A 72089-nucleotide genomic window follows, 5' to 3' on the forward strand; every position below is an offset into this window, starting at 1 on the left:
TTTGGGGAGTCTCACATCTGGTCTCAGAGTTAGCTTTCGGTTCTGATTCCCAGAGAACTGCTTCGGCGGGAAAGCTAGACTCTATTTAGGTGTTTTACCCGCGTAGTAACTTCGCGGAGTCAATTCGTCAGCCTTCGGAGCGAGTTGTGTCTGGACAGCGCGCTCCGATTCAAGCCTCGCTCCTGCTCAAGCCTTGCCTTGCTATCCAGCCTTCGCCTTGCTTCCCAGCCTTGTTTATCTACGGACTTTGCCTTGTTTCCCAGGATCAATCCTTGCCTTGTTCCACGGATTTATCAAGTTATTCCACGGACCTTGTTCTTGTTCTTAGTTACCTTGTTCCACGTTCAAGCCTTGTTTCAAGTATCAAGTTATTTCCTAGCCTCGCTCAAGTTTCATGGACTAAAGGACCTTGTCATCTCCCCTCACTTTGCCTGGCAAGTGAGTGTTTCGGTTATTGGATTACAACTTTGGACCTTAATATTTCTTATTGGACATTGCTTTTTTGGACTAATTCTGACCTTTCCTGAAAGGTCTAATTCTGAACTATTTTCTACACTTGTTTTTATTAACTTTATATATTCCTTCAATAAAGATATTAGATAGATTCTGGCCTCTGTGTATGGTTATTGGTGCTCTGCAGCCTGGGTCGTGACAGTTTGACTCCGCCACCCTAAGCACCAATTAACCTCGGCCAGAATGTCTACCGGAGTCGTACCTGGGCCGAGCGGCCAGCCGATTACCTACACCATCGACAAGGAAGAGGTGGACCGAATCCGTGATAAGCTCAATGCACAGGATGGAGAAATAAGGGGTTTGAAGGAACGCGGAGTTCGTCTTCCGGCCATGGCGTTGCCAACCAAGTTTACTGGAGAAGCTTCTAAGGTTCATGTCTTCCGTCGCCAATGTCAAGCTTATCTGGAGGCCCGTGCTGCCGAGTTTCCCCAAGAAGACATCAAAGTGGCATGGGTTTACAGTCTTCTAGACGGGCCAGCGGCCAGCTGGGCGACGGCACTGTTCGACCAAGCCTCTCCACACCTAAGATCAGCGCAACACTTCTTGGACCACCTCAAGGAGACTTGGGGAATCGAGGACAATTTGGAGGCAGCCGGTCACAAACTCCGTCGCCTTTTCCAAGGAGACAGACCTATGTCTCAGTATATAGCCGAGTTCCGAGTGCTGGCCCACAACACCGGCTGGAACGATGTAGCCCTCAGGGGACAATTCCGGGAGGGTCTCAACATTGAAATGCTGGAAGAAATCTCCAAGGTGGATCCTCCCCAGACCCTCGAGGCACTCATTGATCAATGTTTACGGGCTGAAGTCATGATTGCCAACAGGAAACAGTGGGTTCGAGGCCAGGGCAGTAGAGCCGGGGCAAAACCCCCCGCTCCCGCCAGCGTTCAGCCACGTCCGGTGTGGAGACCCCCACCGCCAACCCCATACCCCAGAGGAGGCGAGGAGGTGCCGATGCAGTTGGGCAATGTGCGTCCCAGACTAGATGCCGCCGAGAAGGCCCGTCGTCAACGCTTAAACCTCTGCTGGTACTGCGGGAACGGGGGCCACTTCGCCAGAGAGTGCCCAGCCAAAGGGAAGCCTGCCGCCCGTCTTGCGGCGGCGTCCTCCACGGAGACGAAGGCGTCTGAGCCGACTGGCACACAGCCGGCGGGGGAAGCCAACGACCGGGTGTAGAGAGGCTCGCCAACCCGGTCAAAAAATCCATCCAAGAGCCGCCAACCGGGGTCCTGTTCCTTCTCGTGGTCACATTATGGTCAGCAAAAAGGGGACCCGTCATGATCCACGCCATGATAGACTCTGGAGCTACCAACAATTTCATCGATAGAGAGTATGCCGACTCTCTGGGATTACAATATCATGATTTCAAGAATGCCCGTGTGGTGCAAGCCATAGACGGCCGTCCCCTCAAGACGGGCCCCGTAAGTCAGTGGTCGGAACCCACCAGGATGTGGATAAGGGAACATATGGAAGAGATTTCCTTCTTTGTTACCGAGGTCCCCCATTTCCCTGTGATCTTGGGAATTCCATGGCTGACTCTCCACGACCCTAACATCTCCTGGTCCAACAGAGAACTGCAGTTTGCTTCACCGTATTGCCAAAACCATTGCCTCGTAGCCAAGGTATGCCATGCCACAGACACCGAGCCCATCATCACCTTGCCAAAGAAGTACTCCGAGTATTGGGATGTATTCAATGAGAAAGAAGCCGAAAAATTACCCCCACATAGACCTTATGACTGTGCCATTGACTTGGTGGAGGGGGCCCCGATCCCGCGAGGGCATCTCTACTCCCTGACTGAACCAGAGCAAGAAGCTCTCAGGGAATTCCTAGAGACAAACCTTCGCAAGGGATTCATCAGACCCTCTCAATCCCCAGCCGCCTCCCCAGTGATGTTTGTGAAGAAGAAGTCAGGGGAACTACGCTTGGTGGTGGACTACAGAGCATTGAACAATATCACCAAGCGGAACAGCTATCCCCTGCCCTTAATCTCGGATCTACTGGATCGGCTTCGAGGAGCCAAGGTTTACACCAAGCTGGATCTTCGGGGGGCTTACAACTTAGTTCGCATCAGGGAAGGGGACGAGTGGAAGACCGCCTGCCAGACCAAATTCGGATTATTTGAGTCCCGAGTTATGAATTTCGGTTTATGCGGAGCCCCCGCAACGTTCCAGCATTTTGTCAATGACATTTTTCAGGACTATCTAGACAGGTTCTTGATAATCTACCTGGACGATTTTTTGGTGTTTTCCAGATCACAATCAGAACATGAGAACCACGTCAAAATGGTGTTACAACGATTGCGGGATCATGGACTTTATGCCAAGTTGGAAAAATGCGCTTTTGATCTACAAGAGGTAGATTTCCTTGGTTACCGCATCTCGCCTCTAGGGCTTTCCATGGATCCAGCCAAAGTTTCAGCAGTATTGGAATGGCGGGCGCCAACTAACAAGAAAGAGGTGCAGCGTTTCTTGGGGTTCGCGAACTACTACCGCAAGTTCATTCCAGATTTTGCCCGCTGGTCCGACCCCATCACTAGCTGCATCCGTGGAAAGCAGCCTTTCCGCTGGACTGATCAAGCAGAGAAAGGGTTCCAGCAACTAAAGAAACTATTCACCTCCCAGCCAATTCTACAGCACCCAAATCCTGGAACCCCTTTTGTGGTGCAAGCGGACGCCTCTGATGTGGCAATTGGGGCTGTACTCTTACAACCGGTGGGAGATCACCTCCACCCCTGTGCCTTTTATTCTCGTCAACTAACCACACCAGAGAGGAATTACACCATTTGGGAAAAAGAACTACTGGCCATAAAGGCAGCCTTTGAAACTTGGAGACATTGGCTAGAAGGGGCCAAATTTCCCATTGAAGTCCACACTGATCATCGTAATCTAGAACATCTAAGAACTGCCCGCAAACTAAATCAGAGGCAGCAACGTTGGGCTTTATTCTTTGAACGTTTCAACTTCCAGATCCATTATGTGACCCCAGCCCAAACCAAGCAAGCAGACGCCCTGTCACGTAAACCGGAATACGCTGCAGGACGCAAGGAGACCTTTGAATCCCAACTGCTACAACCTGAGAACTTTGCCACGCTCACGGTGGGGAACACCAAATCCATTCCCATTGGTTCAACTTCCCCTACTCCAGGACCCATCTGTGCTCAAGAAATCAGGGCTAGTCAGCAAGCAGATGCCTGGGCGCAGGACCAACTTCGCCAAGGTCTGCATTTCCCCTTTTCGCTTAAAGATGGGCTGCTCTGCTATAGAAATCATGTTTATATCCCACCCGGACCGGGCAGGGAAAAAGCGCTTCGTCTGTGTCATGACTGCAAACCAGCAGGACACTTCGGACTATTTAAAACTATGCATTTGATCCTAAGGGATTTTTGGTGGCCCAAGATCCGCAAGGATGTGGAAAAATATGTCAACACCTGCCCAGTATGCCAGCGCTCCAAGATACGAAGGGAGAAGCCCTCAGGGCTTTTACACCCCCTTCCTACCCCATCTCGCCCATGGGAAATAATTTCCGCGGATTTCATCACTGACCTACCACCTTCCTGTGGATTCACCACGATCTTAGTGGTGGTGGACCTATTCACCAAGTTAGCCCATTTCATTCCCTGCGAAGGCCTCCCCACGGCCAAGGAAACTGCGGATCTATTTCTTCAACATGTTTTCAGACTACATGGATTGCCCAAGAGTTTAGTCACAGACCGTGGATCTCAATTCACCTCTCGTTTTTGGAAGGCACTACAAAAACTATTGGGCATAGACTCTCGCTTATCTTCAGCTCATCATCCCCAAACAGATGGGCAAACGGAGCGCACCAATGCCACTTTGGAGCAGTATCTTCGCTGTTATGTAAACTATCAACAGGACAATTGGGCTTCTCTGTTACCACTGTCTGAGTTTGCCTACAACAATGGAGTTCAAGCTTCTACAAAAGAAACGCCGTTCTTTGCAAACTACGGCTTCCATCCACGTTTCTTCCCCCCTGTCATTGAAACTTCAGAGGTTCCCGCAGCAGAGGATTGGCTGCAGGAACTCACAGCGGTGCAACAACTTTTGCTCCAGCAACTGGATCAAGCCAAGGAGGACTATAAACGCCACGCTGACAAACATCGCCAGCCGGGCCCCGAAATCAAGGTAGGAGATCGGGTTTTCCTGTCCACTCGCTTTCTGCCCTCCCACCGCCCTTGCCGGAAGTTAGATGCCCGTTTCATTGGTCCCTATCCAGTGGTGGCGCAATTAAACCCCGTGACTTTCAAACTCCAACTTCCGCGTTCAATGCGCATTCACCCAGTGTTTCACCGTTCCCTGCTCCTTCCGGCGGATGGTGTGCGACCTGATACAGACCAACCGGCCCCCCCTCCTGTTTTGATGAATGGGGAGGAGGAGTTCGAGGTTGAGGACATTTTGGATTCTCGCTTTCACCGCCGCCGCCTACAATATCTCATTGACTGGGTGGGTTTTGGCCCTGAGGAACGCTCTTGGGAAGACGCCTCCACAGTCCATGCTCCTGATCTAACCCGTCGCTTTCATCAGACCTATCCCACCAAACCACGACCTCGCGCCTCGGGGAGAGGGCCCCAGTTTGGGAGGGGCCTTGAGGAGGGGGATAGTGTGATGACCCATGGGCCTTGTAGTCCTGCTCAGGACATTGTAATTCCTGATGAAGATGAAAACTTGGGTTTTTTACCTTCCCAGTCTGAACTGGATTCCTCTCAGCCAGATCTTTCCCAGGCAGATCTGGGAACCTTGCACCTGCAAGAAAGTTGTCTCCCAGAAGTATGTCAAACAAGCCCAGAGCCTACTTCTCCCGTATTCTTGCGCCGGGAGTTTTGTAAACAACAGAGAAGTTTGGATTCAGCTTCGCGCAGGAGTGCGAGGATTGCAGCTAAGAATGTGGCCAATTAAGACTGCTTCTCGTGAGAATCTTTGGGGAGTCTCACATCTGGTCTCAGAGTTAGCTTTCGGTTCTGATTCCCAGAGAACTGCTTCGGCGGGAAAGCTAGACTCTATTTAGGTGTTTTACCCGCGTAGTAACTTCGCGGAGTCAATTCGTCAGCCTTCGGAGCGAGTTGTGTCTGGACAGCGCGCTCCGATTCAAGCCTCGCTCCTGCTCAAGCCTTGCCTTGCTATCCAGCCTTCGCCTTGCTTCCCAGCCTTGTTTATCTACGGACTTTGCCTTGTTTCCCAGGATCAATCCTTGCCTTGTTCCACGGATTTATCAAGTTATTCCACGGACCTTGTTCTTGTTCTTAGTTACCTTGTTCCACGTTCAAGCCTTGTTTCAAGTATCAAGTTATTTCCTAGCCTCGCTCAAGTTTCATGGACTAAAGGACCTTGTCATCTCCCCTCACTTTGCCTGGCAAGTGAGTGTTTCGGTTATTGGATTACAACTTTGGACCTTAATATTTCTTATTGGACATTGCTTTTTTGGACTAATTCTGACCTTTCCTGAAAGGTCTAATTCTGAACTATTTTCTACACTTGTTTTTATTAACTTTATATATTCCTTCAATAAAGATATTAGATAGATTCTGGCCTCTGTGTATGGTTATTGGTGCTCTGCAGCCTGGGTCGTGACAGACAGAAACCATTCAATGCCACACAATACATAATAAATTAAAATACAAATAATTAATATAAACTATTAATCTTAACTAGACATAGAAGACAAATCACTACAACACAAATCACAGACATAATAAATATCAAGGTTAAAAGTTAGAACAGTAGATTTAAAAACCAACCACCCTCTCAAGCTCGTTTGGTAGGAGCAAGGGAGGGAGTCTTTTCCGTGGCTGCCGCCAGACTCTGGAACTCTCTCCCTAGAGGGATCAGGTGGCCACGTTCTTGCTTGCCTTTCCTAGTCATTGGGCATATATGGACTGGTGAGACAGTCTGTTGTAGACAGTGTGATTCGGATCCTGTGGTGGATGTGGAGTTTTAATAAATGTTAATGCTTAATGGTTTCAATGACATAAATTGTTTGATTGGTTTTTTTATATTTTTATTTTTATATTTATATTTTAGTATATTTACATTATTTTAATTTGCATTATTTTCTTTATTTATTATTAGCCATTTTGATTCCTCATATCAGGACAAAGGCAAAATAAAAATAAAGTTAAGAATAATACTTTCAACATCAACAACAATACTATTTCAAACTTTTCAAGATATTAATTAAAATATAAAATTAATACATTCTGTATTAAAGGAACTCTCATTTCCTACACTTTTACATAAGCATATTTTCAAGTTAAGGCTTCGTATTAATTATCATTCTAAGCTGTACAATACTACTCCCCAATCTTTCCCCCATATAAGACCACATGAAAATCTAACCCATTAATAAATAAAGTTTCCATAAGCTTGCATGTTGCTCTATTTTTTAAGTGAAGTATTTCCTCTTTTTATCCAATCATGGAGTTGGAAGAACAGAAGGACTATCTAGTTCAACCTCTATAATGCAAGAATACAGAATTAAAATACTCTTGGGAGTTGTCATCATAACTGATGTTCAAAACTCACAAAAAAAGGAAATTCCATCATTGTGCAAAATTGCCTATTCCTTTCTGAAACATCAAATCCTTGCCATCTCTCTCAAGTTTAGGTAGGAATCTCCTTACTTGTTGATATGCAAGTTGCACCCTAACTGTGTTGTCAAAGGCTTTCATGGCCGGGATCACAGGGTTGTTGTATGTTTTCCGGGCTGTATGCCCATGTTCCAGAAGTATTCTCCCCTGACGTTTCACTCACATTTATGGCAGGCATCCTCAGAGGTTGTGACTTCACAACCTGAGGATGCCATAGATGTGAGGGTTCATACTCATCTCCATTTCTAAGCTGAAGAGCCGGCGTTGTCCGTAGACACCTCCAAGATCATGTGGCCAGCATGACTGCATGGAACGCCGTTACCTTCCTGCCGGAGCGGTACTTATTGATCTACTCACATTTGATTGTTTTCGAACTGCTAGGTTGGCAGAAGCTGGAGCTAACAGCAGGCGCTCAGTCCACTCCCCGGATTTGAACCTGGGACCTTTCGGTCTGCAAGTTCAGCAGCTCAGCGCTTTAACACATTGAGCCACCGGAGTAGATGTCAAATTTAAATAGACGAAGAACCCTTTCAAAACAAGCACCTGTATGTACCTTATTTTGAAGTCAAGTTGGGCTCACAAATGCTTCAGAAAATGCATAGTTACAAGGAGGACACCATAAGAATAACACTTCCCAATTTCTGTAGTTTGAATGCTCATACCCTCTCCGATATAGGGGTGACAAGGTGATCTAATCTCCAGAAGTTATACGCCTCTTCTCAATTGCACTCACAGTACCAGCAGTATATTTTGCACATAGATTTTTGTTATATCCAAACTAATTAGCACAATATGATGTGAAATTATATTGTGTTTCTTCAATAACATGTTTGTCAGTCTTCATCCTATAGCAATAGGAAGATTGGTGTCTGTAATTTTATAATTAAATCCATGCCGGAAAAATTGTACCATGGCATATGAACAATTTGGTTAAACAAATATCATTTAGTTAAGCAAAACTATCATATTAGTACTACAGATGGAATTTCTAACACCATATGATTTTCTAAAAATAAGAACATATGGGGTACGTTAATGAAGTATGCCTTTCGTGCATAAGAAATAATGATTTGCAATGCAACAGAAAATATTTTAATGAGATCTGTGTAATAATTTGTCATTAAATTGCTCCCAGTTTTAGCTCCTGGGCAAAATGGAGCATCATAAGGAAATCAATACTAAAAAAGTGAGGCAAGATTTGTAAAGTGAATGAAAAGTGACGGGAATGAACCATGTCACCTTTAGGTCACAGAGAGGGGAAATAAAGAGACCAATTAAACTAAGAGATCCAAACAAGGACTTTAATTCTGTATCACAGCATAAAAGTTTTGTATACATGTTCTGCCTTACTTCTCACACCCCTGAAACCTACTGCATTCTGACACCTGCAATGACATAAAAATGTAAGTTGAGATGGATAGGGTGAATTATTGCAGGGGACAAAAATCTAGTCTGATCATGCAATAGCCAAAATCCCTTTCCTGGCACAACCATTTCTGTATTGCAAAAGAGTATAGGGAGGAGTGTGGATGCATTCAACTCTTTTTCTGGAGCTGGATGTACTATAAGAATATAATCTGCAGAGCCCTCCCGAGGTGCTCCAGAGGTCCCCGTGAATGCCTGCCATCATGCATCCAGCTTCAGGAAAATAATGGAATGTGTCCCTACTGGTCTCCCCACTCCTGAAAGCATGGAAATGATTGTGTTGGGGGAGGCTGTGTCAATGTAGGTTTGAGGAGTTGCATTGGGAAACACAGCTATGTGATATATAATCCCCATACATCTCTTAAAGCAGGATCAGAACCCATGCATGGCTGCCAACCCTGTTTGCATTGTAACCAATAAATAAGTTGTGGCCTTTGGTTATCCCAATACCACGTGTTCATCTATTTGTTCAAGGAGAACAGCTGGAGGATAGTTGCCCCTGCCAATGCAAATGAGGTGAAATCCTCTGAACAGAGACACAGATAGCAAAACAAACACTTTATGCTATTCAAAGCTTGTGTGTGTGTGTAGGCTGTAGTTACACTTTAAAAATGTAGCTGTTCTGACTTACATATAAATTCAACTTAAGAACAAACTGACAGAACCTATCTTCTTCATAACTTAGGGAACTGCCTGCATATGGAACATAAATGAAGTGTGTTAAGTCTTGGGCCCCATCTTCAAAAACAACTAATTATGTACACTTCTAATCCTAAGCATTTCAGATAAGGAATAGTTAACCTATATTAATACTGATATCAGTATTACAAAATAATCATTAATGTATATTTACAGTTGGTGATTACCTGAGATTCTGATTTCAACAGCATACTCCATATCAATCAGTATCACGCTTCTGAACAGATTTATAGAAAATGTTTTACTTTCCCCCACAACAATCTAGAACATTTTCATCCTTTTATACATTAAATGATACTCCTCCTTATTTGTAGATGGGAAAGCTTATATTATTATACAACCACAATTGTTGTTATGTGGGGAAAGGAAGAGCATTTGTGAAGAAAATAAAGTTTTCCAAGTTCATGTGCGACAGTACTTTTCTTGTCATTGGTGTTTGGAAATTGATGCCCCAGTTCATGATAAAATGTTCTTTCTGTTGTCAGTGATAGGCAGCGGAGACTTCAACTACAATAATCTACTGTCACCATTAGAGAGCAAAGGGGACTGAGAATGAGGCAATGACAGGAGAATGAATAACAGTTTTCATTGTCCTTCTAAAATGTCAGTTGACCCCATTCTTGCTTCTGTGACATAAGACAATTAAGGATGTAACCCAGCCTAAATTAGTTCCAGATGTTTCAAGGATTCCACAATTTATGTTTTTGGTATGATTCTATTATTTTGCCAATTCAGCTAACATATGTACACTCTGTCATTCCAGTGAATCCTTATGTTTGATCTTGTTCTTTTTATATGTTCAAATATTCCCATATTAGCAGGTTTCCTCTATAGATGGCAACTTCATACATTCATTTCCTTGCTATCTCTATCAAAGTTAAGAAGTGTAAGGTCTTGTGGATAAGGAAAATCTGCAAATGCATCAGTCATCCATGGCCAGAATGATGTTTTCTGATTGAATTAATATCCCACTTTTCTCCACAAAAATGGGATTAAAGGCAGCTCACAATGACATTGAATAAAACATGAAATTAAAACAAAAAGATGTCCAATATTAGAAATGTAGTTTAAAGCATACCAAGTGATATAACAGAAATCTACCAACATTAAGTTGATTCAAAGCTCCTTTTATAATAAACCCCATCCGTTTTCCAGGGAGGAAAAGTTTTGAACCTGGTGATGGAAATGTTTGCATACAATAATGAATGATTTAAAATGATATTCAGTAATGAATAATTTCAAAGCACACAATACAAAACACCTGATTACAGCCCCCCCCCCCCCCCCCGCGACATGGCTCCAATAAGGAATTCCTCCCTCAAATTCTCATTAAACATGCATCTATGGTTGGAGGATTTTCACTAAAGATCTCAAACTTCCAAAAAGATGTGTAGCAGTCACAAATATGTTTATATTTTTCTTTTACTCTATTACCTATCTACCTACCTGTTTGTTGAAAGTGGGTGGGAGGATCTGGCTGGAACCTACTTCATAGCACAATAGTAACTACAGCAGTTGTGGTTATGGAGGTTTCTGTCAGTCCTTTTCAAGGCAGTGTTCCCATCCTAAAATTACTCCTTCTAACATAGAATAGTGGAGAAGAGAATCCAAGCTTTAACCACCATGAAATATGTGATGCCTAACAACTGTGTGGTGCAGAAACACCTATAGAATATTCTATGTATATAATTGAATCACTACATATCCATGAAATGTAAGAAAATGAAACATGCAGAATTTCATTTCCCACTCTTTGCTAATCAAATATAGGACACTGTTAAACAGAATAGCAGTTTGACCTGATAGAAGACAGCTATCTATAATTGTCAAGACGTTCAGCACTGTTAAATTCTATATTTGGATATTTTTACAATCCCCAAAGTGAGAAAATAGTTTTAGTCATCCTGATACTGGGGCCAATGCAGCAGTTCTTTTGCTGTGTCTCCTAAGTCATCTAGCCTGTCGACCCTCTTGGAAAATGCAATGCTGTCAGCCTCGCACCCTATAAATGAGCATGCTGCTCTCAGGTGTAGTAGAATTTTTTATCCCACTGCTGCTGCTAAAATGAAGTTCTTTTGAAGGACCTTCCACACAGCCATATAGCCCAGAATATCAAGGCAGAATAATCCACAATATCTGTTTTAAACTGGGTTATCTGAGTCCACACTGCCATATTTCCCACAGATAATGTGGGATTTTGTGCCTTGATATTCTGGGTTATATGGCTGTGTGGAAGGGCCCTGGGGCCCCTTCCACACAGCTGTATAAAATCCACGTTGAACTGGGTTATATGGCAGTGTGGACTCAGATAATCCAGTTCAAAGAAGATATTGCAGATTATCTGCCTTGATATCCTGGGTGGAAGGGCCCTATCAGAGCAGTCAGGTTTGGTTTGTAGAATAAAACAAAGACACCATCTTTTCTTTTGCCTCAGGGAATGTAATGCTTTTGGCTGACCCTGGTAGTTACCCTTCATGCTTTGAGAAACACATTGCTTGAACTGCTGTACAGTGGTGCATATCTTCCCTGTGTCACTAAATATAAATGTCTACAAATAAAATCAGACAAACATCATAGATATATGCTCCAAGGCATCAACATGTATCTTTCTGCAGTCATAGAGATGAAGGAAATCTTCATTTGACTGTTTTAAATAAAAATCAGTACTTCTGAGAAAAGAGGACATGATGAGATAGTTTTTTATATACAAAACCTCTGCAGAATAGTTTAGGATTGAATAGGCTCTTTTTATAGTAAAGCAAAGTTGTGACACAAGAACTTGAAACTGAAATGCTTGCTGATAGAATATCATATTGCATTGCTTTGTCTATCGGGGAGCAATTATAGTTCTTCAGCTCCAAAGTCATTAGGGAAGTAAATACGCGGCTTAAAGTATCTTTGTGATTTACACAATTTTATAAATCTGCATGTTTGTTTACCTATATGTTTGGTAGTGATGTGTGCAATATCTTGAGTTTAAATTAAGCAACACTTGATGTATTGATTGCCAGTTTAGCTTTGTATAATAATTTCCTTTAGTTTTGTTCCAGATGTCATCTTTTTATAACATTATCTCCATGTTCTTCTTATGCAAATGAAATGTGTTGAGCTAGAGCTATTCTCACAGGAAGTGAAAAGTAATCTAACATTAAGAAGTAGCCTAGCACAGACCAAATGCATCATATGGGAGATAATAGAATATTCAGCAGTAGGGGAAGGAGATAGGGGAGCTCTTTTAAAAAGTTGCTGTGCTCTATCACTGTTCTGTCTACCTCTGATGGGCCATTATTCATATAGTCAAGTTGACATCAACCATGTACATTGATCAATGGACTTGGAGGTACTTTTGTCTTTGACTTTCCACACGACAGGAAAGAACCCTAAAGGCAACAGATCCTAACTAATCTTGGAAGCTAAGCAGTCCTGTAGCACTGGTGTATTTGATACCCCTTTAATTGCCTTGGTTCGATGCTATGGAATCCTAGGTTTTGTAGTTTGGTAAGTACTCAGCATTCTTAGAGGGAGAAGGCTAATGGCCTTGTCAAACTATAACCCCCATGATTCCCCATGATGATGACTCAGTGAGAAGTCTCCCACAGGATGGTAAAACATCAAATATCCGGGCGTCCCCTGGGCAACATCCTTGCAGACAGCCAATTCTCTCACACCAGAAGCGACTTGCATTTTCTCAAGTCACTCCTGACTAAAAAAGATGATTAAAGTGAATCAAACTGCATTCATTCTACTATGCAGATGCACCCTTGGTTAGTATTTTAATGGGAGACTGTCAATGAATACTAGTTGTTGTAGGATATATTTGAGAGGAAGAAACTGCTAAAACCACCTCTTAGTATTTGTCACCTAAGAAAATCCTATGAAATTCAGGGAATCACTAGATGTTGACAGGTGCCTTAAAAGCACATACGCATGCATTGCATGCTTGAATGGCTTGATGCCATAATGAACTGTAGCACTCTACACTGCATTATTTTGCTAAAGGTTGTGCTTGTAAACATTCTGTTGCTATTTTTTCCCCCACTGTCATTCTCATTTCCCCGTACCAAAGCTTTGCAATATAGACTGTTGGCATGCATTTTACATTTAACTACATCGTGAGGGAGAATTGCTTTTAGAATTGTTCAGTTAAGTATGTTATGTGGGGAAGCTTTGCCATAGAATATGAATAGTAAATGACAGATGAGTGACAGTAAGAAACTTTCTTGAAATATCAGCTTCTTCTGCAGAATCTGAAAGTGAAGACAAAAGGCCCAGGTAATATTCTGTCTTCTCTAAAAGAAACCAATTGCACCAAATGTTTGGCAAAGACCAGTATAGTGTATCTATGTCTGTTAGAATCTAGAAGAAAGCCCATTAAAATGGCATCAGATTTTGCAGTTTAGTCCAATGGGATGGCTTGTGTCCAATAGTAACACATTTCAGAGAGCAGCAACCATGTGGGATTTTTTCAAAGAGATTGAGCCATTTTGTACATAGCATCAAGCATTATGAAAATTAGCTTCTGCAGGTCCAACCACACTCCCTGCCTCCACTGACTTGTGTATAAGGGAAAAAAGCATGTTTCATTTTTGATTACCTAAATTTGAAGTGTGATTACTAAAAACAACCTGTCTTCATAAACCATAGTTTGAAGTTAGCATATTTTTTACTAACCATGATTACAGTTAACATGATTTAATCTGCTTCATCCATATTTTTTGACACAAAATAAAATCTATAAGAGAAGTGTAATACTTGAAGGGGAAGCTTAAGAATCTCAAGACTTGTTTAGGCTTATTCTTGAGATGCAAAATAATGGTTTAGTATTACATCTGATTAAGTCCATAGCCACTTTGAGTCTCATTCTGGAGAGAAGAAGCCGGGTATAAATAAATAATAATAATAATAATAATAATAATAATAATAATAATAATAATAATAGCTGTTTTTGTATAGTCAAAAGCTTTTGATATGTGCTTAGATACCTAGAAAATCCATTCCTCAGCTTTTCCACAGATTACATCTTCTCTTTGCGCCTCCATTCATATCTTTTTTAAGCATGAGTTGTCCAGTGTACCATTGTACAATCATGTTGGTCTCTCACATTATATGCCATAGAGAATAAATCAGACCATCAGGTGGGAGAACGACCAAGAGGTCTCGTCCATCCCCGCGGGTACCATGTTGATGTGGAATTGCTCCAGCACCCATTTATTCTGAGCATCATGTGGCCTGCAAAGTGATGTTTGAGTTGGGCAATGTGGCACAGAGTTCACTTTTGATATTTTTCGAACATCCTCGTTGTGCAGTCTGCATTATCTCTTCATTCATACAACATTAATCTGCCTCAGCTTTTGATAAAACATCATTTAATACCAAGTATTGGTTTTGTAAATTGGTTGAAACAAGAAGGACATTGTAAAAAAAAAAAAAACACAATTTCTAAAAGTTTTAGAAGGGTCTTGTGCCTCTAAAAATAGAAACAATTATTGTTTGTAAAAATACTTTCATTTGGTTCTTTTCTTTAGAGTAATTAATAACAAGGACTGCTGTTAGATGCATTTTGAATGTTTCCTAGTAATTGTGGCTTTTCCTTCACCAGCAAACAGCAACAAAACTGCCAGAATCAAAGTCAGTCTATTGAAACAGTCTATTGAAGGGTTGGGGTGCTGGCGTTGGCAAGAGCCTACGGTGTCGGGCTGAGCAGCGAGAGGCTGTGGGAAGAGAAGGAAGACCGGGAGGTAGTCGAGCGGTCGCCATTTCACCATTCCGCTGTTTCTCTCCCTCTCCGTGAGTCTTCGTGGCCTCTTGGTTGGAGCTGCTGCAGCCTCTCGGCCCCGCTGAATCGGCAGGGGGGAGGGGGACTATAAGACTGGGCATTTGCCCTTTTGTTTTCGGCTTCTCCCATCCCTAGCGTTGGAGGAGATCCTCCGGAGGGCTTCTGGCGGGCCGAGGCGGCTCCGTTTGGCCCAAACAACCTCCAAGCGGCCCCTGAACTGGACGACCCCGGGCCGGGAGATCTTTTTTTCAGCGTTGTTATCTTGTCATATTGGGAGATAGGCCATCCAGGGACCTATTCTTATTCTTTGATGTCTGTCCCCTCTCCGCCTGTGACCGTGTGGCTCCTTCCCCCCCCCCCCCCCGCTGCTGCTGTATTAAGGGGGCTGCAAGTGTGTCTCCGAGAGGAGGAGGAGAGGAAGAAGAAGGAGATCAGGAACGACTCTTGTAGCCACCATTGTTCAGCTTGTGGCACTTTCTCTCCCCTCCCTGGCCCTTTTTGGACTGAGGCCCTGGGTTAATCACCCTCAACAACTTGTGGAGACTTGGGCTAAACATCATCGGGAGGGACCTCTGGAGGAAGCAGGAGGTATTGACTTATGGAGCCCTCTTATTAGGAAAGAAGCTTCTGTGCTGCTTGCTGCATTACATCCAGCCGCCAGACTGCTTATAAGGACTATACCATCGTCTCCATATTGTCCCATACTTTGCTACTAGTTCCTGAGGCAGCCAAGTGTACAATTACGGCCTGGAGCCTCCTCCTCAACCGGGCGGAGTTTCCAAACATGACTAAAGGCACATTCCATCTTCTGGTCCCTGCTATTCAGTGAGTCAGCTTGCCAATCCACTCAGTCTGCTGACCCACTTAGGCCAGCAGGGCCTGTGCATTGTCTTCCCACCCAACCATCACTGGACTGCTCCAGCACCGCATTCCATCTAGAAATGCACTGTTAGCACTTTATTGATGATCATCTGGACTGAGCACTTTATCTAGCCCTCATAATTGATTGTTATGAATTTTCCATGCTGCTATGAATTGTGTTCAGCCGTGTTAACTCAGAGCTACAAGTTGAGGGTTGGGGTGGGTTGCCTAAGAAGCTAGGGGAGGGTGTGCCTTATTCACCTTCAGAACAGCTGTAGTCTTACCAGGGATGTTGAAGCACAAAGTAACCTTATTATTGGAAGAACTGTATAATGCTGTACTAAGAGCTAAAGCTTCTGGCACTTTAATGGTGATTTTATTGTTATCCCTTAGCTTGTTGATCTACCTCCCTCACCCCATTGATTCTATTAGAACAATCTATGAACTAGATTCCCCTCCACCTTTAGCACTTTGCACTTTTGGGAAATTAAAGAACTTTATATTGCACTTTACGCTAGTAACTCCCAAGTGGGGGGAATGGGGAGATGAAAGAGCTACATCCAAAGGAGAGTGGAGTGAGATACAATTTAAGCAGGGATCTGGCTCATATTTGAAAGCTAGTGCCAGCCCAATGACGGAAGAAGGGGAGAGGGGCCATGGAGGGGGGGAGGATGTCCACTAGCCGAGGGGCCCCCATAGAGGTAATCCAGGGGAGGGGGAGATACGGGAAAGGGAGGCCAAAACTGATTCGGCCTAGGGAGAGGAAGAAATTTCTTGTAGATTTAAAACGGCCTCCTGATATGGTAAACTTGGATACCCAGGTTGGCGGTTCCTCCGGATTAAAGGTGGTGCTGTTGAACGCCAGGTCTGTAAATGGAAAAACAGCAATCATCCAAGACCTCATCTTGGATGAACGGGCAGACCTGGTGTGCATAACGGAGACCTGGTTGGATGAGGCGGGTGGGGTCAATCTCACCCAACTTTGTCCTCCCGGGTATGCCGTGCAGCACCAACCAAGATCCGGAGGACGGGGAGGCAGTGTTGCACTGGTCTATAAGGAGTCTATCCCCCTGATCAGGTGCCCCATCCCGCAGTCAACCTTGTTTGAATGTGTCCACCTGAGGGTGAGTGACCGGGACAGATTGGGGATTCTGTTAGTGTACCGCCCACCCCGCTGCACTACAGTCTCCCTACCTGAGCTAGCGGGGGTGGTCTCGGGCCTGGCATTGGAGTCCCAGCGGCTTTTAGTGCTGGGGGACTTCAATGTCCATGCTGAGACGATCCTGACTGGTGCGGCTCAGGACTTCATGGCCTCCATGGCAACCATGGGGCTGTCCCAATTGGTATCTGGTCCCACCCACAGAGCGGGGCACACGCTTGACTTGGTTTTCTGCCAGGGATGGGAGGAAGGTGGCGGTGTGGAGGAGCTTACCATCGCTCCTTTGCCATGGACCAACCATCACCTGATCAGGTTTAGGCTGAATGCACCACCTAACCTCCGCAGGGGTGGGAGACCTATTAAAATGGTCCGCCCCTGGAGGCTTATGGATCCAGATGGATTCCTGATGGCTCTTGGGGAGTTTCCCGCCGCCTCGGTTGGTGATCCTGTTGATGCCCTGGTCTCTCTCTGGAATAGGGAGATGACTAGGGCAGTAGACACGATTGCTCCGGAACGTCCCCTCTCGAGTAACCGAGCTAAACCAGCTCCTTGGTTTACTGAGGAGTTGGCAGCGATGAAGCGAAAAAAGAGGGAACTAGAGCACGTGTGGCGTTCAGAGTGGAACGAATCAGACCGAACACGGCTGTGTCTCTACCTCAGGGCATATGCCGCGGCAATAGATGCTGCAAAGAATGCTTTCTTGGCAGCTAATATTGTGTCTGCAAAGAACCGTCCGGCGGAGCTGTTCCGGGTTGTCAGAGGCTTGTTAAATCCCGTCGCTCAAGACGGGATCCCTGACAACTCGGCAGCCCGCTGCGAAGCATTTGCTCGGTTCTTTGCGGACAAAGTCGCTCTGATCCGCTCCGGCTTTGACACCATATTAACGGCAGTCACCGAGGATGTAACATGAGCACCTGCTTGTCCTATTTTGATGGATTCTTTTCAATTGGTTCAGCCTGAGGATGTGGACAAGGTGCTTGGAGAGGTGAGGGCTACCACATGCATCCTAGACCCCTGCCCATCCTGGCTGATAAAGGAAGCCAGAGGGGGGTTGGCCGAGTGGGTGAAGGTGGTGGTGAATGCCTCCCTTCAGGAAGGCATTTTTCCAGCGAGCCTCAAATTGGCTGTGATCAAACCGCTGTTGAAGAAGCCATCACTGGACCCCACTCAATTAGAGAACTTTCGGCCTATTTCCAATCTCCCCTTTTTGGGCAAGGTCATGGAACGTGTGGTGGCCGCACAACTCCAGGCATTCTTGGTTGACACTGATTTTCTGGATCCGGCGCAGTCTGGCTTCAGGCCGGGGCATGGTACCGAGACAGCCTTGGTCGCCTTAGTCGATGATCTACGCCAGGAACTGGACAGGGGGAGTGTGTCCCTGCTGGTTCTGCTGGACCTCTCAGCGGCCTTCGATACCGTCGATCACAGTATCCTTCTGAGGCGCCTTGCCAGGATGGGGCTTGGAGGTACTGTTCTGCAGTGGCTCCGGTCCTTCCTGGAGGGTCGGTCCCAGATGGTGTCCTTGGGGGACACCTGCTCGGCCCCACAACCATTGACTTGTGGGGTCCCGCAGGGGTCAGTACTGTCCCCCATGTTGTTCAACATATACATGAAGCCGTTGGGAGAGATCATCCGGAGTTTTGGGGTGAGGTGTCATCTGTACGCAGATGATGTCCAGCTCTGTCACTCCTTCCCACCTGTCACTAAGGAGGCTGTCCAGGTCCTGAACCGGTGTCTGGCCGCTGTGTCGGACTGGATGAGGGCTAACAAATTGAAATTGAATCCAGACAAGACAGAGGTCCTCCTGGTCAGTCGTAAGGCTGAACAGGGAATAGGGTTACAGCCTGTGTTGGACGGGGTCGCACTCCCCCTGAAGACACAGGTTCGCAGTCTGGGGGTTCTCCTGGACTCATCGCTGAGCCTGGAACCCCAGGTCTCGGCGGTGGCCAGGGGAGCCTTTGCACAACTCAGACTTGTGCGCCAGCTGCGCCCGTTCCTTGGGAGGTCTGACTTGGCCACGGTGGTCCACGCTCTAGTTACAGCTCGTTTGGACTACTGCAACGCACTCTACGTGGGGCTGCCTTTGAAGACGGCCCGGAAGCTTCAATTAGTACAACGAGCAGCAGCCAGGCTTATAACTGGAGCAGCGTACAGGGAGCACACCACTCCTCTGTTGCGTCAGCTCCACTGGCTGCCAATATGCTACCGAGCCCAATTCAAAGTGCTGGTTTTGGCCTACAAAGCCCTAAACGGTTCCGGTCCAACTTACCTATCCGAACGTATCTCCTCCTATGAGCCCATGAGAACTTTAAGATCGTCTGGGGAGGCCCTGCTCTCGGTCCCACCTGCCTCACAAGTGCGGCTGGTGGGAACGAGGGACAGGGCCTTCTCGGTGGTGGCTCCTCGGCTGTGGAACTCCCTCCCCAGTGACATCCGGCAGGCTCCATCCCTTCTGAGTTTCAGAAAAAAGGTAAAGACCTGGCTTTGCGAACAAGCGTTTAATGAATGAATTATGATGGCTTTAACTCGGTCCGGACTAAGGTTTACGTGCAAGGTTTATGTGGACGAATGGATTAAGTATTTTATTATACTGTTTTAAATGTATTTATGGGATTGTTTTAAATTGATTGTTTTATATTGCTATGTTTTATTTTTCTACTGTATTGTGAGCCGCCCTGAGTCCCTTCGGGTGAGAAGGGCGGCATATAAATGATGGAAATAAATAAATAAATTTCTTACGCTGTCTTAGGAAACTGCATATCAAAAGCTGCAGCCTGTTGGGGAATGAAGGAGGCATGCAAAAGCTTGTATTCAAAAATAAAGCATGTAACAATACTACAAAAGAGAGTGGCTACATGTCCAGGAATGTCTATGATCCTTATAATGTACCAGGATGTACAGCATTAGAAATGGGGAAATAATCAATGCACAGCTCCAGTGGAACACATTCCAATTTAAAATATGTACTGAAAAGGTGGTCATACCTATAAGATCAGATACAAGCTCAGATACAGTTGACAAAGCCCAACCTAATATTTTTAAAGCATAATCTTAATGAAGAAATGAAAACTGGGTTTACCAAGGGATAATAATTAAAATCATTCAATAACCAATTACATTTAGTGTGACAATAAATAAGACAGATCTGAAAAGGTTCCTTTCTCTGCTGTAGCGTACAGACTCCATTAGCCAAATTGATCAGCAGCAGTTTTGGGGAGATGTACAGTATGATGCCTTATCCACATTTTAAATGTCTGCATTTTCACTTATCTATGCTCCAAAAATATTTTGCCAGGTATTATTTGTGAGCCTCTCTAGGTCCTTCAGTGCTATTCTATGATATGCTTCCAGCCCAAGTATAGTCAAAATATAGGGTTTACTTTTAACTGTGGTTTGAAACAGGGTGGAGGGGGGAGGGGGGTTATGGTATGGATATAGAAGTCATATTGTGGTTTGCAAACTTTTAAAACTGAATGCTTTAAAGATTTTTTGCAAAACTTTTCATTCATTTCACCCATTCTAACTTTTGTTCTCCCTACAAATTACTTGAATGGCTTTAAAGTATGGGCAGTATGAAAAAAAAGATGATAACCTTGTTGCTTTCTGGGGTCAAGATCATTGGATCTCTTGTTCTCTTTCATAAAAATTTCTTAACTAATACAGTAACTTGAAAAATCTTTCAGGATAGGATTGAGGGTGACATGTGTCCACTTGTCCTGGGATTTGTAGTTTTGTGAACTATTTGACCTTTATCAGCATGCTACAACAAACTACAAATCCCATGATTCCATAAGATAGGGCCATGGTGTTAAACTGTTACAGTTCTGTAGTGTGGTTTGTCTGCAAGTTTGTAGAACTCTCCTCTGATTCGGGTTGGCTCAATTCCTTTGGGGAATTTGAAGACAGGGAGAACAACACTATTTTATATGCCCTTTGCCCCCCCCCCCAAATAACACCTGGCTTTATGTGTGTACAGTATATGTACATGTAAAACAGACCATTCAATAATTGTTTTGATTGTTTTGAAAGAAAGTTTAATCAATTTTTAACAGTCTTGCATGGCCGGAGTGGGCGGAGGGTGCCAGGTAGAGAGGTGAAAAATATCTAATCGCAGAAGGAAATTTTCAATGTTCCTATTTGGAATGCTGAGAAAATGTGTTAAGTTTGCAAAACATTTATTGCCTAAAACCCCACATATTCATTCTACAAAATTGCCCATTGACTGAACTTCTAGCAAACCCAAGGAATTCTTTAAAGAGAACAGGATTATACTATAATGGCAGAAGAATCTTGTGCTCTGTTCTGTGTGTTGCCTCTCCAAGAGAGAGAGAGAGAGAGAGAGAGAGAGAGAGAGAGAGAGAGAGAGAGAGAGAGAGAGAGAGAGAGAGAGAGAGAGAGAGAGCTCTTTCCCTCCTAACTTCCAGTAAGAGCTGCATAAGTGAACTGAAATCACAACTGAGATCTTTCTTAACCCCAAAATAAAACCATCTCTTGTCAAATATTAAAGTCAGCATATATAGAAAGAAAATCACACAGCATGGAAATTGTAAGGAGGGCAACCCCAGTGCTTTTACTTAAATGCATGTTCAGCAAATACAGACTCTGAGTAGTTGCCTCCAAAGGGTTGGTTTGACTCTTTGGCTGCAATTTGTGGTAAAAATCTGCAGAAATGTACTTAAGATATTCAATCACTTGAACCTAGATTATAGGTTTCCTGTCTGCTTTTAAAGTTTGTATATTCTGTTCAACAAGAAGTGACATTTCCATTTCACTTACATGAAATCAGCAGTGATAATTTAGGTCCTTCTATCTTCCGTATCATTTGATGAGTCCTGGAAAGATGTAGATCTCTTTCATCTGTATAATTTGGCCAGTATCTCTTCCAAAATAAACCAAACTACTCTATAAGCATTAATAACAGAACTCTCCTGCCCACTCCCCATTAATCGCAATTACATTTTAACCAAGCTTCATCAGGGGGCTTCTCATGAGTAACAGAGGATATAATGTGTTTTTTTGATTTTGCAATGCCCAAACTTATGAGCAAACTTTATTTCCTTCATTTTGCCAAATGCAGCATGAAATGTACAGCCCTTCAGCTGGAATCATCTTCTCACAGCCTCAGAATTGCTGACCCAGGTTTGTTCATAAGGGTTATGGATTGCTGATAAGAATAAATATTTTAACCATTTAAGAACCTCTTCCTTGAAACTGAAGAAATTGGCTTCCCCTTTAGCCCTGGTGACATGAATATAACATCTCTTGTAAAGCTTCCCTGCTAGGGCATGATTTAATTAAAAGCTTTTTAAAGGAAAAACTGAAGAATGGGTGGATTCCCAGAATCCCCAGCACCCACTTTGTTCAGCCATGAAAACTTAAGCAAGTCATGCTCTCTCGGTCTCAGAAGAAGGCATTGGCAAAGGTTTACAGTAGACCACCTACTGATCAAACCTTGCCAAGAAAACCTTTAGAGGAGTTATAGGTCAGAAATGGCTTGAAGCTATACATCCTGGAAATAAATGCATACTTTGGAAACCCATATGGCTCCAGAATAGATTTTTACAGTCACTTACCTCCCCTGGAAGACAATCATACTTGGTCACAAGTGATAGCTTGTGATGATTATGATGGAGCCTAAGATTGATTAAAGATGCTACCTGGCATCTTCATTTGAAAGTCTAAAAGTATATTTATATCTTTCAACAAAATGATGGTTGGGAAAGGTTTTGCTCCCCAAAAGAAAAAGACCAACCCTGTTCTCTCACCTGAGACAATAGACTAATCTCAGAGGACTTTTAGGTGGTGCTGAGGTGGATCTTCAGAAGTTTTCATACCTTAGACTTTAATTCTTCTTCCAGGCTGTAATCAATTCTCTTCTCCTTGCAGATGTTACTTTATACTCCTCTTCATTTTATCACCAGGCATTATCCATTCCATCATCCTAATCAGAGCAATAAACAATTAAAGATTAATATCAATTCAGTTATTTGCTTTCATTGACTTCAGAGACTTCTTTCTTAGAAAAAACCATTTGTAGTCTAATATATTTCCATCTAAGTTAATGTTTCAGCACACAAAAGGAAAGATGGATCATTCGCTTTCTTGGATACTTTTCTAAGAGGGGAAATTAATGGATCTCTTGCTGGGAAGACTGAAGAATTGCAGGATAGTGGTATGTTTTAAAATCCTACCTCCTTGCCTCCCATAGCTCTCAATTGAAATGCTCACTCTTTCAGTAAGGGCTGGATCTGATTAAATGGATTAACAAAGGTATGTCACAGGAAAGAATAGATTAGCTATTAACTTTTTGTTATTTTAATCAGTCAGTGCAGACTCACTTTCTGCTGGCTTTAACCAGCAGAAATTCACTACCAATTAAAAGTTCATGAAGCTTGAAAAAGTGGTCAGACACTTCTCAAAGAACATTGGCTGTTCTCAATTGTGCTACCTTTCTTCTTGGTGATCTACTGGAAAATTATACATTATAAAGACATTCCAGTACCTTTATCACTGACACAGCTCTTCCTTCTCAAACATTCCTATACAGTTCTTCTATAGCAAGGGGATGGTAATCCCAGGAACAATAGATTGTTGTGCATTATCTCTGCTATATTGCAAGGTATTGCGTGCGGAATATGCAAGTTAGCATTACAAAATACCTACTCCTGGTAGAAGTTGAAAGTGCTGGAACTGGCTGGATCAGTGCTGTAGCTTGTATTTTTCAGTTCTCTTTGCTTTTGCTGGTCAAGAAGATACTGCAAAATTTACCACTATGATAACAAACACCCTCCACCACAGCTATTTCATGATCTGCTACTAACGGCTAAATCTGGGGAATGAGTGCAGAATTACTAAAAACAACCAAGTCAACTTATTGTATAAGGTATGGGGAGGTTTTGAGGCCAAAATTATGGATTTTAGTATGACCAATGGCTAAGTTGTAAGTCATTCTACCAAGAGGGGAAGTGACAGTGCCACCCCAGTGGTCCAGCTGCCCCTGGCCAACATTGCCTCCTTTTTACTGCCTTGGTATTAAAAAAAAACAAAACAGATATTGTGCCATGGGAGAGAGAGTAAGGGATGTGTACTTCTTTTAGGTTCTGTCAAGATGGACTAAGCTCTCAACTTTCATCATGCTACTCAGAGACAGTTTCTTTTTTACATATATGCCTAAAGGTCAAGGTCACCTTGACTCATGGATGTCAACCTAGGTTTTGGGAGGTCTGAATTTTGACTTACATTTCTAGATTCATAAACCAGTATATAAACTACCACATTTACTCAAATCTGATGCTCACCTTTTTGCAAAATTAACTCTCCGAAACAAAGTGTGCATTAGATTTGCATCATACAGTAATCTTAGTGCTGAGCTAAAGCCAAAGGGGAAGCTTCTTCAGGAGGACTTGCAGCTTCTGACGGTCAGCGGGAGAAATCAAGTAATAAGCTGAATCCAGTCTGTAGAGAGTGGGTTTTCCATTTCTGACCCCATGTAAGTATACCTCTCTACTTCTGTTTTCATTGCTATGATTTAAGCTATTTGTTACATGTTCTTACTCGGCCAGTTTTACTTATTATTATACCATTGTTTAAAATGGTGAAATTTTGTATAATTTTAATGTTGATGATGCTTGTTTTTGTTTTTAATTGTATTTTTATCTTGTTGTATTGTGGTAAATCGGGCTTGGCCCCATATTAGCCGCCCTGAGTCTCTACGGGAAGATGGTGGTGGGATACAAAAATAAAGTTATTATTATTATTATTATTATTATTATTATTATTATTATTATTATTATTATTATGACACAGCAAACAAGATAGATATGCTGGATTTCATATCACAAAATCACAAGTCGAAGACTTCCCAAGTGTCTAGGACTGTGTGATGTATTTTCGGATGATGCGCGCAGATCCCAGCAGGGTGGCCTTTTGCAGCTGGCAGATCGTGATTTTGGCAATGTCTATTGTTTCTAAATGCCGGCTGAGATCTTTTGGCACGGCACCCAATGTGCCCATCACCATCGGGACCACCTGTACTGGTTTCTGCCAGAGTCTTTGAAGTTCAATCTTGAGGTCCTGATAGCGGCTGAGTTTTTCTTGTTGTTTTTCGTCAATGCGACTGTCACCTGGGATGGCGACATCAATGATCCAAACCTTTTTTTTCCCCACAACTGTGATGTCTGGTGTGTTGTGTTCCAGAACTTTGTCAGTCTGGATTCGGAAGTCCCATAGTATCTTTGCGTGCTCATTTTCCAATACTTTTGCAGGTTTGTGATCCCACCAGTTCTTTGCTGCTGGGAGGTGGTACTTGAGGCATAAGTTCCAATGGATCATTTGGGACACATAGTTGTGCCTCTGTTTGTAGTCTGTCTGTGCGATTTTCTTACAGCAGCTGAGGATATGATCAATGGTTTCGTCGGTTTCCATGCACAGTCTGCATTTTGGGTCAACAGCTGATTTTTCGATCTTGGCCTTAATTGCATTTGTTCTGATGGCTTGCTCCTGGGCTGCAAGGATCAGGCCTTCTGTCTCCTTCTTCAGGGTCCCATTTGTGAGCCACAGCCAGGTCTTCTCCCTATCAGCTTTTCCTTCAATTTTGTCAAGGAACGTCCCATGCAATGTTTTGTTGTGCCAGCTGTCAGCTCTAGTTTGTAGTGTGGCTTTCTTGTACTGGTTTTTTGTCTGCTGTGCTTTGAGGAGTTTCTGATTTTTGACTTCAATCAAAGCAGGTTCTTTACTTTGCTTTACATATTCTGCCAGGGCATGTTCTTCTTCTTTGACTGCTTGTTTGACTTGTAAGAGTCCTCTGCCCCCTGATCTTCTAGGCAGATATAGCCAGTCAACATCACTGCGAGGGTGCAGTGAATGATGAATGGTCATGAGTTTTCTTGTTTTTCTGTCCAAATTGTCCAGTTCCATTTGTGTCCAGTTTATGATGCCAGCAGTATATCTTATGACAGGTATGGCCCAGGTGTTTATGGCCTTGATGGTGTTGCCTCCATTGAGCTTGCTTTTGAGAATTTTTATGACCCTTTGTGTGTATTCTTTACTGACCAGAGTCTTCACATGTTCATGCTTGATGTTGTCCAGCTGTAATATGCCCAGATATTTATAGGCCTCTGGCTGGTGACACTTTATTGTTTGGCCATTGGGCATATTTGTGCCATCATTTTCAATGATTTTTCCCTTCTTCAATGCCACTGTCGAACATTTGTCCAAACCAAACTACATGTTGATATCAGTGCTAAAAATTCGGACAGTGTTGGTCAGAGACTGGATTTCAGTTTGCGTTTTCCCATACAGCTTCAGGTCATCCATGTACATCAGATGCGAAATTTTGTGAGAATTCTTAGATGTTTGATAGCCGAGATTTGTTTTTTGTAAGATTGTTTTGTAAGATTTTTGTAAGATTTTTGTAAGATTTTTTGTAAGATTATTATTATTATTATTATTATTATTATTATTATTATTATTATTATTATTATTATTATATTGAGGAACCTAATCTCTCATTTAATTGCCATAGCTCAATGCTGTGTGATCTTGGGCTTTGTAGTTTGGTGAGGCAATCAGCATTTTGGCAGAGAAGGTTCAAAGCCTTGTAACACTAAGGCCCCCATGACTCCATAGCATTGAACCAAGACAATTAAAGTGCATTCATTCTACAGCACAGATTCATTCTAAGGTTTTCCTTTCTATTTCTGGAAGCTTTAGTGTTCTAACACTTTTGTTTTTTAAAAAGAAATCCTAAGCAGGCAGCAACTGCAATGCACACTTTTTTGGCCAAATGGCAGAGAGTGCACTTTTTGCCACTGCACATTACATTGCCAGAGTTTTGAAAATTGAGGTGTGCATTAGATTTGATGACATATTAGACTCGAGTAAATACGGGGTATATACATTCACTGACCAAAAGCAATCACTCCCCGTAAGAACAGTGAGTTGAATGTTTCTTGCCCCAGATTGCATGTTAGAACAAAGCCAAGTTCCCCTTCTCTTCTATTTCATGAAGCCACTGTGAAGGAAAACACCATTAATTGTAAGCCTACAGGTCACATAGCTGAGAAGTGGAAGGAAGAGGAAAAGGAACAGGCAACATAAAAGAAATTGATTTTTCTTGTTTGAGGAAGTTATTGTTTATCTAAACTATTCTGTTTTGACAAACCTCCTCTTGTTTCTTCTTCTGTATAAATAAAAGGCATTTTCTCTGGGGTAGGGTATATCTTTAGGTGTGTTTTCTTGCACAAACATGGTTCCAATAAATAGTGAACACACTTCAAAAACTTTTGGACGTGTTTACTAAGAAACTGCTTTATCATTTCCTTTATACAATTGCATATCAGGCCCACTGACATATTATTCTTTTAAAAAAGAAATACAGACCTCTGAATCCCAATCAAGAACACTTCAAAACTGAGCCAAACCTATCTGATCTGGAACTGGGATAAACAAGTCTGAATCAGACCAATTTGATGTTGGGTTCAAGATGAAACAGAATTGACTGCATGGCTCAAGTTTCCAAATTTATACAGAAATGACAGGGATTGAACCTGGATCTTTTGCCATACAAACATTTATTCTATCATATTCAGTATTTTAGGAAGACATACAGAATATATCTATGCAAATATTCAGTTTACAATCTAACTCATATACAATTGAAGTAACTGGGAACTCCTTCATTTTGCTAGGTTTGGGATTTCATGCCGCAATGCAATAATGACAGATTATCACTTATCAACATCAGGCATAATAACTGTGCATCTTTTAAGTGAGCCATTTCCCTTTTGCTGGTTTTTTGTTTTTTTTTGGAAAGGCTTTTTGAAAGTACTTGTCAGCAAGTTGGTGGGGGAAAATCTGAATAGTTGGTGCATAGCTTGGAAAGAATTAAAATGGTAATTAGAAAGAAAAATGGATCCTTTCCAGAAGAAAAGGGGTAGTCAATTTAAATGATGAATTTTGATTTGATTATCCACAAAAAGTAATGAATTGGCATCATGAAAATAATCAGCATTAATAGATTCTCATTCCTCATTATCAACGGTAGGAATGAATTTATTTCAATATATCAAAATGACTTTCTTCTGTGTTAGTTTTTGGAACAGAAGATCTCAGTTTTCAGGGTTCCAGAGTTTTGTATAGAAAACTGCAAGACTTGATGACAATTATAAAACAGGAAATAGTTTCTTGGTTGATGAGATACAGAAAAGCAAATTGCCAGGTACTGTAACCAGAAATCTGCATTCTAGGAAACTACATAAGATATTATTATACAGTAGTTTCATAGCTAACCTACTGAATTTCACATCTCTCTCTCTCTGTCTCAGTCACATAGTCGTTTCTGACTCTTCGTGACCTCATGGACCAGTCCACGCCAGAATTCCCTGTCAGCTGTCGCCGCCCCCAGTTCCTTCAAGGTCAGGCCAGTTATTTCAAGGATACTGTCCATTTCACATAAATGTGAAATGTGAAATTCACATTTCACATTTCATACTGTGCATTTCACATAAATGAGACTAATTCCAGTGTGCTAACAGTTGTTGTTTTATTTTTGACAAAGATTTTTATTTAATAGAGCAATGAGTAAGGCACCACAATAATCTGACTTCATCATTAGACTGAAATTGAAGAGGTCTAAGTACAAATATTCATGAAAACTCAATGAGTGAACTTAGACTGACCACTATGCCTCAGCCTGATATACTTCTCAAGATTCGTATGAGGATAAAAGAGAGGGGGAATCACTGGAGAAAAGGAAATACCCAATGTGATCAGTGAGGTCCATGTATTCACTCAGGAAGCATCTGACTGCCATTTCTACCCTTTCATGTGAGCAATCTCTGATTCAATAAGACCTTTATTCCACGTTCCTTTGCAATATGCAAATCACTCATGCTACAAGGTGGGTGGGAAGGTCACACAACTACTTCTTAACTGATAGACAAAATGATCCCATTGGCTGCATCCTGGTAGGAAAGGATCACAAGTGCATAATTCTTGGTTATGCATTTGCAACTGTCATAGACAATTCTGGCCATTTGTTTTCAGGTAAATATACAAAATATCCAGAAAGTAGATTACATTTTGGAATTAATAATGAACAAAGTATAGGAGAAAGTATAGGAGAAAACATTTACCATATGCAGTTGAAAGCCACATCCAAATACCACTTCTCAACATAGTCACCATTCATATCTCAACATAGTCACCATTCAAAACTCGCCTTTCCAGTCCTGGTGCGATCCAAGGGAGAAGAAGGTCCATTTGGTTGGGGCAATCCCTCCAGCCCCTCTGTCCTGCGTGCCTCCTCCACGCTGCCTGTTCTTTGTCACAGGAGCCACGCGCGGCGGCATCAGGAGGAAGGGGGCCGGGCGGCCGAGTCCATCTGAGGCAAAGAACAGGCAGCGTAAAGGAGGCATGCGGTTGGGGCGATCCCTCCCTCCCCTCTGTCCTGTGCGCTTCCTCTACGCTGCCTGTTCTTTGCCTCAGATTGGCCCGGCCACCCGGCCTCCTTCCGCCCGCTGCTACCGCGCGTGGCTCCTGTGACAAAGAACAGGCAGTGTGAGGAAGCACGCAGGACAGAGGGGCTGGGGATCGCCTTCTCCTCCCTTGGACTGCACCAGGACTGGAAATGTGAGTGGCAGGCCCTGGAGGGAGGGGCCCCACGTGGGGATCAGCCTCTGAGGGTGCAGGGCCTTGGCCTCCTCTGGGCTTCACCCCTCTTCTCATCTCAGCTCTGCCCCCCAATAATCAAGCTCTTTTTGGGAAGTGGCATGGCTTTTCTGAGCTAATGGTAGTATCCTCAACCAAGCGGCAACGCAGCGTTTTGGCTATGCTGTGCAGCTGCGGGAAGGGGTTGAGAACACAAGTGGGAAAGTTTTGTGGGGGAGAACTTTCCAAGGTCATTTATCGCTATGATAACTGCCTAGATTTGAATGGCGACTATGTTGAGATTATGTATTTGGATGTGGCTTTCAACTGCATATGGTAAATGTTTTCTCCTATACTTTTTTCATTATTAATTCCAAAACGTAATCTACTTTCTGGATAGCCCTTGTATTATACCTGTCCTTCAGCTTTTGAGGTGTGTTTGCTTTGTTCCTCAAATGGAAAGGAGGTTATTTTTGGACAGCGCTATCTTGCACAAATTACAGATACCTTGACTGCAAAATGAAATAAAATAAAATGAGACCTTTGGCTTCTTCTCACACAGGAAGTCTTACTATGACTGTTACTTTTTCAGTAAAGCACCTCTATAAGACACTTTGTGACAAATTCTGCAAATATCCTTCATCTCTTCATTGATTTTCATTGAAGAGCTTCATCTAACAATTTCAATAAAGATATGTTTGTTGATGCCTATTTATGTCTTGGACATCAGTGCATGAGGTTTGCAAGCCACATTGGAGGTTTTCTACTCAAGAATGAAAAAAACTGATATTGTTGTAAACTCGCTGAAAACCAATCTTCAAGGAAAATTGAATCAGTAGTCTATAACAATGGTAAAATTGCATTTTAGTATAAAATCTCATTTTAGGGATGCTCAATGCACATGCAAACACTCTTCCAAAACAATTTCACCATGCGGTAATCTGAAGCCATTTCTGCACTGCCTTGGGGCCAGTGACGTGTATTGTGTTTGTATTTTTTGTGTTCCTTCTCTCCATTGCTGTTACCTGCTACCATTGTGTTGTCATTGCCACTTCTAGTAGGCAGATAGAGAAAAATCCTGTTTGAAAAACCAAAAGTTCTCCTTTCTCTCTAATTGCTTCCTTAAAAAATTAAATCAAGTAACTGCACAACTCCTTGGCTACAACAAAGTGCTGATATGGATTTCTCTTAATTTAATGTTTCCTTTTCTTACAAGGCAAGGATATTTGGCTGAACCTCCCACTCATGCATGGTTTTGCATCACTAAAAAAGGCTTCAAAGTCAAAAGTATACCCCCTTGCAAAATAAATACAATGGGAAAAGCCTTTTAATTGCAAAATTTATTTTTCATTGATATTTTAAGTGCTTGTACGAATAGTGCTTCAATACTTTAAAAACTGGGAAGCAAGAGGGGTTTGCAATGGCAGAACCCATTTTAGGAGCCTTGTGTAATAACATCCTTGGTAAAACAGTAAAAACAAGTAAACAGAAACGAAAAGCCATTTTTTTCTAGGTTGGGTTGCTTTTTTTTTCTTCGTGTCAGGAGCAACCGGGGTTGCTTCTGGAGTGAGAGAATTGGCCGTCTGCAAGGACGTTGCCCAGGGGACGCCCGGATGTTTTGATGTTTTTACCATCCTTGTGGGAGGCTTCTCTCATGTCCCCACATGGAGCTGGAGCTGATAGAGGGAGCTCATCCACACTCGCCCCAGGTGGGATTCGAACGTGGCAGCTTTCAGGTCAGCAACCCAACCTTCAAGTCACTTAGTCCACTACGCCATCTGGGGGTTGGGTTGCTAAAAAGGCCAATGAGACTTTCTTTCAGAAGTTCAAGGATGTGTTGGTTTGTTTGCTTGTTTTGTGTTTTGTTTTGTTTGCTATAATATGCTGGCATTAATGGTGTGCTGTCAAAAACACATATTATGAAAGGAAGTCAGAATCCAGCTGAGGGAAATCCCAAACTTTTAAGTAATGAAACATAAATAACAATATGTGTAAATTTTTATGTGTGGCAATAAAGAGACAACAATATTCTTCTGGTAGGTATTGTTATGACAGGTAGTGTCAGTTTTTATGTGTGAGAAAAAGTAGTAAAATTTTGTACTTCTTGGTGTTTTGGGTACATTTAAAAGTTTTTAAAAGAAGTATATTGTAAAAGATACCTAAATAATGCAACATCTAATGATTCTTTAAAACTAGTGATTAAAAAAAAATTGAAGTAAGTAATAGTTACAAATCATTTCTGTAATAATTAATAATAGTGATTCCTTTTTAAAATTCTAACTCTGATAAAACCTTGTCTTTTTTCTTTTTCCATCTGTGTGACAGAATTGTTACTCAGAGTAGCACACATGAAGGGTTTGTTTGACGAAGGTATAATGATCTATCACTGGCATAGTTCCTTGTCTTGAATGTTTTCTGAGCAATCAGTGACCGTCTACTCTAAAAAAAAGCCTCATTTCTATTCACTAGCTTTATTTGCCTCTTCCTTGATTCTGCCCAAAATTGGATGACCCACTCTTCAAAAGAGTTACACTTCAACTAAATCTGTATTCATTTAATGATCACCTGAATGGATTTTCCTCAGATTATCCCCTCCACCTTAGGAACTGAGTATTTCTTCATGAATGCCAAAAAGATTCACAAATTATCCTCTAGCACTCCTAATGCTGCTGCTTTCTGGCACAGATATATCAAAAGAGTTTTCATTCTGTCTCTCTCTTGATAAGCTCATATCAAGAGGTGACACGATTGGAGCACAAACATCAACTGTAGCTGAAACAAAAAGTCATCTGCTAGGTAACCTATTGACTATCCTCTATTGTGAGACAGCATTCTCAAACAGTATAGGGATTTGCAGTGGAAGCTAAAACTATCATCCTGAAAATGGTGTGAGTCTCACACATATGACAAGATTGGAAAACATGATGTGCCTCTTTCATCCTTGCATGGTTGCAACAGTCCTACAAGAAGACAGGGTGAGGCACTTTTTCCAGATAGCAGCCATGAAGTAATACTAAAAGGCAGCAATTTGTTCATTATTTGCTTTGCTTTTATGGGGTGTGCTTTTGTGTGTGTGTCCAGAAAAGGAGGCCGTTGCTCAAGGCCATTGTCTTATGTGCCAGACTATGTTCTTGAGTGAGTAAATCGATGTATTTGGACTCTGGTTTGTGAACAAAAAATTGGGTTCTGGCTTTGTGGAATTTTAGCCCTTCGAAATGTGCATCGTGTTTTCTTAGAGCAGAAAATATAAAGCAGAAAATTTTATGTATTGTGGAATATATGTATGTGTCACTGAGAGCCAGCCTAACTATCAACAATGACAAGAAAATGTCAAGTGTGTTGCCCAGTAATGAACCCAAGACAGCTGCTGCATCAAAGAGAAAACTAGTGCAATCAAGTCATTGATATAATCTGATGAAAGGGAGTTAAGAGCACCTGTTGTATTACCTCACTGATATGGAGGAGATCAAATATTTACATAAACAGGGACTTATGAGGATCGTTTATTTTTTGGGATGCAGTATGTCCACTGATAGGCTAAGAACCTTTCCCTCTTTTTTTATAATAATATCCCTAAATCCATTAAGGAAGGTAAGATACAGAAAGAAGACAAAATGCCTAAAGAAGTCTCTTGCCCTCACTCTAATGACAGTTGATGACTTTTAGCTCAGAGTGGCAGAGAATCCATTTTAGGCCTTAGTTTAAACCAGGCCTGCACAAGCTGTGACCTTCCAAGTCTTTGGGACCCAACTTCCAGGAGCTTTAGCCAGCTTGTCCAATTCTGGGAGCTGAATTCCCAAACAACCGGAGGGTCACAACTTGTGCAGGCCTGGTTTGAACTATTTAAAAGCCATACAAAGTACTGAACTTATTCCTAAATTAAGTTCAGTACCTTGGATAGCTTCTAAACTCACAGCAATCCAGCTCCTATGCAGTTTAGACTTAGCCTTTTCTCTTTGCCTTTAGCTGTTGAGTAAAAATGGAAGGAATTGCTGCTGAAAAATTTCCAGCTGCTACTTACTACCCACATACCCTTCTCCCACCTTCTCCTGTGGAAATGAGAAAGCTGAAGTAAATTTGCTTTTCATTTCTCTTTGCCTTGAGGAAAGCAACCTATGCACCAAGGGTGCAAAGCACTGAAGTTTAACAAAGAAGTATGAAAAGAAAACTTTATTTTAATAATATGGATTAAACAATGTTTTAAAGGTATAATACAATTCGGAGCACCTTTCTAGTCAGGTAGTTGCTTAAGCCGTTACAAAGACACAAGACCTTGAATATGACAAGCATCTAAGTAACATAATAAAAAAAACCCTGCCTAAGTGGTATTTTTCACCTTATACAAATTACATGTTTTCTATGGTGAGATTTTCTGTGTTGAAGGAAGCTAGTAGTCTGATCCTTTTGTATTAACCTCTACCAGACCTTCAACCAGTACCCAAACTGGAACAGGAGAAAGAAGGGAAGAAACCAAAAAAGAACAAAGGTATTTCTAATACCTAGTCCTTTTTGACATCTCACTAAGTCACACAAAACTTGAATTTGCAAAGAGTTTGTTCCCTGATCTTAAGTAGCCTTCTTCTCCCTAAGCATAATCCGGCCCCATGTTAATGGAATGTATTTAGTTCCACAGAAACTAGATAATGCATGGTATGGTAGTACCTGACATCCTCCTCACCTCAATCAGTCGGTTCCCCTTTGTCTTCTTCTTTCCCATTCTCCATATAACAGCATCAGCATTTCCAGTTAGGGGATAACATTGGGAGTCAAAGAGAAAGAGGAGTATGGTGGAAAGCAGATCTGGAGCACCTGCCTACCTCTATGTTTAACCTACCACAGTTTCCAGGATGTTGGAAGGGGCACTGAAAGAAAAAAGTATGAATTGACAATTGGACACCTGTACTTGGAGCTTGAAGTCAAAACAAGATAGAATGAGTACCTGAAAGAAGGATATGAGGAGGAAGGGGCTTAGAGTTCAAAGTCAGAAACTGATGCAAAGAGTAAAAGAATATAGCAAGCCTGCTTGGCAGTTATAATAAAGAAGCCCTTCAATAAAAAAATGTTCCATGATGCTTTGCTTCAGTCTAAGAGTGTGGAAATGGGATCTGAAGGCAGCACACTGCTCTAAGACGGCATTTCTGAAGGCCTTGAAGTCCTCCAGTCCCCCCTCATTTTAAAACAGTGATATAATTTCACATTACAACTACATAGAAACCTACCCAAATATGCAAAAAGTGTAGGAAAAATCAACTTGCAATCTCTCAAAGGTTCTTCTCAAAATGGTGAAAACAAGTGTGCAATGTCATGTTCAGTCTCCATGATCAAGAAGTATTTTAACATTTGGGAAAGTAGAGCCCACAGGAGGTCCAGGGAGGAAACTGGGACCATGCACTATCCACCCCTGGCCAAAGTTGTCTATGTGAGTTTGTGGCATGCACCATCTGGAAACCTTCTTTTGTTCTGTCACATAACCATCCCCATGTCCAAGCCACAAATGCATCTGTCTAATTCTGTAGACTGGGTAGACTTGCTCCAACTGTTTATTTTGTTTTAGATTGTAATCCAAGCCAGAGAAGAACTCTAGGTGGAATTACGGCAATTCTTATTCAGACATAGCTGCACATCTTAAAGGGGAAATAAACCAGGGAATGATGAGACTTCATCACTACATATCTTTAACATTTCATCTACCCAAATCTTTCCTTCCTTCTTTCTTGTAAGTATTTTTCTACCATCTTTCAATCACATTCGTGGGAAGGTGGTTTACAAAGAGATATGTCTGGCACCCTTAGCATCTCCATTTGAAAAGCAGATGTCCTTCAAGACTACACTGTGCATTAGTAAAACACAGTGGGCTTCTTTGCTGCACAGCAATGCATTAGAAAACATTCTTCTAAAAGGTAATAAAACTACAGCTAATATTGCAGAACTGGTGCATTCGACTTGGTCAAAGCTAATTGTGCATGTTCATGTGAATCAGACTTCTGATAAAACTCATTAGCATTGCACATTAAAGAAATTGGCAATTACATTATGTTTTTTCCAAGTGTCTCCTCTCTTAGTTAAATGTTAGTATTGTTAGAATTCTGTTTAGTGAACTCATTTCGTTGGTGCATTGGATGTAATTCTGCCAAGCGGCTTGAAAATTAGTACTAAAGTAAATGTTCTTCTGGTTTAATTTTCAACTCAAAAGTATTGATTTCAAGGTGGACTGAACACAGAGAGAATAGGATTTAATTTTCCCTCTTTCTGCAGCTATTCACAACTGTTGAACAGTTATATAAATACGGCTTTTCTTCTATGCTCTGTTTCAGCTGCTGTTTTTTTCTCCCCTCCCTTCTCATTTCACTCTCTTTCAAATGATCTTAGCCAATCAGAAATCATGTACTGGATTTGTCAATAACACAACACAATGTAATCAATCCCAATTAGTTATGTGTTGATGAAACAATGATTCCTGAAGCAGAACACATTTGTAATCAGGGACCATGCTACCAGTTTTGTCTTGGATTTTGTTTTTCCTGTTTGCAAAAATCTGTGAAAAATTGTCCAAAAGAGTGGCATATATTTTTTTGAAAAATGTTCACACGCTCTGGGGGGGGGGGGGTGTAATATTCAAAGGGGTTTTGTAGCACCTTAGAGACTGACTAAGAGAAAGAAACTGGTAGCATAAGCTATTGGAGACTGAGGCCCCTTCCACACAGCTGCATAAATCCACATTGAACTGGATTATATTGTAGTGTGGCCTCAGATAACCCAGTTCAAATCAGATATTGTGGATTATCTGCCTTGATATTCTGGGTTATGTGGCTGTGTGAAGGTCCCTGAGTCTACTTCCTCAGATGGATGGAATGAAGCCTATAAGAACTGAGTTTTAGAGGCAGCCTGTGTGCTACAGAAATGCAAAACCTTTGGTATGCTGATGGAGTGACAAGCTCAGTTTTGACTACGGTCTTTGAAGAACCATAAGAAATATGTTGCCATAGTTAAAACTGAACTTATCATGCAATCACCATACCCATAGGTTGTGCATTTCTGTGGCTACGCATACAATCCATTTATAAAAAACTGTTCCAAGGTGTTTCACTCCATATTTTTTACAAATATATTTTCACATTCACTCATGTTTCCAAAAAGCCCACAATACACTATAGCCAGGATTCATAACCCATTTACTAAAGATTCTCCTTTTTGTATTTAATCTTTGGTTTCTTTATATCCTTTACAAACAAACCTTCTGTTTTGAGTGATATATCATCTTCCAACATAAATGTCACTCTGAATAAAATGTTTTCTCCTACCAACAACAAATTCCACCCCTTCATCTCCAAAGCAATATTTATCTTTCCCCCTTCATAATATAATTCTCCTACAATAACACTTCCAGAATCATCACAGTATGTAATTTTCCACCAAATTCAAAATTTAGTTCATAAATCAACTAAAATTGGCCTTCCATATTCAAATACATTTGTTTATTTCTTCTATCTACTTATCTATTAAATTTTAGATAAATGGACAGAACTCACTGTTTTTGTTTGCTTTACTTGTAAAGTGCTATTTATTTTGATGGTGCTATAGAAGATAATGAAGGAGAAGAAAAATCTCAAGGTAATGAACAAATAAAAACCAATTAAAATTATAAAAATATAAATCATATATAAAACACATTAAAATGCTCTTTAAAAATTCCTACAAGCAGTCTCAAAACAATTCTAGAATCCAGTTTTGAAACTGTTAAAACTGCAGTTGCAGACACTGAATGACATTGTCCAGGATGCTCATCAGAACATTAAAAAAGATGGGGCCAGCTTAACTTCCTTGGATATGGAGTTCTACAATCAAGGTATTGTTACAGAGAAAGCCCTGTTATATATACACATCAACCTAACTCCTTGAAGTGTTGGATACTCAGCAAGGCCTTCTGTAATAATCTCAACATTTCTGGCAGGCTCATGTGGAAGGAGGTGGCCTTTCAGATAGCTTGATCCAAGTTGTTTAGGTGTCATAATTTTGAATAATAAGCCAACACAAAATAGCAACAAGGGATCTATTTATTTATTTATTTATTACAATATTTATATCCCGCCCTTCTCACCCAATAGGGGACTCTATTCTATTTGAGGCTAACCATAGGATTTAGTATACAGTATTCCCTCACTTATTGCAAGGGTTAGGTTCCAGGACCACCCGCAATAAGTGAAAATCCGTGAAGTAGGGACACTATATATTTATACATTATTTTAGTAGTTATACACTATTTTAAGTCTTTATCAACCAATTGTGTGTTGATAAATCGTCTCCTTCTCCTCCCGTTGCCGCTTGGGCTCCTTTTCTCTCCATTCGGCTTCTCCTTCCTCCCTTCCTTAGGCTGTTAATTGTAATTTTTTATGATTTGTAATATTCTTTTAGAGTTTATTGAAAAACCACAAAACAACAAATACGCAAAAAGCGAACCGCGAAGTAGTGAGGGAGCACTATATTTGTTTTTGTTTCATCACATGGAACACTCTAGTTTTGGAACACGCCAGGTAATTAACAACTTCTCACTCATGACATCACTGTTGTACCTTAAATCAGGTACTAGTGTGAGCAATTATGCCTTTAGCCTAAATCCAGCAAGCTGACCGATGGAGTTTGCTGTTGCCCAAGGAGGTGGGAGCAGTTACCTTGTTACCCTTTCATCTTCAGTGTACAGGATCCACCAAGGAGCTTTCATCTGTGACTCCGTTCTCATGGCCATCAGTGAGGCATGGGATAACATCTAAGCATATTTTGGTTGCCCTTGTGCCCCAAATTAAGGTTGTCCCTTCTTTGCTGAGTGCTTGAGAAAGACAGAACACAGAGAGATGAAACTATAGATCAACAGCCATGATGACAGAATCATGCTGGAAGCCCCACAGTTGTTCTTGCACACTGAAGCCAATGAAGTTATTCAAGGACATACAGGATGTTACAAGATATTCAATGTATCTGCACCAATATAACTATGTGTTACATCAGCATATGTTATCAACAGAATCCTGGTCATTAATCTCAGTGGACCATTAGTCACATTCAGCTGAGGACGGTAGCTATGCTACGAGTTCAACTGAGCTGTAATAAATTTCAGAGCACTTTTAAAAATAGAAATAAAAGGTCAATTTACAAACAAATCCTTTCATTGTTATCACTAAAACTGACGTATGTTTTTACATCATAGGGACAATTGGTACAACAATAGAAATCATTGTTTCACATGTGGTGGGTTACATTTTATCTGTTTATACTCCACATTGTTAATAGCCTCCTATGATTCAACCTGGCAAGATGATTATTCTCACAGGACACTCATGGTTTTGAATCATAAATGTCACAAGCATAAATATCTCCAAAATATTCTAATGAAGAGCACATACCTAACAGGTGTTTAGTGCTATAACACACTAGGGAGGTTTCTTGTACAATATATCAAAAGCAAAGATTTAGCATTATTGAAAGGGAAGAGTGGGAGAGTGCTAACAGACTATAGGCATTTGTGAGCCTTATCCTATTAGTGGTGTTGATTGTTGGAGAGCAATAGTAGCTTATTGACATGGCACATGAAGCTGTCTAATACTGTTGGGAAATTTGAGCAATGGTAGTGAATCTTTATAGCAAAGTGGTCATGTTCTCAAGGCAAAAAAAAAAGGAACAACAAGCAGTTGCACATGCACGCACACTGGTGCAAAAGAGAAAAACTAGATGTTCATAAAAATATGGAGAAACTAGTTTTACATGCAAATTTCTTATGTATAGTGAAACACAGAGTCTGAGGAAGAAAGAAAAAGAGAATGAAGAGAAAAATGACTACAGATTATATGATGCGGAAAGAGAATGGGTGTGGAAAAACAAACAAACCACCTGCAATCCCATTAAAAAGTCTCACAATCTCTGAGGATGCCTGCCATAAATGTGGGTGAAACATCAGGAGAGAATACTTCTGGAACATGGCCATACAGCCCAGAAAACATACAACAACCCTGTGATTCTGGCCATGAAAGCCTTCAACAACACATTTTTAAGTGTACTTTGAGAAAATCATAAAACTATTGTATTATTAAGTAAAATCTACCTTTTTTTCAGACATTGGGCAGAAAAGCTCATTTGTATAGACACCTGTTTTCAGAAATGGTGTATGGAAACAGAAACAGGGCCATATGAATGGGACAAACAGAAACGAGTGGCAATTCCATTCAAATGCACTAGATTACAGGTCTGTACCAAGCAAAAAAATTGTTCTGTCCTTGCACTAAATACACACTTTGCACACATAATGGGTCCATTCATTTTTTTTGTGCAGATGAATTTTATACAGATGGTTAAGTACAAATGATCTACATGGAGTAAGGAAAAGGAATGCATCCATATTCAGAGCTTAGTGTTTTATCAAGATACTGCATACTAAGTCAGATTATGATCCGGCTTCCTCCCTCCCTTATCTCTTAAAGCAGAGTAGATAGGAAAACAGCATATTTAGTGACTTCAGAGCTCATTTGGTAAAATAAATCTGATTCAATAAAATCTCCTTTCACAGGATATGATCTAGCTCCATGAACAAACCACTAAAATCTGTGATTCATTCAAACTCCTGATACAAAGATGTGGTATAAATTATGCAACAATGCAATGTGGAGTTGAGCCTAATCAATTTGAATAAAACTTGTCTCCTACTAATATAGCTCAGCTTTTCTGGCCATTAATAGCATGCAGAATGAGCCAATGGCATAATAACATAGATAATTGCCAAGCAATTGGATAGCTGTACAGTATATAATTGTTTTCTCCCCCTTCTTACTCTGGAAGTGAAACAAATTAAAATGACTTGAATATTCAGCTGTACTTCCAGCATGGAAAATAGACTGCTTAATTAACTGTACTTTGTGACCTGAATGTGTTTGACTAAGACAGAGGGTAGGTAGAAAATTACACACCTACCAAATTGCTATGCTTTCAACATGACAGCTATCCCCATTCCTAGATATGTAAACATGAAACATGTGATGATTATTTGCAAGGCATGGGTTTGCAAACATTCATTTCTTCTCTATTCTGAGTGATGTCTGAGCTTAGTGTGAACCTTCAAAAACAATCCAAGAAAACCTCGGATATTTATTCCATTACAACTTTGCTCATCAAATGTTGCTGTAACTCAGAGAAATTGTGTAAGTTGTTAAAAGTAATGGAGTGGATGAGGGCAAACTTAATCCAGACAAGACAGAGGTACTCCTGGTCAGTCAGAAGGTAGTTCGGGAAATACCTGAATGCTGGATGGGGTGCACTCCTCCTGAAGACACAGGTTTGCAGTTTGGGGGTGACCTTGGAGGCCCAGGTGTTGGTGGCCACCAGGGGAACCTTTACACAATTCAAACTTGTGTGCCAACTATACCCGTTCCTTGAGAAGCCAGATCTGGCCACGGTGGTACCTGCCTTAGTTACATCCCAACTGGATCACTGTAACACGCTCTACCTGGGGCTGCCTTTGAAGAGTGCTCGGAAACTTCAGCTGGTCCAAAGAACTGCAGCCAGAATGCTAAATGGAGCTGACTACTGGGAGCAAACAACTCCTTTGTTGCACCAGCTCCACTGGCTGCCAGTCTGTTTCTGGGCATATTTCAAAGGCTGGTTATATGACCTTTAAAGCCCTAGATGGTTTAGGTCCAGGCTATTTGGTTGACCACATCTTCTTGTATGAACCTGCCCAGGCCCTGAGATCTTCAGGAGAAGCCCTTCTCTTGGTCCCATCTCCATCTCAAGCTCAGTTGGGGGGAAGGAGACAGTGAACTTTCCTTCTCAGTGGCTGCCACTCGACTCTGTAACTCCCTGCCCAGGGAAGCCAGAATGGCCCCCTCCCTGTTCTCTTTCTGGCATCAGGTTAAAACCTTTTTATTCAGACAGGCTTTTAAAGATAAATTTTTTAAGATCAAATCAGGGGATGCTGTGTTTTTAAACTTTGAATATGTTTTAATGGATTTTAATTGTGAATTTTAAATACTGTTTGTTTATATTTCATTCTGTTTTAATGTTTACATATTTTAAATTGTATGCTAATGCTTTTATGTTAAGCCACTTTGAGTCTCCTTCATGAGAGATAAAGTGGAGTATAAATAAATAGGAGGAGGAGGAGGAGGAGGTGGTAGTGGTGGTGGTGGTGTATTGGTGACTGCAACATGAAGAAATTTCCCCCATACCAATGTAAAGGTTCCCCCATCCGCCAATTTTTTAGCCAATTAAGGAGCAAAAAAGAAAAAGACATATCATATAAAAGTAGACTGTCACTTTGTTGCCTTCCCTAATATTGTATATGAAAAAAATCTTATCACACATATAGAATTATTTTGAGAAAAAAATTGAAACAGCATGCTTTTCTCAATGTGTTCATCAAGAGTATTCCTTCAGAATATTTTCAAAGAGGACCATTATAAAGTCACTTTGGTTGTATTGAAACTTAGCTATATTTGAATAAATCAAGGGTGCATCCACATCACACAGTTATAAAGTTTTGATATCATGTTGACCTGCTATGACTTTCTCCTATGCAATATGAAATTTCTAGTTTTGAGGAGCACTTAGAAATTTGAATTCTTATATTGTAGTTATGATGTAATTCAGCAAAGTGCATCAGGTAGTTTAAAGTACCTCCCAGACTACATATGCCAGAACCATGACAATTGTTTTCCAACTGGTATAGATCTCTGATGAAATCAATAGAAAGATGACAAAATGTCAACCAGGCAGCACACCATATTATAATGAGCAATTTGTGCATACAGACACACATATACAATATGCCATACTCTGATCTTGATCTTTACATGTATCTCAAAGATAAATCCGTAAAAAGAATGTTAGCCAGGCAATGCAACATTTTATAATGGAAGACTCTGGTAACAGTGATATTAAAAACTATCCCACCCCTCCCCTTCTCTGACCTTTATCTTTATCTCAAAGTTGTGGCCACAACAAATATCAGCCAAGCAATACACTATACATGGGGCAATGTTTCAAAAAGGAATAATTTCATATTACTTCTTACTTCTAAGATTATGTGTAACATGCTTATCAGTTAAACTATAAAAACAAAAACATAAAGATCAGCTACAGCTATTGTTTTCTACGTGCTTTTTTGTGAGAAAGGTACATATAAAAACAATCAGAATGGGATTTAAACTTATGTTCAGAGCCAAACAAGGGCAAAAGACATCTAGTGTCAACTACTTAGTTCAAAGGGAAAAATTATTTGACAGATGATACCTGGAAACTAGAACTGCTCTGTCAAAGTTGTTTTTACCTTGCTGAATAAGGTCTGCTGTAATGTTAAAACACCTTGTATGAACGATAATAAAGATAAAGAGACCCAAAAGTGCCTTAAAAGGATTCTACAGTAGACTCTCTCCTAACCAGCATCAATGGGGATTGGTGCCAGACAAATATAATTTCTGGTTGCTTGAGAGTTATTATTAAAAATCGGTCTAACTAATATTATTCCTTATAGTATACCATACTATAGACCATAATATTATTCCTTATAGTATACCATACTATAGACCAGGGGTCCCCAAACTAAGGCCCTGGGGCCATTTACCTGGCCTTTAACTAAGGCCTAAGGCCCTCCAAGGCCATTTACCTGGCCCCCGCCCTCAGTTTTAGATTGAGGCTCGCTGAAAGTCTGAAATGACTTGAAGGCACATGACAATCCTACTTGACTATCTCATTGGTCAAAAGCAGGCCCACTTCCCACTGAAATCCTGATAAGTTTACAGTATGTTGGTTAAAATTGTTTTTATTTTTAAATATTGTATTGTTCTTTCATTTACTAATATTGTAAATGAAATATTGTAAATTAATAATATGGTAATAATATTATATATTGTGTACACATATAATATTGATAATAATATTATAATGTAATACAATATAATATTTATTTATTTATTACAGTATTTCTATCTTGCCCTTCTCACCCAATAGCGGACTCAGGGTGGCTAATAATAATAATACAATGTAATGATATTGTATAATATAATAATATTAATTATATATTAAATATTAAATGTAATATTACTAATAATATTATGGTATAATGGTATAGTGCAATATAGTAATATATAATGCTAATTTTTTTTTTTGCACTACAAGTAAGACATGAGCAGTGTGTATAGGAATTTGTTTGTATTTTTTTCAAATGATAATTTGGCCCCTCAACAATCGGAGGGACCATGAATCGGCCCTCCACTTAAAAAGTTTGAGGACCCCTAGCCTACATCAATATTATTTCCCCCACATGTTTTGGGCTACAACTCCCAACAGTCCCACAACCTCATCAGATGGGCTAAGATCAGCAGCATATACTCTATTTACCCATGGAGCCCACTGACTCCCATCCCACAATGTAGAACTACTTCTGGTGGAGCTCCGTGGCACAAATGGAGAGGAACCATGTTGAATAGGGATCAATGGGGGAAGGGAAGCAGAGCGGCTGATGCTTTCTTCCCATGGCATCAGCTAAGGGGGAAGCCAGGCAATGCAAAGCATGGAAATACTGAAGGCTGAACCTTGAAATTTCTTCTTGAGACACATGCATTTTCCCACTGGGTTAAAGCTCTTATATGCACACTTAAAATAGATTTCACATATTTAGGAAGTATACAGAGCAAAAGGAAAATAAATGAAAAGCGAGTGCCATAATTGACAATGGTAGTATAAAGTTACACTGTAAAATGTATTTTTTGTTAGAAAAGTTGAGACCATTCAAAACTCCAGAATATTATATTTGTTGGACCTATTATCAAAATAAACCATATTATTCTAAAGTGTTTTAAAACATCTGCAAAAATGTGGCATTTATTTTGAACACTTTTCTTTTAAAGCCTCCTTTCTGCAATTTTGAATACTTATTATAATGGATTTTCAATCTATGGAAAGAAATATATTAGATTTGTCTTTGAGAAGCTGTTCATTCTTGATAATCAGAAAAATACATGCCATTGTTCTAAAAACCTTTCATGTGCAAAGTACAAATTCACATGAACATAATTACAAGTCATCATTCAAAATTTGCCCAAATAGCTGCAGTCCATGGCTGCATTGTGAACCAGACAGGATGACAAAGGCTTCAATCTACTTAACGTTTAGCATAACCAACAGTGTAACCTTATCCATGTTTGTTTTAAAATAGGTTTCATTGACTTAAATGGGGCTAATCCCTATAAAAAGTACATAGGATTGCATTCCAAATGCTAAACAGCTTGTTATCACTAAATGAAGAACATGATATTAAGGATCTCTTTACGCATCATGGCAAATCCAGCAGTGCCCAGCAGGAGGTGCGTGGAAGTAATTCAACATTGTCTGTTGGGAGCTGGCAGGCTCCAGCATAAACTATAGAACAGGGGTCCCCAAACTTTTTAAACAGGGGGCCAATTCACATTCCCTCAGACCAGGGGTCCCCAAACTTTTTAAACAGGGGGCCAATTCATGTTCCCTCAGACCGTTGGAGGGCTGGACTATAGATTTAAAAAAATGAACAAATTCCTATGCAGTGCACACGGCACATACCTTATTTTGAAGTAAAAAAACAAAATGGGAATAAATACAGCCTCAATGTTAATAATAATAATAATAATAATAATAATAATAATAATAATAATAATAATTCAGTACAAGAAAACCTCACTACAAACTAGAGCTGACAGCTGGCACAACAAAACATTGCATGGAAAGTTCCTTGACAAAATTGAAGGAAAAGCTGATAAGGAGAAGACCTGGCTATGGCTCATGAATGGGACACTGAAGAAGGAGACAGAAGGCCTGATCCTTGCAGCCCAGGAGCAAGCCATCAGAACAAATGCAATTAAGGCCAAGATCGAAAAATCAGCTGATGACCCAAAATGCAGACTGTGCAAGGAAACCGACGAAACCATTGATCACATCCTCAGCTGCTGCAAGAAAATCGCACAGACAGACTACAAACAGAGGCACAACTATATGGCCCAAATGATTCATTGGAACTTATGCCTCAAGTACCACCTCCCAGCAGTAAAGAACTGGTGGGATCACAAACCTGCAAAAGTATTGGAAAATGAGCACGCAAAGATACTGTGGGACTTCCGAATCCAGACTGACAACGTTCTGGAACACAACACACCAGACATCACAGTTGTGGAAAAGAAAAAGGTTTGGATCATTGATGTCACCATACCAGGTGACAATCAGATTGATGAAAAACAACAGGAAAAAATCAGCCACTACCAGGACCTCAAGACTGAACTTCAAAAACTCTGGCAAAAACCAGTACAGGTGGCCCCGGTGGTGATGGGCACATTGGGTGCCATGCCAAAAGCTCTCAGCCGGCATTTGGAAACAATAGACATTGACAAAATTACGATCTGCCAACTGCAAAAGGCATCATCCGAAAATACATCAAACAGTCCTAGACCCTTGGGAAGTGTTCGTCTTGTGATTTTGTGATACGAAATCTAGCATAACTATCTTGTTTGCTGTGTCAGACTATGTTGTTGTGTCAATAATAATAAAAATAATAAAGAGTGTTGGAAGAGACCCCTTGGGCCATTTAGTCCAACCCCCTTCTACCTTTGTTTACCAAATGCACTAGCAAAGCACCCCTTAATAACTAATTATTAATTAAATAATAATTAAAATACCATTATAAACAAGCAAAGCTTTGGAAGGCACGCAGGTGAGGGAGGAGACAGGAAAGGTGCGTGCCTTTCCCTCCTACCCCATGCTGCACGCACCTTCCTCAGTGGAGGAAGAGGGAGATGCCACCGCAGGGGCCGAATAAAAGGCTTCGATGGGCCACATGTGGCCCCTGGGCCTTAGTTTGGGGACCCCTGCTATAGAAGATCCGGCACATGCCACCAAAACTTTTCAAGTTACTTGAGTCCAAAAATGTAAATAGTAACACCTGGAGGGTCAATTTCCAGATGAAACAAAGGAATATTTATTTAGAACCACTGGCAATAATCTTTGAGAATTCTTGGAAAATAGGAGAAGTCCCAGCAGACTGAAAGGCGGGCAAATGTTATCCCTATCTTCAAGAAAAGGAAAAAAGAGGATCCAAACAATTACCAACCAGTCAAGCTGACATCAATACCAGGAAAGATTCTGGAGTAGATCATTAAAGAGTCAGTCTGAAAAGAATGCTGAGATCACTAAAAGTTAACATGGATTTCTCAAAAATCCATGTCATACTAATCTTATGTCTTCTTGGATATACTGTGAATGTAGCATATCTTGGTTTCAGTAAGGCCTTTTAAAATGTCCCCCATAACAAACTAGTAAAATGTGTGCTAGACAGTATTACTGTTAGGTAGATTTGTAATTGGTTAACCAACCACACCTAAAGAATGCTCACCAATGGTTCCTCTTCATCCTGAAAACGTGACTAGTGGAGTGCCTCAAGGTTCAATCCTAGGCCCAGTGCTGTTCAGCATCTTTATTAATGACTCGGGACCTCTTCGCATTGGTTATTTTTGCCCCATTTATTAATGAGTAAAAAGGTATAGAGTCTGCACCTTGCTAAGAGTGCTGTAGCCAGGTAATTTTGCAGTTCCAGTTTAACCAATGATGCCTTCAGCCTTGTCAACACTTGCATACATAGCCCTCCTTTGGATTGCTCTGTCTTATTACTAGGGGTCCTACTAAGGAATAAGAGAAATCACCAATAACACTTATGTCCATTGTGGCCTAGGTCTCTTGGAGAAATATGATCTCATATTTTTCAATTGATCACCTAAGGGTCTAACTTCTTCCTTGACCACCCTGCAATATTCCAGGATAGAAGTGACAACTGGAGTCTCATTTGGTGGTACACTTTTTGTCAGGGTGCTGTTTTAAGTGTTGCTCAATGAGTAAGAAGGGTTTTGTCTTCGGTTGAGTGGAGATGTCCCTTTGCGGCTGCTTTCCCTGTCATATGGCCATCTACATCCCCTTCTAGAATTTTGATCTTATCCACCTGTGGAGTTAGTCTGCTTACATTTAAAATAATTTAAACTACCTCCTTCGGTGGTTGATATGTAGGCTCTCTGTCTTCTATTGACTATCCTAATTTTTGGTCCTCCAAGAATCTTCTCTTGGTCTATGTGAGAGGTCTTACATTTAGAGCAGTTGACATAGTAGCAGGCTATCTAGTTGTATTGATCAAAGTCATCGTTTCTTTTGCTCTTCTGTATGTAGATGTTTGGCCTTTTCCCTGATGATGAACCTCTTCACTTGATGCAGGGGAACTTCCTTTCAGCTCCATGAGGATTTAGGTAAATGTCAGAAACAGTCATAAAAAATGGAGGGGGAGAAAACAGTCAGAGATTGTCTTCTGGACTCAGGAACTGGGATAGAACTTGAGAAAACACCCAAAAACACATGGAATAGAGCTGCCAACTTTGCCCAGGTTGAATCACTTCAGTAACTGGTAGTAAGGGGGTTCCTGTGGGTGGTCTGCTCCCAAACATTGACATTTCTCTCCCAAAATCCTGCTTCATGAGCCTGGCATTAATTAATGTCATCATTTGAAATGCCAAAAATTCAAAATATCTTTGGGTCTTTTTCTATTTGTCCTGTTAGCTTTTAAAATCTTGAACTTTTGCAATAGAGAGTACTGAGATTGAAGAAAAGCCAGTTTCCCCAGAGTACTGTCTTTTTAATTGTTCCTTCATCTTCTTTTTCCTGTCTTTTTCCCTCATGTAAATACAGGCGAGGAAGGCAGTAACTGGTCTTGTTTTGCTGAGTTCTTTAAGCTTCACAAATGTGTTCCCCACATTGCAGTACTTTTGTATGAGGAATGGGGAGGGGAACACAATTGAAAAATTGAAGAAAAGAATGAGCTTTGGTAAATTCTGCCTAAAGAAATATTTTGCAGTGCAAGGGACATCCCAGCAAAGCCTGCTCTCCCACCTCCCAACTGTACAAGAGCACAATCGTAATAGGTGAATTCCATTGGGTTGCTGCAAATACAGCATAAGAAACACTTCAAAGGAGCCTCCTGCTTTCCTTCACTCCCTGCTTTCATCTCTCTCTCTCATTCAGAGATCTGAATTCCAAGAGGCTTCTCTACTGCCAGCACAATAAATCAGTGCCTCCCTTCTCCTCCAGAGCAGCAGGATGGGAGGGAGGGGAAAGCCCTAGTATCCCCAGAGTATTTTCCCAAGGGTTTCTTTAAAAAAATGGAGTGGGAAGAAATTGCACTTGCTCGTGTGATAAATCTGAAAATGGATTATTTCAGGAAAAAAGGACAGCATGTAATAAGGAATGACAAATGAAACTATGTGCTTTGTAATACTACAGGACTAAACACCATGATAATATGTTCCTTCCCCTTCCCCAATGGAATATGGTCCATTGAAAAGCTGGAACATGTCTAAAGTAGAGCAACTAAAATGATCAAAGGCCTGGAAACCATGACGAGTGGCTTAAAGAACTGCAGAAGAGAACGTTGAAAGAAGACGTGGTCACCATGTTTAAATATTTAAAAGATTGCTGTAAGGAAGAGGGAGCAGACTTGTTTTCTGCTGCCCTGGAGACTAGGGGCACTTCCAGACTAAACTTAAACCCACTCCAAAGTGGGTTTAAGTCCCCACACCTCCCCCAAAAACCCAGGCTTTCCCAGGTAGGTGTCCCCATGCAATCCCAAAAACCTCTGAGATGGCATAGGGCCACCCAACCCCTGTACCAATGATGCCAGGGGGAGAGAGATTTCCCTCACCTTCTGGTGCTTCATTGATACATGCCAGGAGGCCTCCAGAGAAGCCTCATGGTGGCACAGTAAGATTTTTATTATTAAGGCTTTTAGGGGTATGTGGAGAGGAGGTGGGTGCCCTCTTTCTCCGGGCTCATGGGACCCGTAGAAGTGAATAGGGGCCCATACCCTATTAGAACCAGGCCTTTCAGGATGACCTGGATCCAGAGCCGATCCAACAATGAGGCGAATTAAGTGGTTGCTTTGGGCGCCAAACATACGCCAAACATAATGTAATTTGATGTTTAATAGGCTTTTCCATAATCCCTCCTTATTATCCAACATTTTCGCTTATCCAACGCTTTTATTTTTCAGTGATTGTTTTTTTTGGGGGGGGTGCCAAAATTCTGTTTGCCTACACTTGAAAAATACCTAGGGCTGGCTCTGCCTGGATCTAATGGGTTATCTAAATAATTTGCTTTTACCTGAGGCATCGTTAGGTAAAAATCCAGCAGGACCCACATTTTGGGCCCTGCCTGAAAGGGCCCTCAGACTTGGAGCAATTACAGGAAAGAAGATTCCACCTGTAGGGAGAACTTCCTGGCAAGAAGAGCTCTTGAGTAGTGGAACTCTTTACCTCGAAGTGTAGTGGAAGCTCCTTCCTTGGAAGCTTTTAAACAGAGGCTAGATGGTCATCTGTCAACTCTATTATTCTATGATTCTGTCCTTCCCTACTTTTATTCAGTGACCTTCTATTAGAGAGATGTCATTGAAGCACTAGGGCTTCTTATGGTGTTAAAAGAATTGCATCTGCATCTACCTTTAATTCCAAACAGTTCCTATCTGTTGAGGATTTTAACACTGATTTCGGATCATTCCATTTTTCTAAGGTGGCAAATCTGTTCTGGTTTTAATCCAGACTTTAAAGAAGTCATCCTATGTTCTGAATCCTATCCCCCAAATAGGTTCAGTATCACAGATAGCTCCTTCAAAGCAGAGCTTAGACTTTGGAATAGATTTCTCATTCCAAGGACACGAAGCAACTACAGCCATTAAGCATATTTGCCTAAAATGTTTTCAACCTGAAGAGAGAAAGGACTACTACAACTTTACAATGCACATGTGGGGCTCTTTTCCATAAAGGAAAACACTAAATCTTGCATTGCATTATATTGATTGCTCCTCTTCCAATAGGGATGACAACAAAAGAAAACATGTTCATAGCTAATATTTATTTGAACAATATTCTTAACAACAGCAAACGTTCTGCTACTTAGCTTGGCTTTGGCAAATATAATGGCTATCTAAAGAGAAATCATTACAGATACCATTCCTCAAGAGAAATACTGTTAGACACACAGCATATGCTGTTTATGATCCAGCATCAGATGGATTAGCAAAATACTTAGTACCCACACTTAAAAAGCAATTAGATTATTATTTAGAGGCATGAATCTGCAATGATGTAGTTCCAATTTTATTTTGTTGCAGCTTACTGAAACCAACATTAGCTGGAACCATTTCAGGGCATAATCTGGATTTTACAATTTATGCCAGACCAACTTTCTGCTCCAGAAATCCTGGAACAGATTTTAGGGTGTTGGGGTGGGGGGGGGGAATTGCAACAGAAGAAAAGAGTATTACGGATTTTTGCAGAAACCATGGAATCCAGTCAAAGTAGATCATTGGGTTTTCATCATACTTCCTTCTGTATGGACTGATTGTGCAAATGTAATTAAGGCTTGAGTTAACAAAATGCCCTCCAGAATTTAGTAGTCAGTGCGGACCTGCAGGCTTGATGAAAAATAAGTATTCTGGATCTTAAAAAAAAAAAAGATGGATAAAAACAGTCCCAGTGTCACTCTGTGATTTTCATGGGTGTCTGGTTACTTGAATCTAATCTGTTTTTGCTTCTTGGCACACTCTTAATCTGCTTGACAGTAATACTATGCTCCCTTTGGTCTTCACACTGGGCACACCAGCAGCATTTATAATTTTCCAAATAAACATAAAAAGAATTGTGTTCACATGTATTAATCAAACAGCTGTGAGACTAAACTTTGGGGGATTGTAAGCAACGTAATTCAAAGTATTCAGAAAAACACAAATGAATTCAAAGGTGATTTTTCAAATTAAATATATATCCTACCTTTCCACAAAAAGACATGGAAAAGACACACACTCTACTTCATTCATTCTACAGCATACCAATAGTGGTTGGTGGCTTCCATGAGTCTACCTACACTGTAGAAATAATGTAGTTTGATCTACTTTAACTGCTAGTGCTTAATGGTATGGGATTATGGAAGTTGTTGTTTGGTGGAGCACCAGTAGCCTTTGACAGAGAAAGCTAAAGTTCTTGCTAAACTACAGCTCTCAAGATTCCATAGCATTGGGCCAGGGCAGTTAAAGTGGTGTTAAACTGCATTAATTTGTCAGTGTAGATGCACCCCATCTAAGGGAGTTGCTGAATTTGCTCTGCATTTTAATCTGAAGGTGTAACCATTAGGCATGGGCAAAATATTGAAATGATTCTTATATTGGATTAAAATTGGATTGTTCCTGCTTTTTGAAGCAGTATCCGACTCGTGATATCATGGCCCATCAAGCTTGTTAATTCGAAGCATTGTAGACCTACTCTTGTTATGTCTCTTATATTTTTTTTGTATTTTTTTGACCCAAAAGAAATTTTTAATATTTTTTTAAAAAAATTTTTTTAAATTAATGCAACTGAACTTGTTTGGGAGCGCAGCACAGCCAAAAATGGCCTCGGTTCCCCAACCAATCACAGGACTCCACAGTGGACGCAAGGGTGGGGGCTAACATCCTCTGCATGCCCACACATTCTTCTTCTGTAAAAAATTTTTGGGCTCCCTCGGAGGGATGCATGTGCGCACGGACCCCCTGCCTCCTCCTCCCCCCAGAGTTGCATCCTGATCCTCACCTGCTGCAGGCAGCTGCTGACCGTTGCTGCTTTGGCGCTTCCTCCCCCTCTCCTCTCCTCCCCACACGTGGGTGGGGAGGAGGAGGAAGGTCAGCCAACCAGGACTCTCTCTCCCTCTCTGTGCCCCCTTTCTTCCTTCGTTCTCTGCAGCTCTCTCTCTCTCTTTCCCCTCACTACCTTTCCCCTCACTACCTTTCTGCAATTTCTTTTTTCTCTCTTTCTCATCCTCTCACTATCTCTTTCTCTCCCTCTCTTACCTTTCCATTTTCTCCTTTCTCTCCTTCCTTCTTTCCCCTTGCCTTTGCTTTTCTCTCCCTCTCCCCCTTCTCTTTATCCTTTTTTCCCTTTTCCGACATCTTTCACTTTCTCTGGTCCCTTCCATACAGCCATACAGAATCCAGATTATATGCTTTGAACTGGATTATATGGCAGTTTGGACTCAGATAATCCACTTTAAAGCAGGCAATGTGGATTTTGGGTTGTTGTGAGTTTTCCAGCCATGTGCCAGAAGCATTCTCTCCTGACATTTCCCCTACATCTATGGCAGGCATCCTCAGAGGTTGAGAGGTCTGTTGGAAACTAGGCAAGTGGGGTTTATATATGGAATAATGGAATAATGTCTAGGGTAGGAGAGAGAACTCTTGTCTGTTTGAGGCAAGTATGAATGTTGCCATTGGACACCTTGATTAGCATTGAATGGCCTTGCAGCTTCAAAGCCTGGCTGCTTCCTGCCTGTTTTTTTTGGGGGGGGGTTGCCATTAATGAACCAATTTAAAGCGTTATGAATTTTCGGAAATATCTGAAATTTTTGAGGGGAAAAATCAGAAATAGTTTCTAAAATGAAGCGCCAGCGCCCCCTACTTTAGAAGTGAGTTTAGAATCATTTTTTTTCATTGATCGCTCATGCGTAGTAACTAGGCTTGCTCAAATAATTCGTTTTCCCCGTTAACCGTTATTAATTCGTTATTTTCGTTTGTTTTGAAGCAATATACGGCATTGGTTGTCCACACGTCTGGATATCGCGGTTTCGAATCGCGAGAGGCCGTTTTTCGTTATGTCGTCGTTTTTTTCGTTAGGAAAAAAAAGCTTTTGCAAATCACCCAAACTCCCACCATTCAGGCCCTTTCCTTTTGCCCCTCAGCAAAAGGGGCGTCACGGGCTCAGCCAATGGGAGGGGGCGAGGGGGAAGGAGGCCGAGGAGGAGGAGGAAGACGGAGGGGGGAAATGGCCGCCGCCGCCTCGCCTCAGCTCAGGCCTGATACTCAGAGGTTTTGATGTCTGTGCGAAGCTAGGCAAGTGGGGTTTATATATCTGTGGAAGGTCCAGGGTGGGAGAAAGAACTCTTGTCTGTGGGAGGCAAGTGTGAATGTTGCAATTGGTCACCTTGATTAGCATTGAATAGCCTTGCAGCTTCAAAGCCTGGCTGCTTCCTACCTGGGGGAATCCTTTGTTGGGAGGTATTAGCTGGCCCTGATTGTTTCCTGTCTGGAATTCCCATTTTCTGGGTGTTGTTCTTTTACTGTCCTGATTTTAGCTGTTCTGTAGCTAAAAATGCATATAAAATTGATTCTATAGGGAGGATAAATGATTGGATTTCAACTCCTACAGCTTAGCTTTCTCTGCCAATAATGGTACCATATCAAACTAAACCTCCCAAGATTCTGTAGCAGTGAGCCATCTTGGATATTGTAAGGGATTTATTATTATTATTATTATTATTATTATTATTATTATTATTATTATTATTATTATTAGACCTTGCTCCCAGGAAGGTGCCTTCGCTGTGGCTCCCAACTTATCTATCTACCTTTCCACATATTCTCCACATTGTGTGTATGTGTATGTATATTATATATACATGAGCCCCGATGGCGAAGTGTGTTAAAGCACTGAGCTGCTGAACTTGCAGACCGAAAGGTCCCAGGTTCAAATCCCGGGAGCAGAGTGAGTGCCCGCTGTTAGCTCCAGCTTCTGCCAACCTAGCAGCTTGAAAACATGCCAATGTGAGTAGATCAATAGGTACCGCTCTGGCGGGAAGGTAATGGCACTCCATGTAGTCATGCCGGCCACATGACCTTGGAGGTGTCTATGGACAACACTGGCTCTTGGGCTTAGAAATGGAGATGAGCACCAACCCCCAGAGTCAGACATGACTGAACTTAACGTCAAGGGATACCTTTACCTTTACCTATACACACACACACACACACACACACACATATGCAGGGACTATATATATATATATATATATATACACAGTATATATCACACACACACCAATTTAACAAAGTTTCAGCCACAAAAACAAAGTTTCTTAAGTAGAACAATGACGTTCACAGTAAAGACAACCCAATTTAACAGGAAATAAGACTTTCAAACCAGGAACAGATTTCTGCAATTATTAAAAAATGGTTTATTATAAAAGCTATGAAAATTTGCCAAAAATCAGAGGATAAGGGAAACGTTCCAAATTTTGGTGAGCTATCAGTGTTAAATGTGTTCTACCACTGTACCAAGTTGGAAGAAGATCACTCAAAAAATGAGGGTGGGAGAGTCCTGTAAAGTCCTCTCCCTCTGTGCTGTTTTTGGGAATTGCGCATGCGCGTCCGCCATTAACGAATTAATTTAGAAAATAATGAATTTTCGTTAATTTCGAATTTTTTGGGGGGCCAAATTTGGAAATACCATCAGAAACGAAAAGCTGCCCCCCTCTAGTTTTGAAACGAGTTTAGAATCAAATTTTTCGTGGATCGATCAAGCCTAGTAGTAACCATAAATCACCTTCATAAGGTGATCAAGGGGTTCCTTGCTTCCTCTGCTACATAGCTAGGATACATCAATGTAGATAATATAATAGGTCATATAATAGGTCATTCTGGTGCTCATTTGTTAAAGAGTACCTACAAAAGGTTACAGTTTTAGAGAAAGAGTTTCTCTATTATAACAAAACCTGTAATTTTAGATTCATAACATTAATTTCAAAGTGCATCCTGTTCCTAAACACTATTGTATTTAAGAAATACTACAAAGAAAAGATGACCATAATTGAAATGTGCAGCAGGTAAAACTGACTTCAACTATAGTTCTTTCACATTGTTTATGATGACTGCATGAACAAGAGAAAAAGCAGATTATCTGCTTGGCAGAGGAGAGTAGAAGATGACACTTCAGCTCAGCTTTCATCTGTCACACAATGGAAATGTCTCAAAGGAAAATCCTTGAGCACATGTTGCTTAGGGAAGACAGATGTTCCATTATAAGTGAATTTGGGGGAATTAGTAACCTGATCCTCAAATTACTGGAAAATAGTCAAGAAATGACTAGCAAATATTCCATAACATTTTAAATTCATTTTGTGTTTGTATATTATTTACCAAATGTGAAGCTCCTTGATAAATGCCTGACACACGAAATGCTCCCTGTGCTTCCTTTTTTTAAAAGCAGAATGGGGAATGTGGGACTTCACCTCGCATTATCCCTCACCAGTGTCTATGCTGGCTAGAATGACTTGGAATTGCAGTCTAACCACATCTGATAGGCTACATTTCCCTGTGCCTGCTGTGGACCAATTTCATAGCTAAAACATGGTGATAACTTTAAGCTATAATGAATCATGAAGCCACACACACACACACACACACACATATATATATATATATATGGCAGAGCCGTATACTTTCACCCTGCCTAATTAGCTTGTATGCAGAACACCTCATGCAATCTGCAGGGCTTGATGAATCCAAGGCTGGAGTTAAAATTGCTGGAAGAAATATTAACAATCTTAGATATGCAGATGGTACTACTTTGATGGCTGAAAGCAAGGAGGAGCTGAGCAGCATTATAATCAAGGTGAAAGAAGAAAGTGCAAAAGCTGGGTTTGTCAGAGTAATTGCAGCGCAGCAGTAGTTGGATGGAATCAGTGGAACGCAGAATGAAGTGACACCAAGAGACGTTAGTAAAACTATATACAAAGTTTTACTGGATGCAGTAATAATCAAGACAAACAGGCTTGCAGTCAATAGACGAACACAGGACTTGACTCTCACTCCAAGCAGACAGAACTCGACTCGACTCAGAACAACTGACGCAATCAGCAATGCACAAACACTTGTGTCTGGACACTCCCTGGTTCCAGCCACACATCAAGGTCATCACAGCTTCTTCGTAATTAACTCTTTCCAGACTATAGTACACTCTGTATGATGCAATCAGTATGCAATACAGGGAAGACACAAATTGCATTTAAACACTACCAATACACAAATCCCACATTAACAGGGTTGCAGTTCAACATTTAAAAAAACCAAGATTAAGGCAACCAAACTGATTGATAACTGGCAAATAGAGGGAGAAAATGTGGAGGCAGTGACAGACTTGATTACTGCAGACGCACACTGCAGCCAGGAAATTAGAAGACGTTTACTTCTTGCGAGGAGAGCAATGACCAATCCCAATTAAATAGTAAAGAGTAGAGACATCACACTGGCAACAAAGGTCCACATAGTTAAAGCAATGGTATTCCTCACAGTAACCTATAAATATGAGAGCTGGACCATAAGGAAGGCTAAGCGAAGGAAGATAAACATTTTTGAAATGTGGTGTTGGAGGAAAATTCTGAGAGTGCCTTAGACCTCAAGACGATCCAACCAGTCTATACTCTAAGAAATAATGCCCGACTGCTCACTGGAGGGAAGGATATTAGAAGCAAAGATGAAGTACTTTGGCCACATAATGAGAAGACAGGAAAGCTTGGAGAAGATATTGATGCTGGGGAAAATGGAAAGAAAAGAAGAAGAGAGGCCAACCAAGGGCAAGATGGATGGATGGTATCCTTGAAGTGACTAACTTGACCTTGAGGGAGCTGGGGGTGGTGACAGCTGACAGGGAGCGCTGGCATGGGCTGTTCCACGAGGTCATAAAGAGTTGGAAGTGACTGAATGAATAAACCACAACAAATATTGATCATTTTAGTGCAGGAGGAGGTCTCAGGACCTCAGACTAAATCTGGCCGTCTTTGTATCCCAATGAATCCATCTTGGGTTTCCCAGATGACTACCCCCACTTCAACATGACACTACCCTGAACAACCCAACACTCATCTGGACCTGAAAACTAAGCAGAATTGGGTTTGATTCCTATCTGAAGGGAAGCCCACTAGAAACCTTTTCACATTACACAATTGCCTCACTTTGATGTGATTTTGACTACCATGGCTCCATCCATTGGAATTTTGAGATTTGTAGTTTGGGGAAGAGCACTTAGAAAAGTAAGAAAAATCTAGTGCTTCATCAAGCGAAAAACAAACATAAAGTAATAGGTTTCCATAGGATGCAGCAGTGTCACTTATAGTGGGCCATCTTTTGGTGTGAATGGCACAAGATAACACATCCAAATATAGCAAGTCATTTATCCCTCAAACTGCATTTATCAATAAGTAGCCACTGACTCAACGGGGGAAGAGATCCATTCCTCTATAACTTGAGGAGCTGCTGACTTATATTTTTGCCCACCTCCTTCTGCAAGCAAATTTCCAGCATGAGAGGGATTTGCATCAGGGGTCGTTTTAATTCCAGTTACAAAAAATCTGCATCTCCTCAACAGATGTTTGAACTAATAACTACAAGGAGGAAGCTTGTTTCTGTTGGGATGCTTTAGTTGTGAAGCGGAATACTTCAGAATGCTGGGCAGTTTGGATAAGTGATTCTCCAGATATTTTTATGCTTGATTTGCCATCAGCCCTTGACAGAATAGCTGGGGGGGGGGGGGTAAATGCTGTCTGGTCTATCAACATCTAGAAGGCTACATTTTACCATCCCCTCTCTAACAGAAAAGCTGGAAAACATTTAAAAGAACACAGAGTCAAAACATGGAAAATGTCCCAAGATTGAAATACATTCTCCTTAATCTAATACTGCTTTTTGACTAACCATAGGTAGAAACTAATAAATAATATCCCTTGAACATCTTTCCAATGGAGCTCTGCAAAGCTGCCATAAAGGCAAGGATAGGATGACCCAACCTCAGTGATGTGTCAGGAAATGTCAAATTGGTATCTGAAGATGGAAACTGTACTCATCCACACCATGCTTACAGACTTTCTGAAAAAGGTCAGCCTCCTACTTGATAGTTATGGGCAGATACTTATTTTAGGATGAAGATAACAGCTTTGAAAGTAAGATAGCAGATGATTGCTAAGAGCCTCAGCAAATAAATTGCAGATGCCCTCAACTTGAATCTGTCGGCATTTTTATGAAGTCTGTGTCTGTCACTTTCCCCTATACCATCACTTGACTAATGCTACCTATTACCCATTGCAATTTTCTTTGGAGAACTTAGAATTTCAAACCATGTTAACACCATGCTGAAGAGTAAATATCCATAGCACCATTTTCTACAGCTGAAGAAACACTTTGGTAATTAAATTTAACAGGGCTAGTTTTTCAGAGACCACTTATTTCTTGATTAAATCCAAAAGCAATTCTTGCCTTTAAAAGAAATGAAATGTGTGTACAACACTTGACCAGTGCTGCACTTGTTTTTATAGACTCCATTAAAAAGAATAAACTTTCAACAGTGGAAACTCAGTAACCTCATGCTGTAGCTTAAAATCTTAATTCAGCCCTCTAAAACAGTAAGTCATTTACCAAAGGATGCTTTGCAACGATGCCTGTATTCATTTGCTATACTTCAGAAATGAAAAGAAGCCCAATGTTAAGACCAATTTCCTTAAGAGAGAAAGGTCAAAAATATATGAATATTTTAAATGCAGAGGATGATGAGTAATAAAACCTAAAGCTTGAAAAAATTACATTTTCCCCAGAAACTCAAACCAGCACGACCAGTGAACTGAATTTATGGCATGAGTGGATTGAGAAACCTGCCAACTGCCCTCAACAGGGTAGGAAATACATTTTCTTTTCATTTATGACTTAGACAACAACAAAAGAAAAAAATATGCGTAGAACCCACAACCTGTTAACATGAGCCTAGCAGTTGAGGTTTTTGATTTGTACTTGGAGGTCATGACCATGCTCTGTAGGATTACAAGGCAAATTAATAGTTTAATTCCATCTCAGATAAGCATGAGGACTTCCTCTTAATGTTCCATGTTGTAATGATATTTTTAAAAACTGCCTTGTGGAGAACATTAAGAAGCTAGCATTCTGCAGACAGTAGACTTTATTTCAGATGTCACCACATGTAGCATACAAAATCACTGTTTTCACATGTTGATTTTTCTTGCTATGCCAAATATAATATGGGAATGGTCTTTAGAACTTTCTTATGAAACTTTTTTACTTCAACTGTTATATTATGTCAAACTTCAGCACAATTTATTAAAGGCCTAGGGACAGAAGTCCATTGAGGCTAAGATAATGTATTAAAATCTCTTCCTTGACAGGGCACCTGACACTTTCACTTTCACTCTCAGGTTGCAAAAAAAAGTGTGTCAGTTCTTATCACTCTTCATCCTGACATTTGTAAAAAATATATAAAATGTTCCCATGGCCCCCACTTCCCCCAATTTCACATGACAACGTGCATAGAGCAAGCTCATTTTATAAAGTAATGGAAGCACCAAAGTAGAAATATTTCTGTACTAGCACTTCAGTATGAACCATTTCCAAAGTTCTGCCACCCATTACATAAACCAGGCTTGCATATAATCAGAGTGATGCACCCATGAACACATGTTCAATAGCAAAACTGCTTTTCACTTTGTTAGTCAATCATCTCCTGTCATTCTTGTATAGTGCATTAGACATTCACAATTTCACTTCCATTTTTACATCTATTCATTTATGTTGAACGATATCCCTGCTTTTCACAGCTAAAAAGTTACTATTCAAATTTATTCTTAAATTTTAATTCCAATCCTTTCTTTGGAAAAAAGTGGAATACACTTTTTTTTTCTGGGAGGGAAAAATCAACAACCACACCAAATGTGTAACAGAAATTGAGCAAATATGCTCATGATAATTCACAGATGGACTCACAAATACAGACTATAAAAGTTGCAGATTTCTAGGACAAAGAAAATACAAATCGAGGCTTACATTGATTCCATAAATTTTAAAAAGTCTGACAATCCAATGAAGTTATCCTAAATAAAGAGGCTATCTGGAGATGATGAATTAGTGAGTGGGCTATATATTTTGGTGGGTTGATAAAACCATGGGGTTACAAACCCATAAGATGGGAGCTTCTAGCCTAGATGCTGTGGTGGAAGTAGCTTGTGATCGATCAGCACCATTCGATCAGTTTAGTGATGTTTCGGATGCTACTTGAGATGGTCTCTGTAGAGGGCCTACTAGCCAGCCCTAACCCTAACCCTAACCCTAACCCTTCATGTACAATGAGGTGGAGCATGTGTGCCAAACAGCACACATTGAGAGCCAGCATCTCTCCCAGGTGCTGGGTGTTCTCTCTGACAGTGTGTGGCTTGCCAATTGAACTGCCCCAGTTCCTGGATGTCATGCCCCACTGCTCTAGGGTGACCTGCCTCTTATCCCTTCTGGGAGCAGGAGTCTTGCTTCTGCTTCTGCCACGACCAGTTCCAGCCTGAGGAGCCATGCCAACTTGGAAAATAAGAGAGCTGTTTGCTGATGGGCCAAGCATGAAATTTCTCAATTGTGTGTTAGAAGAACAAAATTAAAATCCCCTGACTTTCTATATCCAATAAATTATTGTTCAGGTATCTATAAGTGTAATTACTCTGAGGACAAAAAAAAAGTATGAGAACAGGTATAGGTCCCATGTTTCCAAATATATTAGGAAGTTGTAGTATTTGCTGTGCAGTTCTCAATTTTTAAAAATATATCCAAATAACATATCCCTTTATTTTTTTAGTATTTTCTAGTGATCTAGTGATCAATTTTTGGAAATAACTGAGACATATTATTTCCTTCATCAAATAGGCTTCTTTTTAATTTCAAGACATATCAGAAAAAGACCTCTCTAAGGAAAAAGGAGGGAAAAAATTGCCTATCATTTATCTCAACTGCAATTCAACAAAAGGGGAAGCGATAAACCACCAAAGAAGAATTCAAATGAATAACCAACTCCTATAGGGAAAAGGTTTGCAAGGCTAAAGCACTAAATGAGCTCAGGCTTCCAAGGGACATTAAAAACAATAAAAAGGGTTTCCTTGCTTACCTTGGTAGATAAAGAAAGAATAAGTGGCAATAGGGCTTCTGACAGGAGAAGATGGGGTAATACTGACAGGTGATAAGGAAAAGGCAGAACTATTTAATGCCTTCTTTGCCTCAGTCTTCTCACAAAAAGAAAGCCATCCTCAACCTCAGCAACATGGAATGGATGAAGGATTAGGGGAAATCCAACCCCAAATATGGAAACAAGTCAACCAGAAATACCTTGCTGCTCTAAACAAATTCAAGTCCCCAGGACCATATCAACTATATCCAAGAGTATTGAGGGAACTAGCAGAAGTTATTTTGGAACTACTGGCAATAATGTTTGAGAGTTCTTGGAGAATAGGAGAAGTCCCAGCAAATTGGAGGAGGGCAAATGTGGTCCCTATCTTCAAGAATGGAAAAAAGGATGACCCAAATAATTACTGTTCGGTCCACCTCACATCAATACCAGGCAAGATTCTAGAAAAGATCATTAAGGAAGTGGTCTGAAAACACTTAGAAACAAATGTGGTCATCACTAATAGTCAACATGGATTTATCAAAAACAAATCATGCAAGACAAATCTGATCTCTTATTTTGGTAGAGTTACAAGCTGGGTAGATGCAGAGAATGCTGTGGATATAGGGTATTTAGATTTCAGTAAGGCCTTTGACAAGGTCCCCCATGACCTTCTGGCAAAAAAATAGTCAAATGTGGGCTAGAGAAAACTATGGTTAGGTGGATCTGAAATTGGTTAAGTGAAGAGGGTGCTCACTAATGCTTCCTCTTCATCCTGGAAAGAAGTGATGAGTGGAGTGCTGCAGGGTTCAGTCCTGGACCTGGTTCTGTTCAACATCTTAATGACTTAGACAAAGGGTTAGAAGGCATGATCATCAAGTCTGCAGATGACACCAAATTGGGATGGATAACCAATACTCCAGAAGACAGGAGCAGAATTCAAAATGATCTTATCAGATTAGAGAGATGGGCCAAAACTAACAAAATAAAGTTCAACAGGGACAAATGCAAGATACTTCACTTCAGCAGAAAAAATTGAATGCAAAGATACAGAATGGTGGATGCCTGGCTCGACAGCAGTATGTGTGAAAAAGATCTTGGAGTCCTTGTGGACAACAAGTTAAACATGAGCCAACAATGTCATGTGGCAGCTAAAAAGGCCAATGGGATTTTGGCATGCATAAATAGGAGTATAGTATCAGATCCAGGTAAGTCATGCTACTCCTCTGTTCTGCCTAGGTTACACCACACCTGGAATACTGTGTCCAATTCTGGGAGATGTTAAAGGGAGATGTTGACAAGCTAGAATGTGTCCAGATAAGAGCAACTAAAATGATCAAGGGTCTGAAGAACAAGCCCTATGAGGAGCAGGTTAACGAGCTAGGCATGTTTGGCCTGCAGAAGAGAAGGCTAAGAGGGGACATGTTGGCCATGTATAAATATGTGAGGGGAAGTCATAGGGAGGAGAGAACAAGCTTGTTTTCTGCTGCCTTTGAGACTAGGACACAGAACAATGGCTTCAGACTACAGGAAAGGAGATTCCACCTGAACATTGCCAAATTTAGGACAAGAGGCCCTGAGTTAGTTAAGTTATGAGGCACCTTCTTTGGGCCCTGAAGGAGGTAGGCCCAGTAGGCCTACACTGCCTGCCTTCTGGCACACTCACATAGACTATCAACTCTATCATTATGTCTGGAATCTCTCCAAAACAGACTGCCTTCAAATATAGAATTGCACCTTCAGAACAAGGGATGCTCAACCTGTACATGTAAAAAATATTTTCAATTCTGATATTTCATGTTATCAGGTACTCACTTTTGTAGCACCTGCCACCCCAATAATATTATCAAAAACCTATGTTAAGAGGGATCTCTACTCATTTTTCATTAATGAATCCTTCCACCAGACAGTATTTTATTGACCCAATCCTGAAATCAGCTTTGATTAAAAAAAAACATTTAATGCTTATTATCATCCAACTGAAAATAGATGAAAATATTTCTGAAAATACTTTGCCAAGAAAACCCCATAACAGATTTGCTTTCGGTGTGTCAAAAGTTGGAAATCCCTTGAAGGCACACAACAACTACTACTACTGTCTCGCAGTGAGCCCCGGCAGTGGCTTTGCTAGCTGGGAGATTTGAGGAAATGTAGTTTTAAAAATCTAAAAATAGAACTTCCCCAAGGGGGGGGGGGGGTGAGAGCTCAGAACGCCACAGAGGAGAAAAATGCAAAACACTGTGACAAATGAACTGAGGCTTATGACTTTTACAAGCGAAAATATGGAACCACAGACTGCCTATGCAGTCAACACAAGCTACATTAATGGCACCTTTCCAGGATAAGCCCTATAGAAAGGTTTTAAACAAAAAATATATGCAGACAGTTCTGACAGTTCCATTTGGTTAGGAAACGCCTTTTGCTTTCACATATTATTGCTCAACTTGCAAGCAATTTTGCTGCTAAACTTTCACTGCCAAATGGAGTCACTTAAGCTTTTTTTTCACCCCCTTGCTTATTGTCTTTTTATAACCTTTCAGAGATTTAGTACTCAAATAATAGTGCCTTTTACAGAGGTCAGTCTGTTTCTATCTGGACAGAAGGCTTAGCCACTTGTTTGTGGCCTTCACTACTTAGCTGATATTTTCTAATACTATACTGTACTGTATTATCTATAGTATTTCTCATGTTGCTTTAGTCTGTGCATATGTACGTAAGTTGGTGTTTTCTTTTATCCTCTTATTTTGATGGTGCATATCCACTTCTGTGTTTGTGTGCAATGGCCACTGAAAAAGTCAAATTAGTCCCTCACAACCTACATGTTGTCTTAGAATTCAGGCTTTGGAGAACAGGAAGCATCACTTTCCAGAATGGATTTAATAGGGCCCTAGCAGAGCAGGTTGATCTTCATTGTTGTAGGAACTGTCATTTATCCTCTTTTAGAGTCAATTCATATAATGCCACAGGGAAAGAAAGGAGAGGGATAAAATAAGGCACACATCTTCTTTTTTCCTGTTGCTTTTCATCCACAAGGATAAGGAGGGCCTAGAATCTCCACAGATTAGTAACTGATATGTTGTTGAAACCTAAGTCTTTCTCTCTTTATCATCTAATTCCAAGCAAGCTGCACTGGTGTCAGTTGTCACTTATGCACTGGAACAGGATGAATAACTTGAAGTTTAATCCAGATAAAACAGAGGGACTCACTGCTAACCGAAAGAATAGACATTAAGCTTGTATTGGATGAAAGTACACTCCCCTGAATTTCCTGGACTCAACTCTGTCCATGGAAGTCCAGGTTTCAAAGGTAGCCAGGAGTATGTTTTGCAATATTAATAGTGTTCTATTAATTCTCTATTAGTTCTCTATTAGTTCTCCGAGAATGTGCCCAATCCCGGAGAATTTGATCAGACTACAGTGACACATGCCTGACTACATCCCATTTGGACTATTGTAATACACTCTGTATTGACTGCCTTTGGAAATTGTTTAGAAACTTCATCAAACTGCTGTAGCCAGAATATTGGTTGAGGCCAAAGTACTGGCAACATATCACTCATTTGTTGATGTAATTTCAACAACTGCCAGTCCATTTTTGGGTAAAAGACAAATTGATGGTTATAACCCATGTAGTCCTTAGGTCCAGATTATCTGAAAGATCATATTCCTGTGTGGAATCTTGCCAAAATAAGTCTCTTGCAAAAAGGGGGTTTTCTTTCAGGACCTCATCAGATGGAGGTCCAGAAAGCATGAAGCAGTGGGAAAAACTGTGGGGCAGTAACCAATTCATCCCTTTACCATCCCACATTTCCCAGCTGGCCCGGGCTTCCTCCCATGCTGTCTCCACCTTGTTAAATGACCATCCGTATCCTCAGAGCTTCTTCTGAGCATGCTGCTGAGATGGACCCAGGATGGAGCCCCACCAGAAGTAGCCCTGCATCCTATGAGGCACTGTCTGGTGGGGTCCACAGTCCCAACATCACCACAAGCTATCTAGTGAGGACATAGGAGAGAACAGCTTCAGCACTTCCATGAGAGGCTAAGCTGACAACCTCTTTGCTGTCCTTTTGCTAGTAGGCAAAAACCTTAAACAAATATTTAAGAATTAAATAGCCACAGAGGGTATTTTCTGTGGAGTACTTTATTTTACTTAACTTTATAATTAATATTTTAAGTAAGTTTTCTCTTTTTTAAAGTGTAATTGTATTTTCATATAACAGCTTCTGTTTTAACATTTTAAACTGGTTTTTAGTTTTAGCTAGTTTTAGCCTTGTAAGTGATTCTATATCCTTTGCCGGGGGGAGAGGGTGAAATAAATAAATAAATAAATAAATAAATAAACAGACAGACAGACAATGTTGATTACTAATCCAGACCGTAGTCTGGGAACAGGCAATACATACATAGGTCTGTTTGGCGAAAACATTCAGTGCAAGTGGTCCAACATGCAGCAGCCAGATTTCTCACTGGAGGGAACACACAATCCCTCGTTACATCAGCTCTATTATCTGCTAGTCTGATTTACAGGCTTTAGCCTATAAAGCCTAACAGTTCTGGTCTGGTTTAGCTGTTCAAGCACATCTCTCTCTATGAACCATCCAGGAGACTAAGATCTTCTGGGGAGGACCTGCTCTCAAACCCACCTCCCTCGTAGGTGTGGTTGGTGGGGACGAGAGACAGAGCCATCTCAGTGGTGGCCCCCTGGCTTTGGAACTCCTTCCCTCTTTCTTTGTTTAGAAAAAAAGCAAAGACATGGCTGTGGGACCAAGCATTTGATTAGTGAGCAGTACAAGAAACAAATAGGGAACATGTGCAATTGACAATTGGAATTGCTTTGGATAATGATTTTAGATTATGTGATTTTAATGTTTATACTAATATGTTTTAATTCTATGTTTTAATGTCTAAATGCTGTCTATGTTTTATGATTTAATATGGTTTAAATAGTTTTAATTGATAGTTATACATTATTGTTAATTTTTGTTTGGTTTTTCGCATGCATGTTTGGCATTGAATTTTGCCATGCTTTTGTTGGAAACTGCTTTGAATCCCTCCAGAGGCGAGAAAGACAATATATAAATACAGTAAATAAATAAATCAGTAATTCTGCTTCCAGAGTTGATACCAAAGGTCTTACTCACAGAGAGTTTCTTGTGGTCAAAACCACTTTCTACACTGGATTAAAGCTTGCAGAATGAAAACACATTACAATTCTATGTCTATAGATACAATGGTTTGGCTCCAATATAAATGCCCAAAGATAGAGGGATCTGTGTAGGGAGGAATAAGTATAAATTTCACAAACATAAATATTCATTCATGCATGTACACACACGTACCTTTCATGCAATGGAAAAATTATATATGGAACTTCATTCAAGTACATTTCTATTGAAAAGAAGTAAACTGCAGATCCTACCGAGTGTCTTAAACTGGAAGAAAAAACAAGTTAGCAATATCTATAAAGCATATAAAAGTAACTCCACTTGCAATTATCTGTTCATAATCAAATAAATGATGTAGTGGGGAAACTAGGAAAGAAAAAAAATGACTGCAGATTATAATTATGTGGGCATAGAAAAGGTGTGGGAAACCAAACAAACATGAAATCACCATAAATATATGCCTTGCCTAGTAAGTATAGGCTGACTCTGACAGAAGACTGATCAATTAACTCTTCAACTTTCTCACGCTTTCTCTGAAGCAATCTATTAGTATAGAGAGAAAGAGCATGCCAGCATTTATGTTATTTGATTCTGTTATGTTTTCAGTAGCAAAAGCAAAAGAGATTTTCATTACCACATTGCATATCTTCTCAACACCAAAATAATTTCACGGGAACTTGAGGACCCAGCCAAAAATATGACATTAAGTAGTAATAACCTCCATTTTGATAAGATTTGTTTTTATAGTTAAAAAAATTTGGAGGAAGGTCAAAGAAATGTGAACTTCTGTGTTTGTTTTTCAAATAGCAATGTCCTGCAGAAGGAGATTTTTGGTTGCAATATCAAAGTTCTTAATGCATTTGCAGAGAATAGGGTCATTCTAGACATTGTGTTTTAGACTGCAAATTTTAAATCCACTATCAAGGTACTTTACAGCAAGAAAATGCAGTCACCTACAATACTCTACCTCTTTCTTCCAGGAGGTAACCTGGCATGCTATGCATGCCCCAGATTTCCACTTGCTTGAGGTTGGAAAAGGTCATATGTACACACTGCGAAAGGTAGCCTCTGTTAATAGATACAACTTTATTATAGCTCATAACTGAGCTGTAATTTCACTCAGTTACTGCTTGTAAATGAGCATCTTTAAGATAAAATTCTACTTATGTATTTTTTATATTTCCCCTTTGACACGGGTTACAATCCTGAACCCACTCACCTAAAAACATATAGTATTCTACTAATGAAGGCAACAGCCCATATGTCTGATGAAGTGGGTTATAGACAGCTTGTAACATTTTTTTAGTCCTTCAGGAATGTGAATATATTTTTTTATGTTTTCCCTTTAAAGAAGATGAACATTTCATTTAATTGCTCCATGAAAGATTGACAAAATGGGACTTATTTTCAAGGGAGTAAATCATTTTACAAAGTACCCCCTCCCACATCCCAAATTTGGCTCATCTGTAATGTGGAGTTCATAAAAGCCCACAAATACACACAGGACTCATCACATCCCTTTTCCTTTCAATTACAAGAAAGTTTTAAAGAAACTACAGCAAAATTATTCTTTTTACATACCTAAAAAGCATTTTACATTTGTGTTTGACAAGTCATCTACTTGGCACATAATAAGGGTAATTTTCATGGCTTTGTAGTATATGCACAAGAAATTGCTTGCACAATTATAGTATGCCTCCACTTTGCTTCTTGATTTATTTACCTGCAAAAGCAGTTATCGCCTTGTGTACCATTCTGTCATAAATATCATACCCTACATAACAAGTTTAGTATGAGATTAAGGTTGGAAACGTTTTCTAAAACATTTGTAGTTGTATTTTTACACAGCCACTCATACAAATTGCATAGTATTTAAAAATGGTTCATCTTTTAGTATGCAAATCTTTAAAATGCAAATAAGTAAATGTTTCCATACTAAAGAATGTTATAGTATTTAAAAACATTTCAGTGAATAAAATGATCAAACACATAATTTAATTTTAAATTCAATTCATAATGGATGAAAACCAACCTAATGATGTAAGACAACCAGCCTTTATATTATTCACACATTTTACACAGAGTTGTTCTCACAAATATAAGCAAAGTAATCTACAATATCCAGAAACCACTGATGGTAGTAAAAGAAGTCTCGAACTAAACACAAGCTTTAAAGCATTTTTTTTCCACCAGCAGTGGAAGTATGTGCAACGTATAAAAATTAGAATTCTATCATGTTTATTACTCCGGTCTAAGATATAACTTAGCAATGTTCTACTTGTCAACTCTTGACTAGTAGGTCTATTTATTTGGAATACAAATATCTATAACTAAGATACACAAAGTATTATGTTACTTTATGTTATTGTTATTTTTGAAACATCAATCGTGTTATTGTACACAATTGATGGTAGGTCTATCTGCCATCCTTCAATCATTATGTTTCAAAATGTAATGTTGACAATCTAGTGGTTTCCTCTCACGATTGAAAATTAAACTCCCACATGAGAGTTGGATAATCTGTAATCCTGAGACTACATGTGTCCCCTGCAAAGCTGTTTCTGTGGTCCTTAACTTCTCCAGACTCCCTGAATAAGACTTTGCTGGCCAATAAATGATAATTTGCCTTTCTTGGGAGGTCTTCCAGAGTAGCCATTCATCTTCTAAATAAATTACAAATCAATATTCAAAAGTCCTTATGTAACAAAAACAGAAATGAATTACTAGTCAATTATACTTTGGATTATTTTTGCTATGTCAATAAGACTTCAGGGAAAACCATTCAATATAACTTGAATCTAAAATTATAGCAGAACCCTAAATGCAATTGTTTAATGTCTTATGTGAAGGGATTAAGAGAACAAATAACAATAACAAACTTTATTTATATACCGCTCTATCTCCCGTGGGGACTCAGAGTGGTTTACACATAATAAAAACATTCAATACATATACTTCATACAAAATACAAGAAACCAATATAACAGCAATTAACAAAACATATTTAAAATTCGAGAGGAATAGAAGCTGACAACAAAAAAGGAAAAATAAGAGACTTTTCGCATGATATCTGAGAAATCAAGGGGAAATTTAAACCAAGAAAGGGGATACTCTATTTATTTATTTACAGCATTTATATTATGCCCTTCTCACCCCAAAGGGGACTTGGAGTGGATCACAGAACACATATCCAGCAAACATTCAATGCTGATTAGACGAAAACAGGACAAACAGACAGATAGAGTCATATATATAAGCGTTTCATCTTTCATCATTTTTTTGGAGGCTGTGCTCGGTTCCGGCCACAGGGGGTGATGTTGTTAGGGATTCCTTGTGATGACTCATGGGCCTTGTAGTCCTGTTCCTAGTACTATTGTGGCAGACGAAGAGGAAAACATGGGATTTTCACCGGTTCAGCAAGAGCCGGAGTCTCTTCACCTGCAGGATGTTGATGTTTGCCCTCAAGAATTCAGCCAAACAGGCCTTGGGCAGAACTCCCCCCCGTTTTCCAGGAGGGAAAATTATTCTAAAGATAGGGGAGTCAGGAAGGCTAATCGCAGAAGCCTGAGAATCGCTGCCAAACAAATGGCTGATTAGGTCTGCTTCCCTTGGGAAATTCTAAGGAGTCATGCATCTGGACAGAGTTGGGTTTCGCTTCTCGTTCTCTAGGGAAAGAGTTCTGTTGGCGGGAAAACGAGACCCAATATATGTGATGACTCATGGGCCTTGTAGTCCTGCTCATGACATTGTGATCCCTGATGAAGAAGAAAACTTGGGTTTTTTACCTTCCCAGTCAGAACTGGAATCTTCCCAGCCAGATCTGGGAACCTTGCACCTGCAAGAGAGTTGTGTTCCAGAAGTATGTCAAACAAACCCTGAGCCTACATCTCCTGTGTTTTCTCGCCATGAGTTTTGTAAACAACAGAGAGGTTTGGAAGCGGCCTCGCGCAGGAGTGCTAGAATAGCTGCTAAGAATTTAGCCAATTAAGCCTGCTTTCCGTGAGAATCTTTAAGGAGTCAAACATCTGGTCTCAGAGATTAGCTTTGTTCCTGGTTCCCAGAGAACTGCTCTCGGCGGGAAAGTTAGACTCTATATAGGTGTTTTAACCGCGAAGTAACTTCGCGGAGTCAATTCGTCAGCCTCCGGAGCGAGTTGTGTCTGGACAGCGCGCTCCGTTCCAAGCCTCGTTCCTGTTCAAGCCTTGTCCTTGTTCTCAAGCCTTCGCTCCTGCTTCCCAGCCTTGTTTACCTTCGGACCTTGCCTCGCCTTCCAGGACTAAACCTTGCCTTGTTTCACGGATTTTACCAAGTAATTCCACGGACCTTGTTCTTGTTCCTCGTTACCTTGTGTCACGATTCAAGCCTTGTTTTCAAGTATCAACTTAATTCCTAGCCTTGCTCAAGTTCATGGACTAAAGGACCTTGTCATCTCCCCTCACTTGCTTGGCAAGTGAGTGTTTCGGTTATTGGATTACAACTTTGGACCTTAATATTTCATATTGGACGTTGCTTCTTTGGACTAATTTTGACCTTTCCTGAAAGGTCTAACTCTGGACTATTTTCTACACTTGTTTTTATTAACTTTATATACTCCTTCAATAAAGATAGTAGATAGATTTTGGCCTCTGTGTATGGTTATTGGTGCCTTGCAGCCTGGGTCTTGACAGTTTGACTCCGCACCCATAAGCACCAATTAACCAAGGCCAGAATGTCTACCGGAGCCGCGCCGGGTGGACAGCCACTTAGCTACACCATCAGCAAGGACGAAGTGGACCGCATCCGTGACAGACTCAACGCGCAGGATGGAGAAATAAAAGGGTTGAGAGAGCGTGGAATCCGCCTCCCGGCCATGGCGTTGCCAACCAAGTTTTCTGGAGAAGCCTCCAAGGTCCAAGTTTTCCGCCGCCAGTGCCAGGCTTACCTAGAGGCCCGTGCCGCCGAGTTTCCCCAAGAAGACATCAAGGTGGCGTGGGTTTACAGTCTTCTAGACGGGCCAGCGGCCAACTGGGCGACGGCACTGTTCGACCAAGCCTCTCCACACCTAAGATCAGCGCAACACTTCTTGGACCACCTTAAGGAGACCTGGGGAATTGAGGACAATTTGGAGGCAGCCGGTCACAAACTCCGCCGCCTCTTTCAAGGAGACAGACCCATGTCTCAGTACATAGCCGAGTTCCGAGTGCTGGCCCACAACACCGGCTGGAACGATGTAGCCCTCAGAGGTCAATTTCGGGAGGGTCTCAACATTGAAATGCTGGAGGAAATCTCCAAGGTGGATCCTCCCCACACTCTTGAAGCACTCATTGATCAATGTTTATGGGCTGAAGTCATGATTGCCAACAGGAAACAGTGGGTACGAGGCCAGAGCGGTAGAGCTGGGGCAAAACCCCTCGCTCCCGCCAGCGTCCAGCCGCGTCCAGTGTGGAGACCC

The 72089-nt window shown here is 40.8% G+C and overlaps 1 long non-coding RNA gene across 1 annotated transcript; it reads right to left on the bottom strand.

The window, feature by feature from the left end:
* Positions 1-7338: 7338 nt before the first annotated feature.
* On the bottom strand, positions 7339-23387 carry LOC103277648 (uncharacterized). The gene is made up of 5 exons (XR_010003447.1): positions 23229-23387; positions 22872-22978; positions 21814-21869; positions 10688-10821; positions 7339-8502 (listed from the first exon to the last, which is right to left on the bottom strand). It is a non-coding gene; the product is annotated as an uncharacterized LOC103277648 (long non-coding RNA).
* Positions 23388-72089: the final 48702 nt, after the last annotated feature.

Source organism: Anolis carolinensis, chromosome 2, assembly GCF_035594765.1.
Source record: "Anolis carolinensis isolate JA03-04 chromosome 2, rAnoCar3.1.pri, whole genome shotgun sequence".
Lineage (NCBI taxonomy): Eukaryota > Metazoa > Chordata > Lepidosauria > Squamata > Dactyloidae > Anolis > Anolis carolinensis.